Raw genomic sequence first — 61,683 nt, 5'->3', positions numbered from 1 at the left:
TGGATAATACCTACACTGATGGATTAAATCCTCCTGAAGCCTAACCACAGTCAGGACTAAACTTACATAGAAGTTTCTCACTACGCTGTTTTGTCTTTCCCAGGGCTTCCCAACTGCATCCTCCTGCTCAGACTGTCAGCAGTTTGACTGGCAGCACGGTGGGCGCAAGGTTAGAGGGTTGCATAACACCCCTCTGGGTATCTGAAAAGCACAAAGAAAGATATGCGTGTTCACTTGCCAGCTGGAAGAATCACAGCTACTCATGTGATGCCCAGACAAGATAATATAATCAGCACATTGCTACTTCTTATCCCAGTAAACTCTCTATCTGTCCCTGGTGCCAAGAGCAGTCAAGAGAATAGGTGTTATTAGGGGAGTGATGAAAAGCATGAAACAAACCTTAGACATAGAAAACTTCATGTCACAAAACCAGCAAAGCCCTTTGGCTCTTGCACATGTCTTTCCTCAGTCGAGCAGGACAACCACTTCTTTTTTGGGCATATTGCCTGACCAGGATTATGCCCAAGATAATTTCTAGGGAAGCAAAGGCTTGTCACAGTTATCCCACAGATTTCCCCTTTATCTCAGCACAGCTGTTCCCACCCTGAACTACCAGCCTGATTTCTTGCTGTCTTGTTACTGAGAAGCCACTGCAGGGCTTCCAGATGTGGAGAACCACAGACCACGGCATACGTTGCACCTGCATCCCTTCTTCTCCAAGTCTCCCAGTGACTGCTGACAGCCAGCTCAGCTCTCACCAATGGAGAAAATGGACAAGCCAGAAGACCTACATCCCTTTTCTTCGAACAGTTTGTAGTATTCCAAGAGTTTTGCCACATTTAGTACAATCTCCAAAACAGAGGGAAGTGCCAGGCAGGGACATCCCTTGTCTCTTTTGTTGCTGTTAATCTGTTACTTGGCTCCAGTTCCTTGCTTTATGCTCAGTGTAGCCCAAGGCTTCACTTTGCAGTTCTTGAAGTTGGTTCAACTATTTGTCATCCACAATCTCCTCCCCTTCTGTCAAGCAGCCATCTATCATACCTTCCTTACTGAGAAAACCCCCGTACTTTCCTTTCTTGTTTACTATCTTATTTGCCTTATATAGTAATAACTTAAATGCATGAAAATTATTCAAAGGTGCAATGCTGCTGAAGCTAGAGACAGTCTGAACTTTTGAGATCATTTGGAGGAGAATCAGACTTTATATTCAACACACCTGGGAGGAATGAGTTTATATTCATCATGCCTGGGAGGAATAACCCCTACCTGGATGACAGATTGGACATGAGCTGGCAATGTGCGCTTTCAGCCTAGAAGGCCAATATGGGCAGCATCAAAATGAGTGTGGCCAACAGGCTGAGGGATGTGATTCTGCCGCTCTGCTCTGGTGAGACCCCACCTGGCATGCTGCATCAGCTCTGGAGCCCTCAGCACAGGAAAGACATGGACCTGTTGAAGAGGGGCCAGAGGAGGCCACCAAGATGATCAGAAGGCTGGAACACCTCTCCTATGAGGAAAGCCTGAGAGAGTTGGGGTTGTTCAGCCTGGAGGAGGCTCCAAGGAGACCTTGTTGTTGCCTTTCAGTACTGAAAAGGGGTCTGTAAGAAAGATGGACAGAGTTTTTAGCAGCGCCTGTTGTGGCAAGACAAGGGGTAATGGTTTTAAACTAAAAGAAGGGAGATTCAGACTAGACATGAGGAAGAATTTTTTTACAATGAGGGTGGTAAAACACTGGAGCAGGTTTCCCAGAGAGGTGGTAGATGCCCCATCCCTGGAGACATTCCAGACCAGGCTGGATGGGGCTCTGAGCAACCTGATCAAGTTAAAGATGTCCCTGCTCATGGCAGGGGAGTTGGACTAGATGAATTTTGAAGGTCCCTTACAACCCAATGTATTCTATGATTATGTGATCTATTTCTTGATGCATCAGGACTAACTGCAGACTGTCCTCACTGTACAAAGAAGTGATCTGGATGCCCAATAGCAGTATAACTTGCGAGCATTGTCAGCCTAACAGACACCCAGCATAGTACAATAGTTGTTTTGCACGACTACTTTGAGGGCAGCCCTCTTACTCTGTACCAGCAGAAATGGTGACATGGATTGATACTTATTTTTCTTTCTCTTGAGATGAGATATACTAAAGAACATGAAGGAAGATGGGCTCATTTCCTACTATATCAGTAAAAGTATTTTCAATTGTTTTGTAGAGATGTGCAAGCATACAGGGGCCCCTGTGCACTTCAGCAGTAACTTACATGTATTTCAAGATGCTTAACTCTGATGCTGCAAATAGTTCTGTGAGCTTCAGTACCTTCCCTGAGATGAGTGTGAGGGAACCCGAGTTCGATTTCTCGCCCAGAAAGATGCCAGCTCTAATAGAGTGGAGCTGTGAGGAGCTGAAGCTGTTTGGCACAAGGGTACGTGCATTGTTCTGGGCAAAGACAGGAGCTGCTGTGCACTGCTGGGGCACGACACCTTGCTCCCCCAAAGCAGATCTCCAAGAAGAGCCACCCGGCCGGCAGCTGGCTGAGTGCTGCTGCTGCCTCCCTTCCCTCCTCTCCAGCAGCTCCTTCTTCGAGCCTGAGATGTCGAGGGATGGGAGAAACCGCTTACAAACTGTTTAGCAACAGTGATGGTAACCTTTGACCTTGCTGAATAGCAGCGCTTTTGACCTTTCATTTGTTAAATAATAGAACCACTTACTTCCCGATCCTTATCACTGTTTAGTAATTGGGGTCAAGACAAAGCAAGGCAGAGTACAGTTACCCACCAAACTTTACTGAACCAGGAAGAATTTCCTTAAGCTATAGATTTCCTTTTTGATAATCTTCAGTCAGGACAGGCAAAGACTGGAGACTGGGTGGTTTAGAAGATCCATAACAGGCTAAAAAGCCTCTCAGCTGTTAGCATCTGGTTTGAATCCAGCTGTGGTTGACAGTGGCAGAAATTCATTATGGTTTCAGGTTGCCTCTGTAGCTTCTAAGAAATGAGTTTGTTTTGCAGTTCTACTGTTTAGTGGCCAGATAATAGCTGTAACATAAAATATTAACACATGGTTCTAGAGAGATTGGTGATTAAATGAGTTTACAAAGCCTGAAAATTCCTGTTCCCACAGAGAATATCAGACTGTGGCACAGTGGTAGGTGACAGCATGGACAAAAAGTTTGCGGTCACTCCTGTGTGTTCTGCCTGATTCATGTCTAAGAGAGGTGGTTAACCTTCAGGAATCTGAGTCGCTTTTTGTGCAATGTAAGTAAAACTAATGGGTCAGATTGTGTGCAGTGCAGCTCATTAAACATCTCACTTGACAGGCAAGCAGGTGACAACTGTTACAGGCAGTGGTTCCAGGATCAGTGTTTTCCTTAGAAGTGAACAGGAAATGGATGAAAAAGAAATCCAAGAATTTATGATGTGACAATGGATTTAAGTGTAAGTGCATACACATATATTTATTTATATAATGCACACATATAAAGGCTTAAACTTCCTGAAGATGCCAAACAGAAATTCTATTTGTCTAGGCAGCTGCACAATCTCATTACTTATTTATTGCATTTTGTATTAAGCCAGACTGCAAGATTTTTAGAGCAGAAGTTGTTTCGTGGACATCTGTCTGTACGTGATTCAGCAAAATGAGCTCCTAAAGAGTGATTTAAACGCTGCAATTTATAAATAAGTCATGTATTTGTAGATGTACATGAGCTAGATAAGATCAGTAAAAATGATACTGTAACTGGTGCGATTCAGAGTGGCTTTTTTTTTCTTTTTGTGCTGCTGTTCACACAAGAAATGAGGAAAATGCAGCTCCTTGTGGTATCCCAGCTAAAATGCGATACTATTGTATGTCCACCTGCTTTTTGGATTTACCTGTGGATTTGGGCCCCTTGAAACTGAGGAACTCCTACGCGGGACAGCCACCTCTAACTGCACTTCGAATGAGTCGCTGCTTCTCAGTGTCTCCAAGCGTCAGGACAGAGTGAGCATTACACGAGGCTGCTACAGCCCAATCTACCTGACAGGCAGCTGCCCGCGGGCTCTCCCGGGCCCTGTTTTCTCCTTTCTTGCTCCAGAGGAAGCCCCCGGCCGCTCCCCAGAGGGCGCGCAGCCTCCTCACCCTGGCTGCCCCGCTCTCCTCAGCTCCCCGCGAAGGGAAGGCCCGGGCCCAGGCGGCAGCTGTGCCACCGCCCTGCCTCTGCTCAGTCGCTGAGCTACGGTGGCCCTAGGGCTCCCCTCCCGCGGGGCTTTCCCGGCGGAGCCCTCAGCCCGAGCCGGCCGCCCTCCCACCGGTGGGGGGCCCGGCACCAGCCGCCCAGGAGGCGGCGGCTCCGAGCTGCCGCCATTGTCCGCCGTCACCCATCGGCGCCGTTTCCATGGCAGCAGAGAGGCGGGACCCGCCGTTGCCATGGTGGCGCCGTTTCTCCCTCCGCCGTTGCCAGGACGCTGACTTTGATTGACGTTTCGGGCCGTACCCTCCAGCGGAAGCCCACCGTCACTTTTGACCTCAGCTCCGCGGCAACGGCTCCGCGCCCGCCCGCCCGCCGGTTGCCTGGCAACGGCGACGCGGAGCCGCCATGGAGGCGGCATTGCTGCCCGCCGGGCTGGAGCTGGTGGCCGGCGGCGGCGCGGGGCTGAGCCCGGAGAAGCGGGCGGTGCTGGGGAGCTCGCTGCTGCTCCTTCAGCGCGACTACCGCTTCGAGCGGGTCTGGTTCTGGGGCTGCATCCAGGGCGTGCGCGGCGCCTACTACATCGCCGAGGGGCTGGGGCCCGATCGCGCCGCGCCCCGCAGCCGCCTCTACAGGTGCCGCTGTGGGCAGGGGACGGGCTTCTCCCTGGGGAGGTGGGACGGGGAGGCCTCAGGAGGCCGGTTTGGGGGCTGGTGGGGAGCGGCGTCCCAGCTGTCCTGGTGGAAGCCTCGCCGTGCCCTGAGGGGCCTGGCAAGGCTGCATCGAGCCCTGTTCTCCTGTGTTGTGCTTGTCGCTGACAGCCTGAACTGCGTGGAGTGGAGCCTTCTGCCACCAGCCACCAAGGAGATGGTTGCGCAGGCTGAGCAGCTGAAGGGTCGTTTCCAGGGGGATCCTTCTTTTGAATATGAGAACCCTGAGATAAATGCAGAAGATGCTGAAGGATTGATAGAAGACAGTAAGGAGGTAAATACAGCAAACCACTTCCGAACTCTCTCTGCTACAGTTGTACCCCTCACACTGGACAGGTGGTGGCTCCTCCTTGTATGTAATAAGTAGCCTGAGCTTGTGCTCAGAAAGAACACACAGTTTCCTCTTTGCTGTCATTGTGTAGCAGTGGCTTCTTGATTGAACTTTTACTTTGGTTACTCCTGGGGTTAGACACAGCCCAGAAATATTCGTTCTCCTTTATGTTTTATTATGCACAACTGGTACAGATTCCCACTGCTGTGCCTGAAGCTTTGCATGGGAACTGCAGGTACCCTTCTTTGAAACTGAATAGACAAGTCACAAGTACCTTAATTGAGAGGGAGGAAAGGATGAATGGAGGGACAGTTAATTCTCTGATGAGTCTATAGACTGACTGCTCCTAGCCACATTCTTATGAGAAAAATATTTGATTTGTGGTCCTCCTCTTAGTGCCATCCAAGCCGATGAGACTGTTGTGGTTTCTGTTGTCACTTTTTCTTTTCAGAAATGACAACAATGAAAGCTCTGCCTTTAAAATTTGCCTGTTTTTCTTTAAAGCTCCTAATCAAGGAAGAGGCCCGCCTCGTAGCTACGATAGAACAGATAGACAGAGCAGTTGGTATCATCCCTCGGGGAGCATTTGTGAAGACTCCTCTTGGGTCTGTGCAGGAAAACAGAAACTTTGAAGGTAAAGTCTCATTGTCTTTCTCAGGATCAACTGTACTTCGGTCATAAAGGCTGTAAATTAAGATGACTTTTTCTCTAGCTGATGTCTTGATTGCAGGTTTATTTTTTCCTTGAGAAAGATGAATAGGGAGGAGAGCATCCAATGCCACTGATGTTCAGGTGCATGATTGAACTTTGTAAGGTGAGAGGAAAGCCAGTAATGGCTCTGAGTCATTAAATCTGTAGTTTCATTTGTCTGTGTATCATTCATGTCAGTGTTTAGTGATCATAGCTGCAGTGAATTCTCCACCTAGATAGAATATGTAACCAAAGGGGCCCAGAGAGTTGGTATTGACTCAGTGCCCATTGCTCACTTGGGACTGCAGTTAGCATGCCCTGCAATGCAGAGCATCAGGGAGTACTGCCACCCATTTCTGGCAAGTCTTTGGTCTGCTGTGGAGTCCACTGGAGAAAGACTGTGGTTCTGTCCTGTGCGGTGGGCATTAAAGAAGCATTTGATGGTATAATGTGTTTTAGCCCAGCTCACTGTATTAATGGTTACTAACGGCTGTTTGCAGGTCTTTCTTTGACGGAGGCAAAAAAGTTAAGCTCCTATTTCCATTTTACTGAGCCTGTTAACCTGAAGAATAAAACCCTGCTGGAAAAGGCTGACCTGGACCCATCCATGGACTTTCTAGACTCTCTGGAACATGATGTCCCACAAGGTAAATGTAGCAGAATCAAGAGATGCAGTGAGGGGAAAGGCAGTCTGAGTAGCCTGGGAAACACTGAGAGACAAGGTGTGGGTTAACTGTGGAGTTGGTAGGCTGGGGAAGAGCTCCTGTGAATCTGTAAAGGAACTTTATCCTTTACTAAATATTGTAATTAATTCATTTCTTTAAGTGATCATAAATGCTTAAAATTGTAAGATGTAAGTGTACCAGGGCTGTCACATCCTCACAACAGGTCTTCTGACCATACTGGTAGTTGCACCCTCTGCCTGAGTGCCACAATCTCTCCTGACTTCTGTAAAGCCTGTGACAGCTGGTGTCCCTGCCAGGAGAGATAACCTCACCAGTGACAGAGGGAATTTATGTGGTTGGAAGTATTTCACACCTCTTGTCCCACCCAGTATTGCTTTTCTTTATCTAAATGGGCTCTCATTAACACTAAGCTGATATCTCTGAGAGGCTGAATTAAAACCTTCCTTGGATAAACTGTGTTAGAAATGCTGTAGTGTGGAATAATCTCTGCTCTAGCAGGATTACACACTGTGGAAGGAGAAAGGAAGATGTGCATTCTGGAATTCGTCTTCAGTTCACATCTCTATGGTTCTGTTGGACAACTGTTAAATGTATTTAAAGCCTCTTTCAGGGATTCCTCTGGCAGGATATTTCTCTAAAGAGATGGGAATGACTTGTTTCTAATTGCTTTTTGCTGATTTTCTGCATTTTTCAGTTTGGGCCAAGTGTTTCCACATCCTGCTGTCTAGAAAGATTCTTGGGACACAATCAGAATTTAGGTTTGTTATTTTATTCCTATCCTGGAGTAGCAGGATAGGATAGTAGGCGGCCTGTGCCAGATGGAACTGGCTGGAAGGACAGTGAATTGCCAATGCTGTAAATAGCTTTTCAGACTTTGTCATATATATATATATATATATATATATATATATCCCAGCCTTTCCTTTGGCAGAAAAAGAACTGAGAATGACCCCAGTGAGATCCTGCCTGAATTCTTAACATTTTTAACTATTTAGAGCATAAACAGCACTAAAATCTAAACCATTGTTCAACTTAGTAGGAGTGTCCTTGCTGCAGTAATTTTCCAGAGGTGTAATCTGGAGAGATTGCACATTTTTGCATAAACTGCCTCATTGAGTTGGCCCTTTTGACTCAAAAAGGAGTATTGCAATGGGGGTTAAGTCTTAGATACTTCCTAAGAAAGTTTTTGCTACAGTTTTGTATGGTAGTTCGGCCATGGCTACTGTTTGCATTTTTTCCCCTCTTTTTTTCCTAGGGTTTGTGGTAGGAAGACTTTTTAATTTTGTGAGGCCTGAAACCACAGAGCCCCTGCAGCAGGACATAAATCTGCCATGCTTTCTATGTTTACACTAGAAAACAGGCTCCAAGGGCTAAGAGCCTGAAGGCTCATTTGCACCACAGAGCTGGTTTTAGCCACCTTCAGCTGTGATGGAGAATGGCACCTTGGAAAGTTACAGATCTCATACTGCAGTGTTTCTCTTCTAGTTCCAGGGACCATGCAAGTGGCAGGTCATGCTGTATATCAGACATGAATAAGGCAGTTTTGTGGAAGTCTTTATATCAAATTTGACTTGTAGCTGAAAGTGGGGCTCAGCTGTGCCCCTGTCACGTTTGTCTTCCTGTGGCAACCTGGAGTCTGTGTAAGCGTGAACCTTTGCCCCCTTCTCAGGAGGTTGTTGCTGTTAGTGCATATCTCTACCTCCTCAGAAAAAAGTTACCTCTCAAAGTCTACCTGAGCTCAAGTGCAGCTGAGTGCTTCTTAATGGAAGAGGAAAAGATTCATCATGGTGCCTGTGCAGCTCTTGGCTGTGTTGTCCTGTTCTTTTTGGACTGAACCTGGGGATTGATGGAATGAGCTTGTCAGGCGAAGGAAGTAAGACAGGAACTGGTTACAGGATCAGCAAGGCATGCAGCCTTTCTAATTGCACTCTATCACATGCAGATAGGAGCTCTGACATTAAAGATCAACCCATCCCCCTTTAACAAGCATTCAGGTTGCCTAAAGTACTGCTTGCTTGTGAAAATGTGGGGAAAAAAAAGAACAGAGGGCAGACAACAGGCTTTCTGCTGATTTTATCAGCATGGCCCCACCAAAGTCACTCACTCCTGGTTGCAAGGCACCCAAACTCTGGTTCTTGGACTACCTTCCCTCAACTGTGCCAGTGCGTGTTGGTCCTGACCCAGAGCAGATAGTGCTTTGTAGTTTTCCTGACATGTTGTTCATAGCTCTGGCAAATCCTCTCATTTTGACCCAAAGCTTTTCTTGCCTTTTTGGGCAAGATCCTCTCTTGAACAGTTATTGTCACAGCAGAAGTAGGATTTCCCAAATCTATTGCATCTAGAATTGTGACTGAAGCCGGAATTGTCTCTGCCCTCAACAAATACACAAAAAGGGGACTGAGGGTGAGAGATATCTGAGTGATTCTCCTAGCCTGCATTGGCTAGAATTCCCCAAGCATCTTAAAAGATCTAAAGAACAGGACTGAGTGATTAAGGGCTGATTTTAACCTGTCTAAAAGTAACATCTCTGTTAGAATAGTTTTCTTTATTAATTGGAGGCTGAACATCTGTGACAGCTGTCAAGGGGGTAACTGTCATGAAATGTATGGTGTGTCATTATAGGAGAGCAGAGGTGTCTTACAGAATGGAAAGTTGGAGGCAGAGAGAAGATTTTATATGACAGCTGAGAGGTGGGAAGAAAGGGAGTTAAAACTGGGTTGAATAAAGGAGACAGTGGTGAAAGCAGAGAGTTTAGTGCAAGATTGGAAAACCTGGAGTTTTATAACAAAACTAACTGCCACCCTATCTTAACCAGTGCTATCTGTGGTGATTGCAGGTTCCAGATTCTGTCTGTGTGTCTATTTATCAGGTTATCTGTGCATTTTAAGAGTTCAGAATATGTTGCTACTCCTCCCCTAACCATACTGTGAGTCTGTTTTTCCTTTGTGTCTCAGCTCCCAGAGGCAAGTGATTGTGTGAGTTAGCTTTTATTAAAAAAATTACTTTAAAAAAAATGATTGTAGAGAAAAGTGGGAGAATGTGAACTCTGTCTTAAAAGCAAATTCAATTGGTTTATCCCCTTTAAAATCTCCAGGTCTCTGAGCCAAACTCACTAATTTGAGTGGCCTGACTCATGAGTTTTGAACATGGAGGGGCTGTGATACTAATCTTCTGTCACCACAGTATCAGATCATGTAATGCTTCATTCTGATCCAAATGGCCAGCTGGCCAGAATATTGCATGCTGGGATCTGTAGGTTTTGCTGGCCATATGTCTGCATTAAAGATAAGCTTGTTTGCTCTAGTCTAAGCAGACAATCTGCTCAACTTTATGCACAATTAGATGTAGCCTTTCAGCTGCTGGCAGATTGCCAGTGTAGTTCATTCTGCTGCGCAGAGCAGCACCCTGGGCGGTAGCGTTTCAGGAACTTGAGTTGTGGCAGTTTTACGTGTGCTTGTAGATAATGGAATGGCAAAGCAAATAGCAATAATTCCTAGCGTGCCTGCAGCATTTTCACTTGATGACATAATATTGTGTAGATATGAGATAATAGTCACTTGTCAGGCAGTGGCGTTGTGGGGAGAATGAACATGGAGGGAGAAGGGTGATTTTACTGTGACCATGGTCAGGCAATGCTATATTCTGTGTGGATAGGGGATAGAAGAAAGCCTAAGGTATTATACTAGTGTAGAATAGAAAGCTTGGCAAGGAGCAAAATAAGGGGTGGAGAATTCAGCTTTTTGGCACTTTCAAACTACCATTCAGAAAAGCAATAACTTGAGTCTGAAGGTTTGTTACAGATTACTGACTCAGATCACTTTGATATGGAGATAAGGGACACCAACAGGGCACTGTTAAAAACTGATGCAGGAGGAGAGATATGTCAGATGCAAAGGGAAAGAAAAATGGAGATAGGAAAAAGTATGAGTGGAAATTAGATTTCTATGAGAAGAATTTATTAAAAAGTCACGACTCTCAGTCAAGAAATAGCTGCTTTTGGCTAAAGGCCTACCACAGTCATTGGTCGAGTAAAAGTAGGAATTAGAATAAAAAAAAAAAAAAAAAAGAAAGAAATGCAGGAAGTTGGGCACAACTGATGACTGACATAAATTGGAGTTGATCATGAGTAGAAAATGACAAAGGAGGTCAGGATAACCTGGAGTAATCCATGGCAACTATAAGGAGGATTTTTTTCAAGTACATTGAGAGGAAAAGAAAGCATAGTACTGGAAACTTTCACTAAAGGGGAATGGTAAAAGGCTGATAAGAACATGGAAGGGCAGAAATGCTCAATAATTTTTTTCTGGTTTGTTTTGGAAAGAATGCTGACTCACATCAAATGAAGAAAATAAAATACTATTTCAGACAGTTTTCAGACTATTTGCTAAAGGCAACCTTTTCTGTTCATCAGAAAATGAAAATGGCAGAGCCAGATAAGTTAATCCTGAAATAATCATCTCAGGACACTTGTGGTATACTTACAATGCTGACCTTTAACAAATTCCAGCATTGCAGAAATATTCCCCTAAACTTATCTTGATTAGTAGTTGTGATTCAGAAATCACTGAATGGGTGTATTTCTGGAAGGGGTCAGAAGGGGCTTCAGCTGGGGCCAGTGCCAGTATTGATATTCTTCAATTTATTTCTGAATGATGTAGAAGTAAAGGATTGGCCGAGAGAGAAATTATGACAAGGGAAAGACGGCTACAGAGATCTGGTAAACTGCACTTACTTAAAGTACATTTTGATGCAGCTACCTGCAAAATTGTGTATCTAAGAGCAGGGACTGGAAGACAGACGTGTTCTGGAAGCTGAGGCTCTGAAGGGAAATCCATGCACAACCCACTGAACATCAGCTCCCAGTCTGATCCTGAGACTTAAAAGGCTAATACGATCTGTGGATTTATGAACAAGGGCGTAGCAAATCGGAACAGGGAGGTGACTTTACTTTTGCATATTCTGTTAGTGGAATCAGAACTGGATTACTGCACATTGCAAAACTGGAGAGTTGCAGAAAAGAATCACAAAATGATTCAAGGACTGGTGAGAGACAGAAACAGTTTAAGCTGTTTATCTTATGGAAAAGAACATGAGAATGACTGTGTTACACTGTATAAATACTCCATGGAGTTTAAGTGCTGGGTACTGAAGATCTATTTAGTATAGCAGTAACCAGCAGCTGAAAATTACAGCCAGAAAAACTAAAATGAAAAATTAGGTGCAAGTTTGAACAGCTAGCAAGTGCAATGGATGTGTCTGTGTCTCTTAGTGTCTTAGCATCATGCTGGATGTCTTGGGAATTATGTTTTAGCCCAATGCTAGTCACAGACATGAGTAGCTGAGTTCAGTTTAATGGGCAGTGGTATGTACGAATTCAGAACAGACAATTTCCTGGTATGCCTAGCTATAAACTCGACAACAGCTGTGGAGCGTGATGCTTAGCTTTGGCTTTTTTATTGTCAGTGACAATAACAAAAAGGTGAGAGTGGGTTCCTGAGACAGTGACTCTAAGCACAGCTGACTTTGCTTCCTGAACTGTGATGGGCTCAAAAGAGGACTGAGGAGATTCCTGACTGATTGCTGTCCATTGTAGAGAGTAAACCATGGAGCTGAGACCTCTCAGATGTAATTGCTGACTCTGTAATGCTGGGAGATTTTATAGCATCACTCTAAGTGGGTATACAATGGCATGATGGATAGTGAGTCTTGTCTACTTGCTGTTTCAAGATTCAGCTAGAGGAGGAAGAACAGTGCCTCCTTTACCATTTTGACTGTGGAGGAAGTGACAGCCATTTAGTTTGTAGCTCTGTTTCTTCACCTGAATGTGCAGTGGTTTTGGAGCATTCCTTAAACAGCATTACAGACAAAGGCATCTGTGGCTATTTCCTTGGCTGAATACTTTGGGTACTAGCCTTTCTGTAAGCTTGCTGAACAGTAGCTGGGGTTAGAACACTAACCTTCTGTCCTCTGAGCTTCATTAGCACGCTCTTTAGTGGTTTAGCAAAAGCTGGTGCTTAATGGGCCCCTTAAGATGGAAAGGTTGCATTTCTAAGTGGGAGACAGTTTCCTTTAGCCACTCTCACAGGACATTTTGGTAGCCCCATCTTGGATGCCCCAAAGGTGGGAAGCAAGAAGGCCAGGAGACACAAACCTGCTTTATCTCCATGCATTAACAGAGCTAATTAACTCCCTTTTGACCCACCTCCAGGCGATTAATCCCCAATCAGCCTCCGTCTCCAGCCATTTGAAGAGCCTGTGTCTGCAGAGGTATTTACAACCCCCAGCTAGCCAGCAGAGAGCAAGTCGGCCTGTTATCAGGGCTCTAAGACAAATGGCTGCCTATCTCCCCAGTGGCCTTGCAAAATCCAGCGAAGTGCTGTGCTGTGCTGGCCACCTACTTTCACCCAGCCTCCCTTCTCTGCTAACATTTCACAGATGTGACCTGAGCCCTCCTCTTTCATTGCTTAACAATAAGCAGCACCTCCCTAGCTCTGTGAAAGCTGAGAGCAAGAGCACTTTACTTCTTAGCCTGCCAAGAGCCACACGGGGACAAGGCTTTTCAAGCTGTCTCACTGAAATCCAAACTAAAAGAGCCATAATGAATGAGACTTTCGTGTTAGCAAGGATAAAAAGAGGTAGCCAAAATGTAAACCAAAATACCTAGCAAGGCTCACAGCTGCCCTTGTTCCTGGTTAGGAGAGGTGATCCTTAGGCTTGTTATGTGTGAAACTGAGCTACAGTATCCCATGGAGTTACCTGACATTTATAGAAGTGGTTTTGACAAACAAGCATTATAATACAGTGGTACAGAAGGAGTAAAACAGATCCATGTGCATAGAACAGTCAGCTTTCACATGTGGAAACTGATCTGAATAGCTGGCTCAATGGGTTGCTAGTTAAAGCGTTGGTACCTGAATTTCTCTGTTAAAACTGAAGCCAGCCATCCCTAGAAATAATTCTAGGGTGGCCGTAGCTGCTACCTTCCAGCAGGGTGCACTATGGTGCCAGCATTGTCAGTGCTGAGCACAGGAAAGGGAACCACAGAAAAGTAAAATGAGAAAGAAAGGCACCAAGAGCAGCATCAAATTGAGGAGAAGGTATGGTCTGAATTTCCAGGCTGTGTGTAGTATACTGACCTCGTGAACTGCAGGTATGGAGAAGAGGCTCTGTCCCTTCCAAGCTTAGGCAATTTTTGGAATGGTCACCGGGCTTTTCAATAGCTTTCTTAGCATCCTTAGTGATCACGGGCAAGCAGTGGTCACAGACAAACAAATAAGCATGTCTCCTGCATCATTCAAAAGCAGAGACATTCTTCATTTTTGCTAGTAATGACCCAAGAGAGTTGTCTGGGAGCAACACAAGATGTTGTCCCTCCTGCAGTGGGGGCACTGCCAGCTCAGGATTTCAAGATGAGACTGGAACCTCCCATGTGGCAGCACAGCAAGAAGACTCCAGAGCCAGATAGCTTCTGCCTGGCTATCCATGGCCTGCCTTGATTTCTGGAAAGAAGTCTGTTTTCCTTGGGCTTTGTGTCTATGAGTAATAAAGCAGTGCATTCACTGCTTTTGGGCCCTAGGTCTGTATCACCTCAGGGGGCTTGTTTAGTCAGAGGCCTTGGATGAATTTACACCAGAGCAGGGCTGCCCATCAACTGAGAGCTGTGGTGGAGTTCTTCACCCTCCTGGCTGCTGCAGTGAAAGAATGAGGACAGAAGCTGAGTCTTCATAGCAGCTTTCCAGGGATCGTATTTAAAGTTTTTTCCTCCTCAGTAAAAGAAATCATTGCCGACCCCGTCTCCATTTCAGCTCTTGGTTCATTGGACATGAAAAGGGGATGAACTTCTTGCTGAACTGATGGGAAATGCTGGTAAAGCCTCTTAGAGCCAGAAATTGTTATAACCACATCAGTCAGCCTTGGCCAAACCCTTTCTCCAGGGAATGATGAAAAATTACTTGCAGGGGAAAGCCTAGGGCAGTCTGTGTGTCACTGAAGTCAGAATGAGGTCAGCTTTTGCTAGGAGTGATCTATTTCTGAAGGTGCTCCATGTCAGGAGAGGTAGTTCTTCCTGTGCAGCAGTTGGCCTCGGTGCCAGCCCTGCGTATAGCTTTCCTTTGCTGTTCACTGCCCCTTTGGCCATAGAACTTTTGCAGGGAGGGAGTCAACAGGCGTTGTCTTGTTTTACTGTACACAAATATCACATGAATTGAAATTCTGCATGCTGAAGGGGTGTGTGGCTGTGTGTAGTTGATTGCAGTTGATCTGTGGTGTATTTGTAGAGCAGTTGTGCTGTGCAGACAGGCTATCCCAGGCACTCGAAGATGCTTAGCCATCTTCAGTGTTCAGAATTAGCTTGAATATTGACACAGCTGCCCTGTGCTGTGTGGTATGCTCAGTGTGACAGTCTTATCATAAACTGGTAAACTCCTCAGGTAATTTGGGCTAGAATTGTATCTAGTTTAGTATGAAAATATTGACAGTTTATAATCTGTGCCATCTGTTCCTGGTCCTAAGCCCTTTTAACTAGCTCTGCTACTTTGATGAGGTAAGAAGTACAACTGGGGGACTGACAGGGCTTGTAGCCTTGCCCCTCCTGCAGGAGAGTAAATTGGATGTCCTCTAAGTATGTGGTGGGTTTTGAATCCCTGCATCGACTGCTTTGTGTTCTCTCAGAATTCAGAGATCAATGTGAGGTTCTTGGCCCCTAATCCAGCCCCTGTTCATCATTATCAGCTCCTCAAAGTGGCCAGAGCTTTGTTATCAGGAGAGGCAAAATCTTACAAGGTGGCCTTAATCTCCTCTGAGAGTCAGACAGATATTCTCCCGTGGGTAAGAAAGTGACAGTGACCGAAAGCTCTAGGGGGAAGCGGGCTAGAACAAAGCTGTCCATTGCATCCTTTCATCAAACTGTTAATCTTTCTTTCAAAGACATCACATTTGTTTGGTGACAAAAGCCCCAAAGAAGCTGAATTGAGCCTGAAATCCTGTAGCAAGATTTAGAGGAAGCGTCTTTCATTCCGAGCAGGGAGGGGCGAGAGACTCCTTTTTCTTCCTACCAACCAATGGGCTCCGAGAAGCCCACGAAGGTGACGGATTAATGCAGCGGCTCCCCAGGTAGATGCTACGTGACTCCTGGCACGCTCCAAAAACGTTTCCACAGCGACTAGCTGAACAAGAAATATGGAGTGTGACGAGATCCAGTGTAAACTTGTGCTTCGGAAGGAGGGTGCTTTGCCACTCTGAGAGATTTCTAAATTTACCACAGAAGATGCAAGATACAGTGATCTGTATTGCAGTTGTCAGAATCCAAATAACAGGGATTTTAATCAGTTTTCCTACTCCTTTTACGTTTTCATTGCATATGGTCTTGCTGTTTCCTCTAGTGCACAGCTCCATTCCGAAGCTTTATTCTGGATGCTTTCTGTGCAAAGTCTGCATCTTTTTCTTAATAACAACAACAGAAAACTAAGGATTCTAGCTCTATTCTAATTATCAGGTGGATTTAGGACTAAAGGGCCAACTAACTGGGCTATAAGGGAGGCTGTAATTTGATGTGCATTACTTCTGTGCTAGTTTTTTCAGTCCTTCCCATTCTCTGCTGCTCATTTATGTCTGTGTATTGTCTTTTCTTTTGTGTTGGCATTGCTGGCTGTGTAGCCAGATTCCAGCTGGAAAAATAACTTTATTTTTGGCTAGACTATTTTTCAGCTAGATTGTTTCCCTGACCTGGTTCACTGAGCAGTAAATAAGCACTTTTGTGGTCTCTATGATGGAAGAGTGATGGGGGGGGGCGCAAATAAGGGTTTGAGGGCAAAGGCTGCTTCAACTGGATTAAGCAGCACTGTTGTCAGATGTCTAAGTATGGCCTGAATTTCACCTAGTACTTGGACGCACCTGAATACTGTGCACCAGGGACAACATTGCAATCCCTGGATCTTCCTTGTCAGCAGGAACAGGTATTTTGTGTGTCAACGAAAGGCCCAGGCCTGTCTTAATCATTTGTGCTGCAGAGGCATCCCCAATGGGAGAGGATAACGGAGAGAAAAAGCCTCTGAAGTAGGATCATTTTACTTTGAGGTTTGGGCATGGTTGTATTTGTGTGTCAAAGAGGTGGCAGGCATTAGGACCAAGTGAGAGCTGCTTGGCAGCGCCTGACTGGTTTTAAGCTGTGCTTCCCTGGCTCTGGTGGCTTTTTAAAATAGTACTGAACCTGCAACCAGTCTGTGTTTTTATTTAATTATTATTAAATAGTTATATGGGGAATTGGAGATATTGACAAGAGTGTTAACATATGGGGTGCAGGTGGTGTGTCATGCAAATTAAAGAGATTTAGTTTGCAGTCAGTAAGTGGCATGAAGGAGTTTGAGCCCACATAAGAGTATTTGGATGTGTCCTTCTGGCTGGTGGGCTGTGTGTGAAACATCCGTGTGGCAAAATTTGTTGAGAGCCAGAGCACAGGTGACCTTTCATTACAACTGCTCTGCTTGGAAATTTGTCTTTGTTCCCTACAGGCAGCAAATTAGAAGTAGGAAGCTCTTCCCAGTGTAGGATTTTCTGCTGGAGTGGAATGGAAGCTAAATCCCATGGGCGTAGCATAGCTTTGTCAGAGCTAAGTGCTTGGGGTCACACAGCCAAGGCTGCTTTCGCAAAGGGAAACAGTTATGTTGCCCCTCTCTGGGTGTTCCTATTTGTCCTATAGCTCAGTACTTCACTCTCACTCAGGACTGACTGCAGCAAGATATGTTATAACCTGCTCTTGCTCTGTGTTAATGGTAAGTGCAACCATGCTGTAGCTGCTTTTCCCTTGAGACATCTCCTCCTTTACACAGCAATTGATAATGTCACTTTTATGACCCTCTGTGAGCTTTTGTGACATGGAGCCTCTGTATCAGGCTGTCTAGCTCTTAAAGCTGTTTCTTCTCAAACTTGCGCTGAAATGAGGCATTGCTGAATCACCTCCAAAGCAGCAATGTTATGAGAGGTCATACTGAAAGTGGACCAGTTACTGCAGGAAAGTTCTTCTGCAAACAGCCCACTTAAAAGGCTTTTGTTTAAAAGCTAACGTCTCACGCACCCTATTGCCTGTGTGAATTACAAGATTCAGCCTGTAGCTGAGACAGACTTGGGGAATGAGACAGGGATTTCTATTGGCAACTGGAAAGGAAGAAGCAGCTGAGGAGGAGGTTGACTTTTGAAATTCAGCCCTGGTGTCCTGGCAGCTGTGCAAGAGCCATAAAAAAGCCAGTGGTTTAACACTGGGTGAGCATCAGGATCTTCAAAGCACCTTCTTGTTTGGGAAAGATGTAAGGAACTCCTCAGAATTCCTGCCGGTGTTTGGAGGGTGGAGGCTGCAGCCTGATCCAAAGAGGGAATAGGAAGCTCCAGATCTACATCCAGTGGATATTTTTCCCATGCTCTTTCCTCCCACACAGCAGCTCCCTCCCTTCCCTTCTAGAGCAGCAACAGGCAATAGTTTCAGCACAGACAGTGCCTGACATCCTTGGATTTGCTGGGTGCAGCTTAAGAATTAACTCGCTGTTTAAAAAAAAGTATTTTGAAGAATGGAAACCTCACCAGAGCAGTGTTACTGTAAGAGATCTCTAGCGTGAGAGCAATGATCTCCAGTTCCCTGCACCTCAGCTTTGCGTGATGAGTGAAGTTAACTCAGCTGCCTAATTCAGAGACAATACAGGCTACAGTTCACATGTATATGCAAGTTAAAATCAGTATTTAACTCTAGGAAAGCCAGCTTTTACTTGCTGTCTCTTAGTCCTAGTTGTATTCCCTCCAATGCAAATAATTATTTCAATTTTTTTTCCTGAAAACTTTTATCTAGGAGTTTTGTTATACCTCGAAGAGCGACGCTCTGGGTTTCCCAGCTTCCCAGTAACAGACATGTTGTCTGACACAGGGGTACTGATGAGCACAGGGACTGCCATGGGGTATTCTGAACTAATGTTAGAAAGAATTTGAACTCTGCATTTTTATAGTCATACAGACCTACATCTACCTATGCAATGATTTTACTCAAAGAACCATTTGTAATAGGAGGGAAGTTAAAAAAAAAAAAGGATAAAAGCGGCATTTAATTTTCATTATTCTCCTCATCCCTTTTTATATCGTATTATTAAATGCATTTATAGGCTTTCTCTTGAAGTAGGAAGGCATATTCATTTTAAGCTATTATTTCATACTGGTCATTAGCTACTGATTAAAGTACTTTTAGAATGATTTATGACATTATTTCAAACTCCTACAAGAAAGATGGGCCCGAAAAAGCATCCTGTTGTTTGAAGATTGTGAGATTTGAGCTGTGATGGAAGAAAATACAATTGTCTTCAGTCTTTCAAGAAGAGCAATCTTCTCCATGTCTCCTGACTTCAAATATTGTTTTCTGGACCATTTCCTCAAATGCTGCTATTGTGGTGAGGTATGGAAAAAAAAAGAGTACTGAGATAATGGGCCCTAATTTCTTCTTTTAAAGAAAAGGACCAGAATAAGCAGACAGATTCCTGAACTTTAATGTGGTGCCTTCTTAGGAGGCAGACAGCAACACTGTGTATCAAATGCAGTTTCTGAATAGGTTTGGTGTGTTGCAAAAGTACAGTCTGGAAAAGTATACTGAATAAATCACCTTTGATAGCTGGGTTAGAAAAATGTCCCCAGTTATCTGGTTGGTAAAAGGTGGAAGGTGGCACTACTGCTGCTGTTTGGCAATGCAGAAAAAAGAGCAGCTCTATGACTAATCATCATTCTAGCTGAAAACAGGATCTGAATGAAAATAGCATTGCAGTTTCAGGCAGTTTCTTATAATTTTTCCTGTCATCAACCTATGTTGTATTGGTCTGGTTGGGATTGCCCTTAAGTAACCTGCTTGTTTTGTTCAGGTCCTCATTTCACAGGAAGGCTTATGCAGACAAAACTTTATTGTCTGTACTTGCATAGAACTAGATGCAGAATCAATGGTCAGAGAGGAGCTGGAAAGTGAACAACTTAAAATTCCTCAAAGGTCTCACATTTATGAAAAGACAAATTTGAGAGTTTATAGCTTGGACAGATGGCAGGGAAATGAAGCAGCTGCACATCGCTGCATAAAAGTGAATGCAGATCTAGCATAAAAGTGTATGGAGCTGTCTTCAATTACATCTGTTCATTTCTGCCAGGTGTGAAGGTGTATGGGAAGTTCCTTTGATCAGCAGAGCTAACTGCTGATGAATACTCTGCAGAGATTGATAAGCCTATGTGACACTGGATAAAGGTTCTGAGATCATGGATCCAAGTACTGTATTGCCTCAGAGCATAGGTATGGGGATTTAATCAAGTTGAACTTGATTTACTCTACCTTCTCTGTGAATTTGTCCAACAAAACCACATCTGAATCCAGATATAGTTCCTGAGAGCATTAATATCCCTGTTTTCCCTCTCACCTTTCCTACTTGTCATGCTCCAGGCATTTCTTTTTCTTCTTTGTAAATAGTTTGGGGGCAGAGGGTTCATCTGTGTACATTTACATACATATACAAGCCATCACATGTACTTAGGCTGCTGGATGCTTTCAGTAGGTTGGGAGGCATTACGAACTAGATAATCCCTAAAGGCTTTCACCACCCAGCAAGGCAAGGCACAGTCCTACTCTTGACAGACTTGCTTCTCAGTGGACTGGTCCTAAATCAAAGATGATGAGAGCTCCTCATTCCATTATCTTTTTGTCACAGAAACTCTTCCGAAAGTTTACAGTCCCTCCTGCAAACCAATGTGTAATGCTGCAGCAAGAACCACAAGTATTTGGATGAAAGGCGTGCAGATCATTTCTGCAAGTTCAAGCTGCAAAAAAACTGCACTGAAATCAAAGTCAGTTCAATGTTCAAAGGAGAAATGGAAAAAGTAATTTGTCACAATTACATTCAGACTTATTTGCTTGCCATTTGTTGCTCAACACCCCTACACATAGTCTAGCTACTGCCACTAGCAAATGTTAAAAACTTGTCAAGTTCAAGAAACTGTTTGAAAGCTTGTCCTTTGACAGCACATGGCTGTAATGTTTCAGTCACTGGATGATCTGCCTTATAGTGAGTTGCTCCCTAGCTGGGTTTCCATGCTACCCAAGCAGTGAAGTTTCTTAAGAACATACAGATTTTGTCAGAGACATAGTCAGTCAGTCAGAATTTGTAATCCCAGTGGCTGAACCATAATATGTGTTTTTACTCTAGGTATGACAAAGATCCAGTCCAGTTTGTGTCCATATGAGTGACACTGGAGAGACTGCATGGGGGATTTGGGTTACCTTGCATGTGGAGCCACTGCCTGAAAAAGACACTAGCTCATGTTTTAACTAGGACCTGTGCAAAGAATGTCACAGCACAAGGAAGGTGAAAAGATGGCACACACCTGTACTGATCCTGCCATATATTAAGTAGTGTTTTGCTTTACTGCGATTCCAGCTGTTTGTCTTTAGTGGAAACACGGAGCTGAGTGAGTCAGAAATAAGCTCTCCAGCGCAGAAATCTCCTGAGTCCTTAAAGACTGTGAATGTCTCTTTTGTATTTCTGTCCTGCAGCCAGAGTCAGTTTGTCAGGCACCTGTTCTTGCTGTTCATTTAGTTCCATGTTTGCACATAACTGAAGAAGGTACTTTAAAAGGTAACAGATTAAAGATAACACAGGACTTATGTTGTGCATATTATGGTATAACAAACCTGTGAAAGTTGCTACTAAAGGAGACAGGGGAAATAATGGTGTCCAATAAACTTTTGAAAAGTACAGAAATACAAAGATAAGAGGTAGGTAACAGGTCAGCAGCACAACTCTTGACACCTGGTTTTAGATGGCTTTAAACTGTGTTGTTCTTTTCTGATTCTGCAGCCACCATATATACATTTCCCCTCAACCTCCCTCCTTCGTCAAGCCCTCAACTACCGTAGTTTGCCATGAACCGCCTAAGAGATGACAGGTACTGCAAGTGAGTGTGCAAGAGCCCAAAACTCAGCAAACACCAATTGTGCAGCCAGCTGCTGCCTCTTGGCTGCCAGGCAAGCCAAACAGCCTGTGCTTCCTGGCAGCTGCAGGCAGACCAAATAGCTTCAGGAGCTGCAGTCAACCCCTGGGCCATGTCCTGTGGAGATCGGCTATAGGAACTTGTGGTGTTAAAAGCCCCTCTGCCCTTGGTCGGATGTGACTGAAATTGGCAGAGGCAGAAGTTAGTGGGAGAAGGAGAACCAGCAGCTGACAGCAATCACAGAAGCCCTTCCCCAGGCTAACCATGACATGAGTAAGCATGAGTCACAGCACAAACTGATGAGCCTAAAATTATCTACAAGCATGAATACCATCTAACTGGCCCAACACATTATTGGCTTTCTGCTTACTCTGGAATTGACAGATTTTGGCTTTGGGTGCAGATAGGCTGACTGCTTGACTCTAGGCCAGTTGTAGCCTGACTGCTCCAATTGCATTTTCTTTTATTTGGGCTTGCTGCTTTTGTTTTTAGATTGAGATTCTGCAGAAACCTTCTTCCCTACATTGTAGCCTCTAGGCATTACTGATTTTGGTGCTGAAGCTGGTATTCTCCTGGGAGCTCCTTGCCCTCTGGCACTGAATCCAAGCTGATGCTCCAGCCCCCTCCCCTCCGGCATTGTTCCCAGGCTGTAGTGTCAGACGCAAAACAAATACTCAGTGGCTCAGAGCTCCTTGCATCCAGGAGAAATTATATTTTCACGCTGGCTCTGAATCTCCTCTGCAGAGCCAAAGCAAAATTAATGCAAAAACTAATCCCTTTGCCCCCACCACGCACATCCTCTTCAATGGTGGAGCCAAGAAAGACTGAAGAGAATTAACCTTTTCTGTAAATTTCTCTGAGATAGGAAACGCTCTGCTTTACATTTTTCCTTCTTCCTCTTTCCCAGCCACTGCACCAGGGAAACCAGTCTTCCCTGGAGCAGGAAAGCACCTTCTTCTTCCTACTACTAATGCTACGAATTTATTTTAAGAAGACATTTCATACCTATGCAGGATTGCTACAGCTAGTCTTGGCTCTCCGTAGCTATTAGCCAGACCAAGTAGGTGGCAGAGCTTATTAGAGTAACTGCTGCCCACTCAGAACCAGCCAAGAATAGCTGTAGCCTCTCCTAGGGATCAAATGTACAAGTCTGGAGCTCCAGGAGTCCCTTCCTGTGACGCATATGACATTAGCATCACAGCCATGGGAATATGCTACTGTGTGAAACTAGACAGACATCTGGAAATGAAGGCAGCCTCTAATGCTGAACTGACAAAAGAAGAAAAGGCATCAAGCTTTCTGCTCTCCCTGAATTTCCCCTTTTGAGGTGTCAGAAACTCCAGTGCAGCCTTGTGCACTGTTAACTGGTCAGGCAGAACCTGCTGTAGTCCTCCTCTCAGCACAGTGACAGCTTGCTCCAGGAATGCCGCCTCTTTCTCCTTTGCAGTGACTCATTTGTGTATGTTCTCGCACAGGCTCCTGGACTGTCCAGCTAGAGAAGGGAGGCACTGTGGTGGTGCTGCGGAGCCTGCTCTGGCTGGGACTAACCTTCTACCATGTCCCAATGACCAAGCAATACGGCTATGTCTACTTTGGCACTGGTGAGAAGAACTTAGATCTGCCCTTCATGCTGTGACTCTCCCGTCTGGGATGAGGACTTGAGAACATCTAGATTTTATACTTCAGATATTTTTGTTTATTGCTTGTTCTAATAAATGTGTGAAACCTCTGCACTTTGAGCAGGGTTATATTGTACCTGGACTCTGGGCCCTGATTCTTCTCCTAGGACTCCACAGTATGCAATCCTCCCTCAACTCTAGACTGCATTCCCTGTAATGTGTCACTGCAGATCCTTGAGATAGGAACAAATTGCATTTTCTTCCATGATGGCTGAAGCCCTAGGTCAGAAATCAAACCTAGGCCATCTGTTTTATTACAAAGGCACCATGCATACACAAAAACCCATTTGCAGACAACACAAATGAAAACCTGCTGTCACCTGTGAATGACATGCCTTGGAGTCAAAGTAGAAAGCTGATGCACACTTTAAGAGATCTCTGCTAAACTCTCAACTCCAGAAAGGCACACTGAAGAGAGTGTTCTGTTTTTCAGATATTAGGTTTCACCAAAATTAGAGGGTTTTTTCCAGCACATGGCACTAAACTGCAGGAAAAAAATTAACTGTGGGCATCACCTGGTCTTTTGCAAAGTGTGCTCATTCTAGCTCACCTCAAATCAATGGTTTAATCCAGTGGCTTCTCCATTAGTAAAACTCACTGAGCAGAGCTACTTGGGTTACAAGACATAGTAACTTCTGTACGTAGAAGAGAGAAAAATCTTTTCCTTTCTGAAGGGCTGTAGGTTTCAAAGCTTCATAAAATGGAGAAGGTCAGACAAAGATTTTATCTCAGTAGTTAATGAAGTCTTGGCTCTGTCTCCCAAACCAAAAAGATCTTGGCCAGCTCAAGGGGCTGAATGTAGGGCTTCCATTCCACAAGGCAAAGCTAAAAAGAACCATTATAATCTAATTCAATTTCTTCAGTAATATGTGTTTATCCTTACCCTTTATTCCTGTCCATGTCACTAGGTATTAGCAGATGATTCTGATGAATGCAGTACAAGGTTAAGTGCCATAGTAATATGCAAAAAAACCTGTTGTTGATTTGTAGCCCCCAGATAAATATCAAATAAATGGAGCCAAAGCAATAACGACCCTGATAAATTTAGTGAGCCTTTTATACCAGGCCTATAAGTAGTACTTCTCAAGTAGCAGTGGTCACTAAGTGGAAGGTGCATACTTCTACTCTACAGGGAGAGAAATGGCGCCACTTTTTAGTTACAAGATGGAAAATTATGCACATCTATCAGCCCCAAACTATCCCAGAAAGCAGCTGTATCACTGACATGGAAGACTTGTGGCAAATGTACTTGCAAGGTCAAAAAACTAGGCCAAGTCGTCAAGAATGTCAACATTCTGTATTTGCTGGATCCAGGAGTGAAGCACAAGCCAGGAATCCTTACGGGGACATGTAAGACACACACACGGCTGTCTGCCACTGCCACAGGTGTTCTGCTGCAAATTATGGATAGTACAGATTACAAAAAAAATTTCATTTCAGTCATCGTTAACTATTTCTGCTACTGCCAAGAAGGCAAATCTGAGTTGAAATACATGTTGAAATACATGAAATACCCAGTTGTGGACCATGGAACAAAAACCTTCAGATTTTTTCTGGCTTTGAGGTAAAAGTCTTTGCCCCCTGCTTTCTCCAAATCATTCTGCGCACAGAACTTTGCTTTGCTGAATCTTATATTCTCCTAGAGGAGCAGATTGCATTCACTGGAGAAAGTGACAGTTTTAGGATAAGAAAAGTTGAGATACTGACAAACTTGCAAAAAAACTCAGAACAGTGGAAAACAGCTTAGTGAGTATGCTAGCTCTGGCCACTAGTGGTTGAAACAGAGAAGCTTGTGTGTATATTTGACATTATCCTTCAGCAAAGGGTGTCCTACTGGGAAGGGTTTTTTGCACCACTTAGGGCCTCTCCTCCAGATGGGCTTTGCAGATTTGATGGACCAGCGCGTCAGATACCTGTCAAAACAACACAAACGCATTTCAGTTTTAGACTGGTCACTGAGAAGAGGTTCCGACTGAAGCAGAAGCAGGCACTACAGCTTATGCCTCCCCAGGTGCCTCTTTATAAAAGGAATAACCGTGAGCAAAGCTCCCTCAATTCAGAAGGGACCACTAGAAAGGAATTTTTGTTTTGGAACTAATAAGCTGCACCTCTGTACTGAAAGCACTGGCACCAGCCTGACTTTCAGTTTCATGAAACAGATCAGGTGTAGTCTCTAGGCTGCTGGCAAGTTGTCCACCTGAAGCTAAACAGGAGTGCCAAATGCTTCCATTGGAACTAAGTCTATGACTGAATGCATCCAGCCTGTATGGGATGTCTTATTTCAACAGCCAGTCTCAATAAGGTAAACTAATTACAAAGGCTAAACCCTGTGAGAAATAAGTCTCTAAAAAGGGATTTGTTTAGTTTCAGTGTATAATTGGTTATTTCTTCTCCATGAGATAGGTTTCTGGCCTAGTCTTGTATTTTGACATGTGAAAATTTGCTTTCCTATTCTCTGTAAAATACTATTGCAGCTTGCTGGTGCAGGAAGTCAGAACCTACAATGCAAGAGGTGCTAGAATGGAATTACCATCACAACTGCAAATCTCTGTGAAGAACACTGTCTGGCAAAAATCCTCTGCTTTTTACCATATGAAGTTTTAGACTTGGCTTTGCAAACAGGCAGGGGATTTCAGATCCAGAATCAGTTACTGGAAATTCTACCCTGTGGCTGGGTGGCCTAGAGTTTTGTTAGGCTTTAAATCTTTTGCTACCAGTAGAGAGGGGAATAGAAGTCCTTAGAGAAAGAGGAGTCTTTTCAGACAATAAAGATCCGAAGTAAAACCCTAGCATAATCTGCACAAACAGTGCTCCAACAAATTAGAATTTGGAACAGACTGATAAACTTTGTCCAGCAATGTTTGCATGCCTCTGTTGAGTAATCCCATGGTCTTAATGTAACCTCAATCAGTCATTCTCTCCACAAACAGCTTTGTTACCTTTTATTTGCATCGTGCAAATTTGAGATATTAAGAACTTTGGACAGAGACCATGTAATGCATTTGTTTGAAGGCATTTGGCACTTGTCTGAGAACTACAAAGAAAGCTTGCTATGCCAGGCAGCTACAGACTGTATAACAGCAGCCCATTTTCCTAGCACTTCCTCAGCAATCCCAAACAGCACAAATTGAAAAATGAATCACATTTAGAGGTTCCTGCCACTGACGTGAAGCCACTTCCAAAATGCTTTGCTTTTGCTTTGAGCAGTTTATGATAGTTAAAACACCTAGAAGCAACAGGAAGAGGGATCTGGGAGACGGCAAAGAGCAAGATCCAGCCACTTGTTCTCCTGTGCATGTGCTGAATTAGTAGTCCCTTTTGACCTTGCATGTTACGCAGTGCATTAGTAAAATCCCTTACATAACCACATCAGGACAGGAAGTAGGAGAGACTCTCTCGTCTCTGGTTTCACATGCGAAGGGAGTTGAGAGAGTCCAAATGCAGGTCCCCAGTTCAGAATCTGGTAAAGAACTGTGGCAAGGCAGCTCTTTCGGGAGAAGGTGTAGGGTGTTTGATGGGCACATGGGGCAAGGTCCTTCTTTTCACATTCTCCTTTCTGCACTTAGGAGGTCTGTAGTGCAAATTTTAATATCACAAAGCTGCACTTACAGTGAAGGAGGAAAAGAAAATCCCAAATTGTTTTAATGCATCAGTGTGCCAAGTGCAGTTCTGGTCACGTGTCCACAGGCTTACGGGAAAGTGCCCCTGTGATAATAAATGATCTCACTGGAAGAGAAGTGAATGTGAGATACACATCAATGCTGCGTGCAGGTTTAGACAGACAGTGGCCTTTTAAGAAATCCCTCTGTTTCTGTGTGGGGGCTGGAAGTGCACACCCCAATTCTGCATAGGAAGGAGGATTTAGTAATGGCCTGATTTTAAAGCTTTTGTTATTTCTCTTTTGAGCAGGTCTAATCCAGCACTCTGGTCCAGGCTTTTGGCTTCCTTTGGGGACTACAGGCTGGGGCTTTTCATTGTTAGCTGAAACAGACATTTGGACGCTTTCCCTTCCTGGAGCACATTTGCTTTTAGTGCTTTTAATACTTGCTTTGTCCCAAACTCAAACTTGTCCTATTTTGTTTGCTGCCCTTTTTTTTTTTTCCCCCCACCTTGATTCAGCAGAGGCAAAAGCCTGATGCCTGGGAGCAGTCAGTCTACAAAGTTCCTTTTCCTCTTTGACTAACCCCAATTCCTACTGTTTCACAGTTTGTTTTTTTTTTTTTTCCTAACAGTAAAAACAATCCACAAAACTCACGTTAGAGACGGGCCTTTCCTGCAAACTCCGCTGTCCATGTAAGGCAGTGTACCCCCTTTTCAAGACAAGTCACCCAATTTTCCATTGTATCCAAGGACACAGGTTGTCTTGCAGAGTTTTTACAATAACCTACACACACACTGGCAGATGATCTGAATTTTCTCAATCAGCTGAGGGTTGTCAGGACAGACCTTCCATGTCGATGCCAAATGCAACTGGTCCACAGTCTCCTAACCTGCCATCTCAGTGTGCAGAGCTCTCAACTCTGGAGAAAGGGGAACAAAACTGCCAATCTTGGGGACCGGCGACTCACCTCGGGGCGCTGCTTGCCCCCTTGAGTACGGTAGGATCCTGGTCAACAGCTAGAATCCCTACACTCCAGCTGCACAAGTGAGTATAATAGTTTGGATAAAGTGTGATGGGAATCCTGGTGGGATTTCCCTGATGGGAAAAGGCAAGATATAAACAGGATGGAAACAACTGTGGTTAGGCACCTGCAGTCATTGCAATTGCCTAAAATCTCTGTGGCATGTGGAAGTCCACTTCCACAGATTTTATTCAGTGAATAAAGCCTCCTCACTCAGAGGCTGCCACTTAACACCTAGGAGTAGCACAGGGCTTCCAGCTCTGCTGGGTAAGGGAAATGACTTACCTGCCACGCACCCACAGCCCTGCACGCAGCCCACACAAAGGCCACTTTGGTGCAGCTCAAGGCTGAACTTCTGAACCCCTCCCCACTGAACTTTTTCAGTCTGGCTTTTGTTTGGATAAAGAGCAGAAGGCTACAGACTGCAGGAAGCACTCGATCAAAGTGCTGGCAAGATTGCTCCTCCCTGCCACATCCCTTCCCATGACACCTCTTGGCTTTGCTCACCTGCAGCCGCTCTGGATCTTTGCTTTTGAATTCACATGCTATGCACAGCAGAGTTTGCATGCGGATGAGAGAAACCACATGCCGCTGGAGTGAAATGCTGATAGCAGTGAAACCAGATTCTGCTCCCAGGGACAAGAGGTGTCCACGGAGCCTGAGAACTTTGTAATTCATGAGGAGTTCATATGGAACCTTCCTCTTTCCTAATAAACAGCAACTTCTTCAGTTCATGTGATGGAGGAAGGATTGACTTGGATATTATCTGTGCCAAGTTCTGGTCTTCCAGTAGGTAGCTGAAATTGGAGTGACAGCTACACACTCCAGATCAAGTACTCCATAATCTACAGCACCTCTTGCTGACACAGCCTAGACTCAGAGAAACTGTGACATCCCTTAGTCCTTTTAGAAAGGGAACAACTTCACAGTGTTGTGCTTTAACCAACATTTTGGACCTGCCAAAAGAAAATGAGTGCTATACTCACATTAAGAGAGTATCTAGATGCTGGCTTGAACTCACTGACTGTTCTGGATAGAGTGTTAGTCCACACTATACATGTAACAACTTCCATGCTGGAAAAAAAAACTGCTGAGCTATTCAGGTTTCCATTCCTGAAAGTAAGGATAGAAGTTTGACCTGCAGCTGTGCTTGACTGTTTCCCAGATGGTTCTCCTGTGAGGTGGCCTACACACACATGAATCTGGAATATGAGAACAGTCTGTCACTCTGCACAGTGCTGGTGAAATCCCTCAGAACCTCCTTGGCCTCATGGACTAGTAAAAATATTTTGTTTCTGCAGCACTTAACTGGAGCATGCCAGGCTGGCACACAAATGAATGCAGAAATAACCGCAGGAAGTTATGAAAAGGAGAATTCAGGCTGAGGATGAAGGAACAATCCTTGGCTGCAAGACAAATTTGCTTGTGGAATCATCCCTTGGAAACAGTGAAAGCCCTAGACTGGGCCAAACATGAGAAAATGAACTGTAGGGAGTAATTCTGCATTGATAGGGGGTAAATTTCACTGGTGTATGGAAGAGAGGGGGAGGACAGTCGATTCAAGAGTTTATGGATTATGTGGGTACTTCAATGGTCATATTTCTTTAAAGGCACCCATAGCTAGTCAACCAGTTAAGCAATAACATTCATGAGCTATTGCTGTCAAAAACAAATCAGGCAGAAAGCAAAAAGACAAAGAATTGAAGTCCAAGAAAAGAGAAACATCATGGTCTCAGCTAGACAGTGTCCCAATTGCAGAGGGTAGAAGAAAGAGCTGTGGAGCGCTCCTCAGTTGAATTCTGACCACAAGGTGTTCTTATGCACCTCCTACCACCCCCAGGACCGCACAGCTTGGCTAAAACTGGCATTTCAGTTTCATGTTATACTTTCTTCTGTAGGTCCATTATCATAAGAAGGACACTGAGGTACTAGAGAGAGTGCAGAGAAGGGCAACAAAGCTGGTGAGGGACCTGGAGCACAAGTCTGATGAGGAGGTGAGGGAACTGGGGCTGTTTAGCCTAGAGAAAAGGAGGCTGAGGGGAAACCTTATCACTGTCTACAACTACCTGAAAGGTAGCATGGAGGGTGTTGGTCTCTTCTCCCAAGTAGCAAGTGATAGGACAAGAAGAAATGGCCTCAAGTTGTGCCAGGGGAGGTTTAGATTGGATATTAAGAAAAAAATTCTTCACAGAAAGGGTTGTCAGGCATTGGAACAGGCTGCCCAGGGAAGTGGCAGAGTCACCATCACCATCAAAAGGCGTTTAGATAAGGTTCTTAGGGACAAGGTTTAGTGCTAGAGTTAGGTTATGGTTGGAGTTAATGGTCCTGAGGGTCTCTTCCAACCAAAACGATTCTATGATTCTCTTACATCCTGGATGGGTGATCTCATACTATGCTACACAGCTGGATGACCAGGAACAAGCTGCGATCTGCTCTTCCTCTTGAATTCCAGTAGCAGAAACAGGATCAGGAAACGGGGTGGATAAGGGAAGGCCATCTGCTAAGTGACCCAGTGCAAAGCAGGGCAACTCTTACCTCTCTGCAGAGAAATCTCGGGCATGTAGAAGAAATGTCCAAAGTTTGTACAATGGAGGCAATAAAACCACTTCAGAAAATGGGGCAGGGATCCTGCTATTTGGAAAACATCATGGAGTAAGCACTAAAAGAGCACCTTCTGGAGAGGGAAAACAGGCAGAGGGGTTCCAGATGATAAATCCACACTTCACATCACTAGAAAAATGGCATGGCAGCACTCCTGACCTTTGTAAAAACAAGACAGTTTGCTGATAGTTCCATACGATAGCATGTTACATTTTAATCCCAGCTGGGTGGTAGTCTGTGCACACCAGACACTTTGTATTTGAAGCAGCCTCACTTTACAGGGGTTGACCATGACACAGGCCAAACATTCTGGCCAAGACAAGCCACAAGTGCAGCCAAGGAAAAGCAGAGTAGCAGCTATTCTGGTGTTCTCAAGAAGTATACATCAACACAGCTCCTCCTTTATGTATGTACTTAGCACCTTTGCCCAGCAGCCATATAGCTCCTCCTATGTAGCTGGCCTGTACATAATCTCAGGGGCATAGGACAGTTTTTCAACAGGTTGTTTTTTCCCTCTTTTGGCAGCAGATGAAGCTGCTCCCAAAAATAGAGACACAACCTTGGAAGAAGCCCTAGCCAAAGGGAGCATCAACCAGAACTTTGCAAGACTGGGGAAATGAAAAGGATTGCTCATCCAAATGAAATAATCTGCCAGAATTCTGCCAGGCAGGAGTTGCTGCTTGTGTCTACAGAACATCCACAGAGACAACACACAGTAACCAAATGTTCAGGTCTGTATTATAGTAGAGCTGCTGGGCTCTGCCTCACACTTGAAGTTACATTCCTCACAATGAATCTCTTTCAGTCTCAGGTGCTCTGAGTGGAATCAGCCTCTAAGGTTATCTTAGGCTTTCATCATGGTCCTGTCACTCTAGCAGCTGACGGTGTAGTCTAATGTCAAGAACTCTACCATCAGCAAAACATTCTTCAGCTCAGTGTAAGGTTTTCTGTCCCTGGGTGGTAAGAATTCTCATAGAAGTGTGTGGGGTAACATCTACAGTAGACACTGGCTTCTCAGAAGTCCCTCCTTTAAAAGTGTGAATGATCTCTTAATTCAGAGTGAAGAGTGAGATATCTGACTGCTTACAGGGGAGCAATGAGAAGAATTTCAGGGCAGAAGGGGTGAGCACCCAAAAGTACAGATAAAATTCTGAAAGAAATATGTTCTTCAGCAGGGCAAAGCTTACTGTCACAGTCTTGAGACAGACTCTAAGTCTCTTTGGTGCTATGTCTATTCTTTTCATCTTGCACCTTCCTATTTTAGAAGAGTATAGCAGAACTGTGTCTTCCGCAAAGCTTTCTTCCATGTGCGTGCAAGATCCTGATGGCAAGAGAGTAAGTGCAGATGAGCAAGGAGACGACAGCAGGAACACAGGACACGTGACTGGGAATGGACTAAATTCTCAGTATAGTGGATATGACAAATCCACCTGTGAGAACTATCCATCTCAGTTTGCAACCCTGATACAAGTTTGTCTCTCTGTTCGCTGGCTTGTTTCTGCATGACGACTTTCTTCTGACCAAGGAGGACCAGAATGCTATAGAGACAAGTGACTTCTCTTTCACCTTTGCAAGTATCCATGCACAGCAATGGGCAAGCTGCTGTGCCAGAATCCCTGGTTCCTTCACACACCGAGTGCTTCCCAAATTACTACAGATTTACAGAAAGCTTTACAAACAAGTACAGAGGCAAAGACAAAGTAAGCTTGGACAAATCATTCATACGGGAAACCTTTGGTATGAACTCTGGCTTCATTCCCAAAATAAGCACAGGCTGAATGTCTTAAGCATGTGGGTACCCTTCAGTCCAGAGGAAGGAAGCAACTGATATCTCCTGTCTTACGTGGTGTCAGCTAGTGTTCCAGAGAGCAATGCGGGAAGTGCAGGTTGGGGTACACACGGTCAAAACTCTCACAGAACCACAATGGCCAAGATGTCACAAGGCTCCCACAAGCAGAGCTTTCCTCTTCCAGCAGGCCAAGATCACCTAGGGAGCACTCCTGAAGTACCACTGCAGTCTATCCTGGCTCTGGGACTCAGTTGTTTAATTCCAGCCCCACTAACAAAACTTTCAATTTGATTTCTTGATTCCATTATCTTGCCTCTAACCAGACCCCAAAGCCTGCCTATTTCAGTCCTGTTTCATCTTCTCAGCAACAGCTCTGGTCTCTTTTTCCAAACTCTGCTTCTACCCTGATTGCTATGTTCCCTTGCAGGGAGGAGAAAAGCAAGGGTGGTGTAGGGAGGGAGCAGCAATGCAATAGGGAGGGCTTGGATACTAATCTCCAATTTAAATCTCTTTTTAGAGGTGTAGCACACCTACTTCCACGTAGAATGTATCCAGAGGTATCTGTTCTTTGTTCTCACTAAAAGTCTACAGAACAATTTATAGGAATCGAGGCATTAGATCTGGAGTCCTGGTGTGATTCCAGCAAGATACAGGATTTGCCATTTCCTGTCTCAACCTGCTATGCAGGGTTGCTATGTGAATGCTAACAAGATAATGTGCTCCACCCCACAGCTGCTAGAAAAACACAGCTACTAAAGAATCCCAAAGACTTGTAAGATACAGGAAAGAAGTAGTTTTCAGAGCTGAAGTATATGATGGCTACAGGGCTTTATCAGATGCAGTCCTCTAATTCGATCCCCACTGATACCCAGTGTGCAGCATGCCAGTATCCATGGGACATTTCCAAGGGCTTGCCTCAAATCTCCACTGTAGACAGTCAGAACTGAAATGCAGGAGTCTTCAGCTGCCCTCAGCCCTGCAGCCTAAGCTCTCCCAGCAACAGCCCCATGGCCTCTGGTAACCCCACCGCTTGCTAATGCAAGGTTCATAAACTGCTCTGACATCGCCATGGAAACAGAGTGTGAGGTCATAAACAGGGGATTAGCACCTCTGAGCGCCCAGCACAGCATAAGAGGGGGCTGCAGGCTTTCTCTTCACCCATCAAAGGCCAGGGGACATACAGGCCGGGCAGGGGGAAAACCTGTAGCACAGGAAGGTGGAGGGCAAATCGCTGATTGGGGGAAACAAGGATGGGGCAGAGTGGAACAGGCTTGTGATGGGCTCTTGCTGGCTGCTCAGCCCCCCACTCACTGCTGGAACACCTCCAGGGCACCCTCCGGCTGTTGAGGCCCAGTCACCAAAAGGCTAAGAGGGAAGGGACTGTTTCACCTGGAGAAAAGCAAGCTCAGGGAGCATCTTATCAATGTTTAGCAATACTTGAAGGAAGGGAATAAAGAGGATAGAGCCAGGTTCTTCCCAATGGTGCCCAATGACAGGATAAGAAGCAATGGGTACAAACTGAAACACAAGAAATTCTGTTTGAACATAAGATAATATTATTTCACTATGTGGGTTGGTTCTCTGGTACAAGCTGCCCAGAGAAAGGATGGAAGGTCCATCCTTGAAGAAAAACCTGATTGGACATAGTCCTGGGTAACCCGTTCTAGGCGACCCTGCTTGAGCAAGGGGCTTGGACTATGTGATCTCCAGAGGCCCCTTCCAATCTCAACTACTCTGTGATGCTGTAGCATACTCCTGTGACTGCTCTACTAAGTGTTAGTGATGAGGAGGCAAGCGCAGCTGAGGATGGGAGGGCAGAATCTAACGTGTGGCAGTTTAATCCTGTGGGGATAAATGGTTTGAATGAGATGTGGTTTGCCCTTAAAACACTAACAAGAGAGTAGCATGAGGGACCTGTTCCAAAATGCTACAAATACTCTTGATAAGCCTTATTCCTCATGGCACGTTTTACCCAGTTATAAGGAACTGTTTTTCCTGTTCCAATCTATCCTTGAAAAAAAGGTATGTGGAAAGACAAGACTATGCACCTGTTGAGCTTGGGTTTCTTGGGAATATGCCCTTCAGGAAGTGGAGGCCTGTGGTCTGGCAACAAACCTGAAACAAAAAAGAAAAGCGTGAGAATATTTTGCAGTGTCTCCTTGCCTCTATAGCATCCAGAAGTGACCTTTCACCTTGTAAGCCAGGCAACCCAGATCCATACTGGGACATCACAGCAAAAACTCAAGTACAGTAGAAAGGGTATTTTATCTTGAGCTATTGCTGAACCTGCAGCCAGCCAAAGAGAAGCTAGGAGGTTGTGCTGGGTATAGAGAAGAAAAACACAAAGACACAGCCACTTGGGCTCATCGAAGATGCTTTCTGAGAAGGCATAGGGCACTTGTGTCCAATCATATTCCACCTTCAGGATGAAAATCTGACTATTAAAATTCTCGGTCCATTCAATTTGGATACAACTCAGGTACCAGGCATAAAGATCAGCACTGTACTCCAATTGTGTCAAACTGGGTCCTACTTCCAGAGTAAAGCAAAAAAGTATTCACATAGCAGATGGTAGACAGGTGCATGTTATTAATGAAGTAGGTCAAGCTTATGCTAAATCAAGTAATTTCAGAAGCTGTTATTTAATCATTAGTTACTAGAGACTGAGCTGCTTCCCAGATCTTTCTGCAACAGTAGACTCATCTACAGGAACAGGTGTCTGCTGCCAAAGCAGGAGCCAAGACACATAGAAAGTGGAACAAGTAGTCTCTGGTCCATTGTCCTGTCCCAGCATGTGGACCATAATGATTTTGCTGGGTGACTGGACAATGACATCTCACTGAGCTATATTAACTGGGCAGGAGATGGCTCTCAAGGGGTTCTGTGAGTGCCCCCCAGTAAGAGATTGTCCCAGGAGACGGCTAGGTACCTGCACGGTGAGCCATCTGCACACAGACAGCAATCTTCTTATGCTCCTCCAAACAGAGCCCTGTGATCCTTCGTGGCAGCATCCCTCCATCAGAACGGATAAACTGACTTAGCAGCAAGACATCCTGAGAGAGCAAGAGAAGGACAAAACCATCAGCGCTACAGCTACTTTAACTGCTGTGATTCTTAGGTGTTGTGCTGATGCTTGTGCTGTGTACAGGACTCAAAACAAAGCAAAACAAACCAATTATTCCTTCCCTATGTGTTTTGGCTGCAGCCTGACAACAAGTTGTGTTTGCTTGCTGTCACTCCACCTGCCAGCTTAGCTCAGTAAGGTCACTCAGATGGTCTGAGTCTTCCCCTGACTTCACTAGTGTAAACACATGATGTCAGCTGCAATCTTTGCTACTTCACTGTCACTTGCTCCAAGATTCTAGCTATGATAATGCATCCTAGGTACTCAGGCACAGTTACACAAGACCTACAGATGGACAATGTTTACACAACTTGAAATGCCATCACAGCTGCTACCCTAAAGGTCACAGATATGTTAGATCACCTCTGGCCCCTTCCTTGTTCCCTCAGAAGGGGATTGTTCTCTGCTATCTACTCCTCAAACTTTTATCCAGTTTCCATGGTGGCACTTCCCTCATGTCTCTCTGGAGGGGTGGAGAGCAGGAAAATGATCCAAGATCTCGCACGAAGAAGCTTTGTGTAAGAAATGAAAAGAACGTGTGCTGATAAGAAAGACCTAATAGGAAAAATCATTGCCTTCAGTCTTTCAGCTGTGCATTTATGAGCTGGGGCTGCTACAGCCATGCTGGATGGAAGGAACACTTGGAGCATTTTGAGGGCTCATCTGTGATTCAAGAATAATTTAGATTACACTGCTGTTGACCTTTCCAATTAAGAGCTCTGGAAACCTAAAGCATTCTTCATAAAAACAAAATTAAAGGAATCTTTAGGATCAGATAGTATCATAGAGCTAGGATAACAAATTTTTTAAACACAGCAGCAGCAGCTGTTGCACAAGTGTCCCATTAACTGTACATAATATAACAGCCCAGTATTTAGATATGTGCTCTCCATCTCCACACGCAGCACCACTGCAAATGCACCCCATAGGCCAATACAAGCAGGTCCCCTTGACATGCTGACGTGAGCATAAGTTGGCCCAAACAGTCTCTGGAGACCATGTCCTTATTTTTTCCCCACCTCTCGATAGACTTGTTGCTGGTGGAGAGTTTACTTCTCTACCACTGTTGTAAACATGTTCATAGTTGAGGTAGCTGGACCATGTGGAGGCTGCCTGCAGGCTGGAGGGACCTGCCAGCACGCACCCCGACAGAACGAGAATTCAAATCAGGTACATCAGTACTTTACACCCCTCCTGTCTAGGGCAAACCACAAGAACAAAGAGTGCTTGTTACTTTTCACATTGGGTAACCCCAACTCTGCCTGTTGTTCATGGATTTTTAGACCTGCTCCCATCTCCCTATCTTTGCTCTTTTATAAAGAGCTCCCCAGAGCATTCCTAGGTTCATCTACTGCCCTTGCAAAAGTGGATATAAAATGAGTATTCAGAAAACCTAGCTATCTAGGAATTATGCATCCATTCTCACTGCACAAGACCAGCTCAGCTCTGAACGGGGCTGCTGGAATTCAGTACAGCTTTCTGATAATGACTGGTTCTGACATATACTTTCATACCAGTATTGCAGCCAAAATTTAGAGATTTGTTGTTTGTTTTGGGTTTTTGTGGTTTGTTTTTGTCCTTCCCCCTCCCCACCTCCAATCCCACCCTCACTAATATCATCATGACACACAATTTCCCTCTTCCCTTATCTGGCTTCCTTTCTACCTCTACTTGTCTAGAATGAATGTGTCTAGACTGATTTTCAGATCCAGCTCCTTCGAAAACACGTCAGGTTAGGCAACTTTTCACTGATACAAAATGACTTATTAACCACCATACAGAGTGATGTTGTATCCAAAGAACACAAAAAGCACAGCAGAGCAACTAGCAGCAAGCTCCTGAGAGGCAATTTATGGTTGAAAGGGAAGCCAAGTGTCCTCAGCCCAGTTAATGCACAGCCTTGCCAATGGGAACAGTAACCAGGGGACCAGTTGGTGCCAGCTGCGTTGGTGGAAGCTGGATGGAGGCCAGCCAAACAGTCCAAGGGCATTGACTTTTGGCCACTCCTGAAATGCACTGGATTGGATTCAGGAAACCAGAGCAAGACTCCATTCCCCTTTTGCCTCTTCTTTAGCCATGCAGTTCTCCAAATCACCAACAGCTCAACTTGCCATTTAGCACAAATACAGCATTTCCCAAAGTGAAAAAGGGCTGTCCAGCTCCAAGTGCCTAGAAAGAGAAAAACTTTCTAGATTTTTCTACTAGCCTGCTGCATTACTCTGTGGGGAAGAGGAAAAGGGGAGCTGATGGCAAGTTTGAGGCTGTTCCAGCCTTTGCAGCCATGAAACCTTAAGTAGGCCACAGGCTCTTGTGAATGGTGTGTGTGGTCCAAGTGATTTCTCATATTACCACCACGCCTCATGGAGTCACAGGCTTGTTATCAAGTGTTTCTATGCAAAGAGAGGAGGTAGAAAGCAAAAGGAGAAAACTTTTCTTTTTCTCCCTATGGGGAAAAAAAAAATATCAGGAAAATCTGTTCTCTGTTATCATCTATGACCCACAGTATCACCAACTGACCAACACCCTTGTGTGGCAGCCACTTCTGAACTGAAATCATCCACGTCCCAGCCGCTGCAGCTCCAAATTACACTCACAGTGTTTGACTTAAAATGCTGCACACTTGACAGATGGTTTGTCCATTTCTGAAGCTCCCCACAGTTAATAGGCCAGGTGCCTCTCCCACAGTACTTGCACAGATGCATCTTACCACAGGGAAAAAGCAGACAGGTACAGCCAACTTTATGGGGCAGCTGTGGAGGGAAGCAAACAAGTATGTGGAGCGGTCAAAGAAAAAAATATGTCTGGCAAGTTCTCATGGTGCCGTCATGTTCCATGAAATTCACATTTTGTGCTAGTGGACAGCCAAGCCTGTAACCACAGATTTTCTTTAATCACTGGACAGCTCCCACGAGGCTGGACCCAGATTCCCACCCCTGTAATCTGCAGCATTTGATGAAAACAACTTGGATTGAATTATTCTAGGGCTAATAGGCAAAGCTCGCAGTTTGGTTTCCCCTAATTGCTGCCAAAGCAAGATGACATATTTACTGCCTACTCAGACTAATGATGTTTGAAGTGGATAAGGGGGAAAATGAAAAACAAGTTTAGCCTTCACCTCTAAAAGAGCTGGATAAACTTGCTAAACGCAACACTCTGCACAGCACATTCTTGTGAATGGATGGCAACCAAAATGCAGAGGCATCTCTGCATTTTAATATATGCACACACTTTGAAAAGCAGGATCCTTGACTAGTTACACACAATTCATGAGAACCTTCATTTACCGCAAGAAGAGTTCTCTCTGTGTAGCCAAATTACTACTGGACTGTATCAAACAAGTCTGCCAGTCATTATTTCCAGTTACACAAGAGTCTAGTTTTTCCCTTCTCCCTTACTCTGGGGTGCTGTACACCATTCTCCAGGAATTTCATAACAGGATTCCAGGTTTCGATCCAGTTGCATCCTGACAATGACCAAAATAATTTTTTACCTCCAACAGATATGAGAAAAATCAAGTGAGGTCTCAGTTTCAATGGACAGACGCATGCAGACCACAAATTGTGGGAATTTATACCTTAGGCACTGTTATCCTGAGCCTCAGCAGAGACTAAGGACTGAACTGGCACAGACAACTGCAGCCCTCCACACCACAGCTGAGGTAGGTCGGAATCATGACCTGCTAGCGCTCACAATGCCTGTTCAGTTGATTAATAACTTGGGAGACATTGGTCTCCCAGTTCTCTGACAGCCAAAGTAACTCATTATGCCGCTACTTTAGACTGTGCTAGTTGCACATGACAAAAGGAAAGTCCTATGAGGTCATATTACTCAGCTCCCTCAGGGGCTAATTCAACACTTCCCTTTTCATAGTGCCTCATTCAGCCCAATTACAAGCATCCCAAGCAAAAAAGCTCACACTTTCCCTTCTGTGCAACTGACTGATCTCAGCTTATCAATCTCAAAGGAACCACTGTGATCCATCTATTCTGATCTCTTACCAAGCACAGATTATAGGTTGTGCTGTATGAACTGGGCTATCTCTCTAACAAAAATAGGTGTTCTCAATTTACAGACTTTTAGGACAATTAACCACCAGTGAGTAAACTGTACCCCTGTTTAATTACCCACACAGTTAAACACCTACACTATTAAAGCACTTCAAGATTCTGCTGCTCATGACTGCTGCAAAGAAAAATAGCAGAGACCGCTTTTGTGTGGAAAAGGGAAATTTTATTCTCCTTAACATTTAAAAGCTTGAAAATCCATGACTGGTACAAAGCATTCAAACATTATAAGGGACTTATCCAAGCAGAAGAGGTGGCCTACTTCAGAACTGTAATTTCTCCTAGTTCTCATCAGCTCCACTGAGGAATGCCCCTAAATACCAAGGTAAGAATCTCAGAACCTGCTACAATTCTGAAAAAACAGTTCACACTGCTCTCTTCAGTTTTTTGTCCAGGTTCTCCTGTGCTCTACAGCAGGAGTATTGCATATATACACCAGATGCGTATACTTTAAAAAAACTACATGACAGCCAAAATGAACGTATTCCTAGTTTGTCTCTCAGGACCACAATTTCTTACCAGTGATCTCAACAATGATTCTCAAGACTCTGGCTGCAGAATCTCTCCTCACATTTGTTTTTTTTTTTTTTTCTTGCCTCCACACCAAACAGTAGAAATCAGGATCTAAGAACCAAACTGAACTGAAGCGTGGAAGAAAACTCATAACCTTAGTTCCCTCTACAAACACACCTAAAACTCATGCTTTACATTGTCTGTTGGGACCTACTTCTCATCCTGTAACTCAGCCTCTACAGCATCACATTGTCTAAAACTGCTTCATTATTCTCAATGGCGCCTTTACCTCTACGTAAAACAGAGTCTTCTACCACAGACAGCAGTAGAAAGTTGGTTTATATATCAGTTTCCAAGATTTAATCCGCTCCCATGGCTCATTTAATCCCTGAGCATCAGTTTATAGTTTCTGGAGTTGTTACTATGTGACTCATTGAATGCTTTCTGGAAATGTGTAGAACTACCCAGTTTAATGATGTTGTTGCTTCCTTGCATTCACAAGTCACATAAAACTATATTAACCTTAAGGAAAGTATTTTACAGTGCAAGTGATTGGTATGTTTTGATCACAACACAATTCAGCAACCACAAAGACACGATGCAAGAATTCGCTGCATTCAAACATGGCAAACACAAAATAACGTATCTGTTTTTGTAGTTCTTTCCATACCTTAATGGTCTTTGCCATTCTCCTAATTTATTATCATCTGCAAATGCATTGTATTTTCAGCTTTCCCACACTGTCGAGAAACTAGATCCCAGAATGCTAAATACTCCCCCGCCCCAAACTTATTTCACTGTTTAATGTTGCATCCAGCTTGAGTCAGAATCATTGCCAACACTCTGATCCTAGACAAATTAATTTCTGCAACACAGGCTTTGAAAGGCACTAAACAGATATTTTATTTACATCTCACATCTGTTGTTTCACCTGCCTCAACCAATTGCAAGTATTTTGTCTGGCAGTATTTCTGTACTCATGTTGCTCATAATTCATGAGTCATGATTAGTTCTATCAAACAGGTTATTTGTTTTTATTCCTAGTTGATACCATTTTACTTGGAATTTGTAACATTTGATTTACCAAGTGGTAATCATCAGCCTAATGCTCCTTCCTCTCTCAGTGACTTAGTATTTCACTTGCCATTTTCAAACCATTTAATGATTCCTCAGGATTTTCTTCATGCTTTAAAAAAATCCTGCAAGCGAAGTAATGCTTAGCCAATTAGCCAATTCCCTTAAGACCTTGGGGCTACACACAATCCAGGACTGCTGGTCTGTACCTAATTCAATGCTTAAGTTATTTCTGTACCTGTTTTCTCCTGTTGTTTTACATCAGCAATATTACCATTACTACCTAGATATTAAAATATTAACTTTTCTTTAGTGTGTGCGCTAGAAAACTGCATGTGAGCAGCTTAGCCATCCTGCAGCCAATGTGGCTTTCAGTGCCCTTCTCCTCTCATTAATGGACTTTCTTTTTCACAAAGACTTCTTTTCCTCCAGATGCATCTGTATCTCTCGCCCTAATCCTATTGACATTAACTTATTCTGAGTTTTCTGTTGCGTTATCTTAGTAGCAGCATGTTCCTGTCTGGTTTTCTTCTTTTCTAATTCCAGTATTGAGTTTTTGGCTTGCAAGAGAGGCACTTAGTCCTTTTGTAAACTCTGTGCTAGAATGACCTCTTGTAAAGTTACATTCTGCATCTCCTTTCTCATGCTACTTATTCTAAAGTGTTCTTAACTGTTGTGCTTTTGTTTTAAAGCATTACAGGATTTCCCTCCCATCTTCTACATTTAGTGTTAGTAATCCTCTCATTAGTTAGTAAACTTGTTAGAATTTCCTGCAAAAAGCTTGAATCAAAGTTATTTTTTTCTGTTGCATCGGATGTAGACACATCTCCTCTTCTTCATACTAAGAGTTTTACAAGTTATAAAAACCAGTTGTTACCTTGGTGGATGATGACCCAGTGAGAAACTGTAGTGCTTAAAGACATATAATTGGTCTAGTAAAATCTTTTGGCCTCTCTCAAGTTAGAATAGGTCTGAATCAGTTGACTAAATGTTGCATTCCAGTTTGATTCTCCTGTAAGTACAATGCTGAAAGGAAGCTGGGCACAAAAGAGATATGGCCTTCTCAGATCAGACGGCCATGTGTATCATTCCAAACCTCCTATATGATATGAGCTCATCCTTCTTTTTCCCCAGGAACACCATCAGCCAAGGCACACAATTACTATGTAGGAAGCTCTTGTTACACCCAAGAGAAGCAGAGATGGAGTTAACTATCTTTACTACATCCAGCAGAAGACAAGAAGGGAAGGTTGTACAGAATGTAGATCTGAGAGCAATATTTACCTAGCTAAGGGAATGGGGGAACTCTCCTTCATTTAACTTACCACATAATCATATTTATGCTTCAGGTTCCAGCGACAGATAGGACACTGGCCAGAGGGGTTTGGAGGAGTTGGTGTCTCAGCATCCTCTATAATTCTCCCTTCAATCTAGGAAGCAATTTGAAGGACACCATGATCAGGCATAGCTTGGACCTCTACCTGTACCTGTGACTTGAGGAATACTTCTCATCAAGTCCACAACATATTGACCAGTATTACACAGAGGTAAGGGGAACAGTATCTGCATTATTCAACCCACTTACATAAAGATATACCAAGCACTTTGGGTATACAATGACTATGGGGGAAAGAACAAATCCAATGGGCATAAAGAACCATTTGGTAAATTCTCGTATAAGTTTTAGTAAATGTAAACTAGTTCACAGTCAGTGTGAAGTTCTCATAGTCACCTGAATTCCATTTATTGCAGTACTTCTTTAAACCATCATGCCTTGAAACTGTAGTGGCCCCTTACGCAAAAGCTTTAAACCACATTTTTTTCTGCAATAAGAGAATGTCACAGAATAGCAGATGCACATTGTGGGCCAAAACAAGCAGTGGCAGCAACAGGGGAAATTCTGAGCAAAAGTTAAACTTAATAAAGGGCTCTTAGGAATTTTTTTTTTTCCAAATTTAAACACACCAATATTTTTCCATCCAGTCTAATTCCCCGAACAATTCCTTTAGGAGATCATTTTATAATCTTTTCTATATCACTACAAAGCGTGACATTTAACACTCAAGTTTTATCAAAAGCAACACGCAAACAGATGCAGAAGGTCTGTGTGGGAAGAACTTGAGAAATTTGTTTTCTAAATGTAGATATAATAGGAATATTAAGTCCATCTTCATAGGTGCTTGTCTTCTTTTGAGGACTTATGAATAGAAACAAGAGCTTTCTCAAATTGCAGCTGAATGGGCAGAAAAGACAATAAAACTAAGACTTTTTTTCTCCAAAATATTTTGGATGTTTCCTCTGGTCAAATTAAAATTAAAACCAGATTTTGAACATCAGCTGACAGCATCAAATAGCACAAGCACCAGAGTTTAAAAAGAAACCCTGGGTGGGATGCAACGTTACTTTTAAGAAAAAAGCTGTCTGATTTAGATTGAACTGTCAGGTTGTGTGCCTGAAAAATCTGGGAAGAGAAAAGCATGACATTTTCTGTAAGTGTGTTCGGGACACTGGCATCCAGCTGAACTGTCAGAGCTAATTTATATCATGGATTTGTGTCTTTCTTGTCTAGTGGTAGCAAAATGGAAACAGAGAAGTTATTTTTCAGTTCAAGCATCTCAGTACCTCAAAGAGATAGAACACTGTCAATTTTTAAGTAAGATTCCTCCCCTACAAGTAGAACAGCCAGTTTTACAAAAAACAAAAAGTAACTATGAAGGCCAGTATACAATTTTCTATTCATTAGTAACGTTATATTCTGGGGAGCCAGTGTATCTGATCATGATTCATTCATCTGGTTCATGTCAAATATTTCCTCCAATACTGATATGAGCACAGACACATAGAAAGATGAGTCCAGAAAAGACTGATGTAGAGTTGGTAGGATAAATGGAATGACCAGAGGATATGTTGAGAAATGTTTCAGCCCTTTAGCTGGTCAATTTACACCATTTGTTACAGTATTTTCCTCATCTAGGGACACTGATGGATCCTAGACTGATGTCAGATATTATACAGTAAAAATATCCAAATCTCCCTTATGCTTCTGCAATGGGCCAGGAAGAATTATTTTTCTAGAGACCTCTCCTACTGCAATGCATACCTTTTCTTATTCAAGCCTCAGCTAATGTATTGGGACTTCTTGATTATAATTTACATCCCCTCTGAAACTGACTGAGTGGCTAGTAAAGCAATCCCCTGTGTGTTGTGTTATATTCACACTCTCCCCTTGTTTTGGTTAAAACAACTTCAGAGCCTGCCTGCAAGCTCTTATCTTCAGGTCTCTGGGCAAAGATTAGTAGTTTGGAACCTGAAGAGAAAAAAAAGAGACTTTCCATCATACTTACTGTCAGTTTTGGAAATCTTGCAAACTACCATATTCTATTTGATATTATATATCTAAAATATAAGTAACCTGCTCCGTTCAGGTTTCAAATGTGACAATGTCCATTAATACACACATGACAAGATGGAAACTCAGAATTTCAAAGGCATGAACAACTGTTTCATGTTGTTTCATCAGCAAGTAAAAAAGTCTGTCCCCTCCTTATTATTTATATATAGAGATTAGCATTTAGTACACTGTCGTCTAGCTGTTCCCAAATAATTTGTACTCCACTCTCCTCAATGTATTTACACCTTTCAAAAACATCTGTCACCTGTCTCCAGCCAAGGCACAGATTGCTACTGGCATATGTCATGTGAGAATAATAATGCAATCTCCTTTCCTTCCCCAATAATTTCAGTGCTTCTGCTAAAAAAAGAAAAAAAAAAACCAATTCTCTTGATAAATTGCAACAGATCAGATAGTGTTAATTAAGAAAAACGCAAATTCTACTGCTTTGGCCTCTTCCTTCCTGTCTTAAACCACAGCTAAGAAAATGCTTTTCTTTATCAGTTACTTCAGAACTTCTGTTTACTTTTCAGGAGCAGTTTTCCTTTAGTATTTAAGGTCTTCATTTGATGATACTTGTTTCACTGAGGATTTTTTCTGACTACGTGCATTACAAGATACAAGCTTTGCATCACCTGTGGTCACTGTGGCACACACAGAGCAATTAACAGACACAATACAGATCAAAGGCAAGTGACATGCACGGCAGGCACACAGCCAGTCCAGAGCCATCCTGTGATGTCACATCAGGCTGCAGGCCCAAGGCAAAGTGATAAAGTGACTGGGCAAACCTCCTTCATGCGGGCCCACACTCCAGACAAGGCCAAGTGCCACGACTTCACAAAATTAACCCGTTTGAAGAACTGTCTCTTGTGTTTTGGGTTCCAAATGCCTCTGGTCAGGACTTCCAAGCTTACCAGGAGTGCAGTGAGGGATCTGGCAGTGCCGGGTGGCTCTAACTGGAGCCACCGTGACCAGCAACACAGTGACAATCCCAACCTTCAGCAGCCAAGCCCTCCATGCCGTTTAGTAACCCGCACCTACAATGCGCCCCTACCTCGGTTTTGCCAACACACCCCAGGCTGTCTTTCAGGCAGAAAAGCGACCCTTTTGCCCTCTTTTTATTTCTTTCGGGGCGGGGCGGACACACGACGGGAGGCTGAGGGAGACGCGACGCCAAGGGCAGCGACTGAGGGGGTGCAGGGACTTACTGTGGTCGTGTTGCCTTTGGTCACCTCCACGACTGAGGAAAAAAAAACAACAACAAACAAACAAAAAAGGCAAAATGAGACTCATTCAGTCTAAATCAAACAGTATTTTTTGCGGAGAGGGTGAAATACAGCAAACGCAACCGCGTCTCCCGACCGCGGTGAGGCAACGGGGCAGCCCGCGGAGGCTCCACGACGCCCAGGGCCGCCCTCAGACTCACCCTCCCGGAGGGTTCGGGCCGGCGGCGAGGCCCAACCGTTTCCGAAGAGCCCGGTAAACAACCGCCTCAATCCCCCTCGCAGCAGGCTGGGCGCAGCCATCTTCCCGTCGCCGACGCTGCCGTCACTCTCGTTTCCGCCGGCGGGAAGGCGGGGGCTCTGCCGGCGCCATTTTGATGCGCGGCAGTTCCCCGCCCCTGGCACCTGAGAAGGGGGAGGAAGCGAGGGGTTTTGTGCGCTTGCTCAGCTGCTTCTCTTTGCGAGAGGAATCCCAAGGGGTGGTTTAGCCTCAGCGTTGTGGCGCAGAGGCCCCTGTGTTTGCACGGGCCCCGGGGTGACTCCTGCATCAGGGGGTGTTTCACTCCAGCTGTGGGGGCAGGGAAGGGGCTTGTTTCCAATCTGTCTGTTTCATATCTGTACCTTCTAGGGGTGCTGAGGTCAGTGCATGTGCCTGCACTGGCTCGTGTAATTTGACAGGTGAAGCTTTGAAGCAACCTGTTGCCAGGCTGTAAGCTTATCTTTGTAACCATGCAGTCCAGTTTACATGCTTTCCATTTTTCTTTTAATATCACTTGCCTTTGGGAGGTCTCAGGCAGCTTGTAGGCTGCTGAGAGATCACTTCTCCCATCGTCTTTCTTAGCATGCCCCATCTGTTAGCTTCTTCCACCTGCCTTCGGTGGAAGGTGGCCTGGAGGTGCCAGCTGAGGGGGTTGTATCAGACAGTTGGGACTTCAGATACCAACAAACCATTCATTTTAGATGGTAGTGCTGTATCGTCATGAAGAGCGTCCTTCAGGTTGAATTGAACTGTGCTCGATAGCAAAGGACATTCGTGTGCTTTCCCCAAGTACTTGTTTGCTTTCTCTTTGTCGTTTCAACTCTTTAAAAAATGCGGGAAGCAAAACTAATGGAGTGAGATAAAATCCGTTGGAAGTCGTGTGTGTTGATGGACATTCGTGCCATTCTATTCCATCAGCAGTCAGCAGTGCTCATGTGACTTCTTCTGTATGTTTTCCTGAGTTTCTTGCTAAAATGTGGTGTAAAATTTAAATTGTGGCATAAACATAAAATTTAATATAAAATAAAATTTGATCTTCCTGTATCAGGAGGTCTTCTACCCTCTTTTTCTTGTGTGTTATATGTGCTTCTTGTTACAGTCCGTTTGCAAATCTCTCTCTGTGGCAGATCTGAGCACTCAACTCTGGGACTTTCCAAAGAAGTGGGAATGAAGGCAGGGCTCCTGTCCAGGCTCTTGTGCTCCATGCCAAGCAATGAAAATAGGGCCATCCCAGTTATTCAGAGAACAAATTGAGCAAGAAGGCTTGCCAGAAGAGACCTCTTCCTTTCTCGCTGTGTTATGCTATATAATGATATCTAGAAACAGGGTGATCTTTAGCTTGTCCAAAAGCTTAAACATAAGAGCCAAACAAAATATTTACTTCCATCCAGTCTAAGGATAACTTCCTTATGAGGAGAAGGAACATTGCTAGGCTCAGTGGTGTAGTGATGTCACATTTTTATGAGGTGCTTGTGTTTTGTTTTGTTTTCTTTACATAGAGGGTTTTATTCTAGTGGAAGGAGTTTGGTTGCAACAACCTGACAGGAGAGTTTATTCAATACTTTAAATTGAATGCAATTTTTTCTGTTGGCTTCTGGGCCTCTCATGATGGGGAAAACTAAAGGGTTGACTCTCCTCATGGGACAGAAACCAACAGTTGGTAAGCACAGGGCTGGCTCACCATGGTGAAGATACGTAGACAGAGGGTTAGGGGCTGTTCAAGAGCTTTTCCATGTCATAGGACTTTCGATGCAGTTAAGCAGCACGATGGCTTTTGGTCAGACAGAGAGGCCAGCAGCATGGTGATAGTTCAGATGCAGTGAGTACTCCTCTTGCTTGCCTCACCTTCAAATAAATGCTGCCTCTAAAGGAATTCAAGTGACACAATTTAATGTAAAGAAGGAAAACAGTTGCTTTCTTAAAAACCTACAGTTTCTGGGTTGAGTGAATTCATTCTTCTCCTGAGATGTTTTTTCTGTCTTCTGAGTATTTTCTACAACTGTTAGCAATGCAGACCATCAAGTCCCAAGGAGACAAACAAAGCATGTGCCAATTTGAGTCAAAGCCCATCATCTCTTTCCAAGTTTGGAAATTTGACATATTTCTGATTTCTTGCAGATAATTTTTGAATGTGTTTATTTCATCAAGCCCTTGTATTCAGGGGAAAAAAAGTAGCCCTGAATACTGTGTCTGTATACACAAAAGAGAAAATGAAATGATTTTCTTTCTGTAAGTTGGTTCAGCCATGGTCTGTGATTTGTCAGCACAGTGGAGGGTGGTCCAGTTTAGGCAGAACTGGATGTTTCCAAGGAACGGAACAGGATGTCACTGGTCATTGAAGAATGACTCCTTTTCCTTTTGAATTAAAATTAAACCTGCGCTCCCAAGTGTGGATCTGGTTAGGAGCAAGGAGGTATCATATTTTAGATGAGAAACTTATATCCTAGTTGCTTATGACCTCCAGAGATTTTTTAGGGACTGCTCTCAAAGAAAAGGTATTCCCTTATTTGGACTGCTTTGGGATTAGACGTTGTAGATGTTCTGTAAGGCTCCATTTTTCTTTTCCTGCTGATTGGTGTTCTGCTCTTGTCTGAAAAATGGAATATATTTTCCTATTTTTCTTAATTCCTATAACATAATAATATTTTCTTCTTCCAACTACAGAGAAACTTTTCTGGTCCTTTGGGCCTTTTCTGGTCCACTGGATGCTAGTGGATGACATGTATGTCTGCTCCAAAGCCTTGCCCGTGCAAATAGCTTATGAAGGCTGAGCCTGTTCCAACCAAACATGATTAAAAATCATAGAAATTGAGATGGAAAAAGCTATTAGGTCACATAGTTCCCACACGCGCCCCCCGGACCAGTACAGGTTTGTTTCCAATGGTACATTTTTGGTGATTTCCAGAAGGGGTCACTGCAGGTCAGCGTTCACTTTGCATCCAACAGTCTGCCTCCCTTCCCCCCTCCTGAAAAATTAGGAAACCTTTTGAACCTGGTGGCGAGTAAGTTGCAAAATGTCTAGAATTTTTATTATAGCTTGTAATTTGATGTTGGGTGATCAAAAGCAGAATAAATATGTTCATGTCCAACAGCTGATCATCCAAGATTTTAAATGAGGAAATTTAGCAAGCGCTTCAAAATGATGTATTAGCTACGTATGCATATTAAATGCTACAAATCCTGAGGACTGTTCTGGGGGACGCTCAGCTGTAACAAGAAAGACACAGGTTCACAAGTTTACCCTGTTGGGTAGTCCATGGTTAGAAATAATGTATTGCACTAATATTTTATAGTTACATTAAAAAATGTCTAGATAATTCAAATCAAATTTCTGATTGTAAACAGCAAAAGTGACAAAACCCCCTGAAGTCTGAATAAGAGAAGGGAATAACTAACAGTTTTTCACCTTGCACTAAAAATGCAGTTCATCCTGCCCAAGCATCGTGATATGGAAACCTGTCTGCAGAGTGTCTGGTGTCATGACTGTTCGGGTTCAGAGGCTCCCACGGGCTCCATCTCACCTGCGGGAATGGGGGCTCCTGATCAAGAGCGGCCACATGCTCGCGAGCAAGAAAGGCCTCACCTTCCCATGCAGCAAAGCTCGCCCCAAATGCCTGTGCCTGTGGAGAAGTGACAACCAGCTTCTGAAACAGGCTTTAGAGGTTGGAAGAGAATGAGGCTGGGACAAAAATTAATAATTTGAAGTGTGGAGGAGGATGGAAAGTGGCTGGAGATGGCAAGAAGGAAGCCCTGCAAAGAGAGCAGGGTGAGATGGCGCTCGGGTAGGAGAACGAGCGACTCACTTGAAAATAGCTTGTTTATATTTTTAAGGTTTTCCTATTTTCCCAGTGGATATGGCTATTTTTTCAAAGTAAAATAACCAAGTCATAATTTCATTACGTTTTCTTCCAAGATTTCAAGCTAAGTGTAAACAAGAAAAATCCATTGGGAATATTAATCCAACTTCCTTTTTCAAGAGCACTTCAGTTCTCTTTCTCCCTCCACCCCTCTCCTTATGTAATTTCAGTGCTACTGTTCTTATACCCAGTATCTGTTGACACCAGCTGAAATACCTCAGTGATGGCATTTGTTAGAGGAAGAAGCCTTTGTGATCACTGAAAATCACTTCTGATACAGAAATGGTCAAGTTCTGAGATTTTCAGTGTTTGAAAAATATTAATGACTTCTGACATTTTGGGAATGTTCCATATGGGCAAGTCATAATGATGGAAAACAACTGAACCACTGAGATTTGACCTCTGGCAATTAATATTTGGGCTGCATGGGAGAATCATAAGGAACAATAGCTCTGGAACAACACCATGGCAATCAGACCGGCAAACTTCCAAAGCTTTAATTTTGGCAAATGTTAAGTGCCTTTTTTTTTTTTTTTTCCCAAGCCAGGTGAAGAAGTGACTTCAGAAAAGCAGACAATGAAAAACATTAAACTTGTAAGGCTTGGTTGGCATAAAGATCACGATGTTGAATGTTCAGTACCAGTGTGCTGAAACACAAGCAGTGTTCATTTGCATTAAATGAAGACAGGCAGTTTATCTGGGACATAACAATAAAATGTTTTAAAATATGTTTATATGTTTCTATAATAAAAATGTTGTGTCTTCAGCGGTTTCCAGGCTGCATTGTAACAAATGCTGAGTTTGCCTTCAACAACAGACGTGCTTGTAAATGGCAAGGAGGAGCAGGAGAAGACCTGGAATCCTCTGGTTCGTTGACACGAGGAGAGTCCTGGGGGTCTTTCACTGGGGACTCAGGGAAGCTTGGATCCAGCTGTCTGCGTCGGGGTTTTTATGCTGTTGGCTGCAGCACATATGACCTCGACTCAGTTTCTCTCTTGTTGCCACCAAAGCCTGAGGCTTACCAGAGAGGCCTTGGCACAGCACAGGCAAAAACAGTTATACGCAGTCCTTCCTTCTGGAAAACTGATGCGTGGCTGTAGAAACTGCTGCATTTAATATTTAGTATGGACATCTGTAAGCTTCACAGCCCTGTCTTTGAGTTCTGGAGGATCCACAAGCTCAGCCTCTGATCACTCCTGTCAAGACTGACATGAGGCTGAGCACAGAGCAGGCTCTGCAGCCTGTTCCGGCCAGAAATCAAACACCTGGGCTTTAAGTGAAGGGGGATTTTTTTAACAAGGCATAGATTCAAGACTGAAATAGTTTGCAGGAGAGAGTGCCAGCTGGGTTTATACTTTGCGAGAAGAGTAGAGGCTCTGTCATAATGATGAACTTTGCAGTCCTCTTGCTCCTCTTCCCATATTTAGCTCAATGAGATCAGAATGGGGGAAACCCATGCTGTGCTCTGATGTTGGACCATGATGGGATGTGATGGAGAGATCTCCAGCAGGGTTTTCCTCTTATGGCTCCTCCAGCCAGATGGCTTCAATCTACTGACCAATTCTCTGTGCTTTGTGTGAGGTCTGTATGTAATTTAAATGGAGCCTGTTCTCAGCTAGTTTTGCCTTTTCTTTGCTCCCCTCCCCCACATACACATACATTCCCAACTGACCGTTTTCATGCTTCCCCTTTTCTCTGGCCATTCAGGGAAATGATACTGGCACCATATGACACATATATCAGCTGGATTTGCCTCAAAGCCCTTCACTTCTGGAGGCTTTCAGTCATCTAACTCCTCCGAGTATTTCTGAGAAGAGCGTTCACTTAGGCAACTGTGCTGTTGATGTAGCTCTCAGAATGGCATTTCTTTGTGATGCTGCTGTTTTCCAGCTAGTTAGAAGTTAGAACGCAACAGTTCTTATACTCACCTATGTTTGTTATGTTTGTTACCACCCTGAGTCCTGGCAGATCTGTCTAGTCAACAAAGCACAGTTATCTGAACATCCATTTATTTTTGCATTTTGCAAATCTGGAAAGAACATATTTACATATTTGGTCTCTAGGTGTGGTGTGGTTTTTTTTTTTTTTTTTTTTTTTTTTTTTTTTTGGCATTTACTGGGATTGTTCAGCACAAAAAGGCTCAAATATAATGACAAATGAAAGCAGCAACTGCCCTTCTCACTACATTTTTATCACTTAGCACCAAAATTACACTGAGTAATAGACAATAGGAGACAGTCTTATTAGACAGTCTTCCAAATAGAAGACAGCAGAAGACAATAGAAGAGTGATAACAGCACAAGACAGTAGGACATCCCTGTTTGTTTTGTTTCAGTCATCATCAAACTTGCTTCCTGGACTGACGTGTTGATCAGATGGGCTTAAGTGATAGTTGTTGGTCTATTAAAATGAATTTTACTCAATCCCTAACTGTATGTGCTTTCTGCTTTGCAATCTGTTGCATTGCATTTTTTAGTGAATACTTTCATTAGTCAGTGACCTGGCAGAGACTTGGAGGCCTCCTTGCCAGCCAGGTGAAAGCACAATATACTCCTGCATTTCTTATGGCTTCCTAATATGAGTCACAGCTGGCTACCTTATCTGGTTAGAGACAGATAAGGGAAAAGGGAATTTGCCTTGGGGAAAGAAGAGCACAAGAGTACTTTCATGACACTTTTCAATTCTCCTGGTACATTGGACTTTGGGGTCTACCTGGGCCTCTGCCATGTTGTACAGCTCAAAGAGGCCCATTCCACTGACAAGGATTTCCAAAGTGTATTGCAGTGCAGCGCTCCTTCTCTTTTAATTTTATTTCATTTCTGTCAGTTCTTCTTGGGAAAGGCATTCAGTGTCTGTTGGTGTGAGTGATAATGACAAGCAATTCCCATTTTGATATCTGAGACATGGAAATGAACTCCCCGCCTGACCCCAAAGAGCCTCGTTTCTGGTACCCTGCAGATCTAGTATATAACCAAGAAGTACTCTGACTTCATCCCCCCAAAAAACAGAAAAACAAGACTGCTAACTAATCTCGCTGAGTGAATCAGAGAAGAATATGAGCTTGGCATGCAACAAGAAAACGGAGACAGTGCTCGGCAGAGATGAAAGTGAGATACTGATGGTCAGAGTTTAATTGGGTTTTCATAAAACATGCTGTTCTTTGCAGTTTGGCTAGAGCTTGAGAGTTTCTGAGTCTGGCAAGACAATGAAACTTCAAACCATTTGCTTTGCAACTGGAAAAATGAACCAGAGAGATATTCAGAAGAGCACTAGGACTCTTTGTCTCTTGTATTGAGAAGAAGCAATTCAGCAGTGAGGGAACGAGAGCCTCTTGCAGCCATACAAGCACAGTTTAGCAGTAAATCAGCTCAGCTGCAGTCCTCACCACACGATATTCTTTAGTTGCCACTGGGGAGAATTCTGCTCATCTCCAGACAAGATTTTGACTTGAGTTAATGTTTATTTCCGTTTTTACAGATGTGCTGTCCAGTGATGGATGGGGTGTGTTAACCTTCTACTTTTTCACACCTGGTCCACACCTGTTTGAGATCTCATTCCCTGCCCTACTGGGCAGCAGCTCTTGAACTTTGTTGGATCCTGGATCTCAAGCCAACTGAGGGTGGTGAACAACTTTGAAAATCTTGGCCAGAGGGCTTTTTATTTTTGAAGTCAGAGAGGTTGATAGGTTTTGTTTTGTTCTTGAGTGAATATTCATTCTCATGACAAAAACATTTCACAATAAGCTGTTCCCATTTGACAACTCTTTGGCAGCACATGTGTGAAATGAGTTGTTTTTTTGTAGTCCAGTTCCTAGTGGGCAAGAATATCCCTGTCTCAAAAGGCATTGGACATTTGTGGTGCTCATTGATAGTTTAATCAAAGAAGTTGTGGATTAAATATTCCTCAGAGTCTAAACCCTCTAGGGAACATAAAAGTTGATCCTCCAGCACACTCTGAAGAAACTTGTTCTTGTCTTGCCTGTGCTGCTCCTTTTGGGTAAGAAGGGGCTTTGGTCTCCAGGGCTGTGGATTCAAGAGTGTGAAATTCAATACAAAAACTTTTAAACAAAAAGCAAATGGCATTGTTTAGAATCTTGTTATGGCATATTTTTTTCATTTGCGCTGTGGGAGCTTTAAATATTAGTATGTGAGCACTAGCCAAATTTAGGTTGGTCAAGACTAGAGAAGAACTGTGAGGAAGTTCAGAGAGACCCAGCTAAGCTTATTGAAAATGCAGCTCCATGGCGAGATAAGTTCCCTGGAGAATGCCAGAAGATAATGCATGACTGGGAGAGAACTCATTTGTTCAGATATCTTGAAATGCTCTAATTTAATTCTTTTAGTTTAGGAAAAGACCTGAGCCAACACTACTGAGTGTGCTCATCAATATTACTGAGAATATACTTGTGCAGTGTGTGAATGGCAAGTATGTGGAGAATCACTGTGGTTATTAATAACATAATTAAAAGCCAGAATAAACAGCATGTTTCAGGCTTTTAAACTAATACCAGTTCAAATTTAGATGATGGACAGGTTACTAAGTGAATTTTACATTCTCCCCTGACTTGTCTGGTAGCTTTTTCTGGAAATGAAAGATGAACTATAGAGACCTTGGGACTGATACGGCAGAGTGACACATGTTCCACATCTGCTGTTTTCTGTATGGGCTCAAGGATGTGGCAAGTCAAGACTGAGGTGCATGGAAGAAGCTGTGCCATGAATCTGGCACAAGTGCACTTGACGTGTCATAAGCAAAGGCCAAGGCGTACCAGCAGAGATGGATCACAGAGCTGAGTTGTGATTAGCTTGTGAGTAGACCAGCATGGCACTGTGCTATTGGGGGCTATTGACCAAGGCTCAAAGACAGCTACTGGGCAATATGTTGTCATCCCAGGGCAGGAATAATAGGGGAGCTGCAGGTCAGGATGAGGAGCATCCGCAGAGTTTATTGTGGTGAGCCCAGGGAACAGCAGAGAAAGGAGGAGAGTTGCCAGTCAGGAATGAAGGATGTTTGCAGAGCTCAGTATTTGGAGTGATAGGTTAGTGCTAAGGTGCTTTCTTCTTCCTTGTATACCACTGTATGTCAATCTTTCCTGTTTGTGTGTTTTTTTTTTTTTTTTTTTTAAATTTTTCTTTTAGAGTCTAAATCCCACTGAGCAGCAGGTGATCCTGACTATAACATAGAAGAATAAGCTTGGGAAAGTTTTGTTAAAAGAGAGCAGGTTGTAAAAACAACTCTCTCTGCAAGGCTTGAACCTGTCAGTGTGACACTGCCGACGACGCAGCTGGAGGGGAACATGGCAGACTCCTCAGCCTGGAGCAGAGCAGCCCACACAGCCTGCAAGCGTTATGGGCCCAGCGTGGGTTTGAGGGAGGTGTGCCTGCCTTGCCAGGTGGGCCATGCATAGAAGTCAGATGCTTAAGTGTCTGTAAGCCTCTAATCAAAGCAATTGTTTTGAATCCTGGTTCTGCCAAGGGCTTGAGAAGGGTGAGGAAAGAGCATGAAAGTCCTGCTGGGCTACCTCCAAAGTACAGGGTGCTTCTGAGTGTCCTCTTCAAGACTAAATTATTAACCCCTTGCAAGATGAAGTAACTTTTTGTAAGGATAATTCTCTCTGCAAGTCGCTGCAGCATCAAGATGTGCTGGTGTCCCATAAAAAACTGCTAGGAAGAAAGTGGCCAAGGGACTGGGGAGGCTTGTGTCACTGAGGCCCAGGATGCCAGTCTGTCCAGGATGTCTTGGTGTCCTGCTCAGGGTCAGCAGCCCTAGAGCAGGAATTGCTGCAAACATTCAGGAGTTGGACTTGATGATCCTTGTGGGTCCCTTCCAACTCAGGACATTCTATGATTCTGTGATTTCCACCCAGACAAATGGATTCTGTTCCTGTTGGCTCTGGTCCTGTCTCTTTTGTGCTCCAGAAGGGGAGAATTTACCCTCTGCAAATGCATGGCTTACATGCAGTTTTCCTGGAGATCAGACAGTCAGCCAAATCAGCAGGAGCTTTTTGGGAATGACAGGAACCAACTGAAGTCAGTTTTGATCTAGCAGGAACTTTACTAAACCAGTCTTGATTAGGAGTTGCTTTCATTAGGCCAAGTCAGTAGGAGCAGCAGAGAGCTGCCTGAAAAGGTGTAATTCCTGGTGAGGAGCTCTTGGAAGGAGGCCACCTACTAGAGAAAGGAATCAGGGCCATGCTGAGTTATGTGATGCTAGAAGGGACTTGGTTCTCAACCAGCTGAACCAGACTAGGCTCTTCTAAGTTTTTCTCAGTTTTTCCTGTTGCATACTAAGACTCTTTCCAAACAAGCAGCAATGGACCTGTAGCTTTTGTGTAAGGACTAGCAGAATCTACTATACGCTTTGTGGGCACCTTGAGGCCAGACTGGAACCTTCTCTGCTCACAGATGCTGTATAATTCCACAGTGTAGTCCTCACCCCAGCTGTATGGAGGCTTACCTTGACCTTCAGATATACTGCAGGTAATTATTTCCTCTTGTCCTTAGAGCTGTCTATTTGGAGAATAGGTGTCATATCATAGCATGACATGTGAATGTATGCAGTGTTATGTTGTGGGATAGTGGGCATACCATGTCTCTAGCCATGCAGGATCATATGTGAGCATGCCCTTGTGTCTGTCTGTCAAGGCAACTCACCCTTTCTCCCGCGATTATTCTGCTTCCTGTTTTCTGGGCTGTTAAATCCTGATGATGGCATAAATTTTCTGAAGATGCTTCCAGACTGTCCTTCTTCTAATGCAGCATCTGATCTGTGTTCCTAGGTGACTAGCTGAGGATGCTGTCCACCTGGGTTCAGTTCTCTGTTTTACCACAGACTTTCAACGAGACCTTGGCAAGTCATGAAGTGATTTTTCCAACATGATTTCCTCGTGACCAATCAAGTGATGCATTTTTAGAAGCAAAACTCAAACTCCAGAAGAACAGCAAGGATAAGCTTTTTCATGCCGGGCATCCATGAAGTACAGAATACCTATATGTGGTCTATGCGATTGTGCTTGAGAAATAATAGCTTAGAGTAATTATGGAATAATCAAGAGCATAACTACATTGGCAGAGCCACCTAGTGGGAATATGCTCCACATGTCTTGAAGTCTTTCTGCTGGGCTGGGCATCATTTACTGCCTCCTGTCTTCCCAGCCTAGGGCCATTCCTTTGTTTACCCAGTGACAAAAATGAGGACAGTATAGGATTGCATCAGTTTAAATGCGTCTACATGAGGGTTTTTTGCTGGCACAGTTATATCAGCAGCCCTCTCTGGCTGGATGAGCTTTGCAGTGTAGAACAAGCCTTAATCTTTGAGTTCCTCAGGGACTTAACCATAACTGAGACATAATTGTGCCACTCTTCCCTGTAGGTCTGTATGAAGATGAACACATTAAAATGAAGAGTTGCACAAGCTGTAGCTGAAGGGACCATTGAAAAACTTTGATAAATAGAGTATCGTTCCACCAGGATTTCATGAGATGGTTTGAAACATGTGCATTTGATAAGTCGAAGTGAAAACATGCACAAAGTGGAGAGGTAGATCAGTTCAACATTTCCCTAATTCTAACTATCCTTTGCAATGCTACTAAAGATACCCATGTTTATATACAAGGCAGGAAAATATAAAACAGGAGAGCATTACAGTGATCTGTTTACTTTTAGCTACACACCCTGCTTGCACAGTGTTTTGGTCATTGGTTCTCAGTCTTGTCTCTCAGGCAGAGTAAAATCATTGAACTGTGGATTCTTAAGGGGCAAGTGTGGATAATGACACTTTACTGTAAATTCAAGGGCTTTTGGTTGATCTTTGTTAGTTTCTGCTACAGGGCCAGTAGTTCTGAGACTTAGTGAGCAATTTGGTCTCTTTCAAAACAAAATTGTGAAATTGATCCAACTCTGTTCTTGAAAGCTTCTGCGGGTGAAAGGACTGTGACCTGATCGATTCCTCCACAAGTCAGACTCTGTTATAGGAGCTTTTTCCAGTGTGGCTTGTAAAAGCAGCTCCTTCTCTTGGCCTGAAAGCTGATGGCCCAGTTGACCTACCACTTTTGGCTTTAGGAAGGGGCCCTGATCCCACTGGTTTCAGAAACAAACATTCCTTGTGGCTGCTTCTCTGAAGTCAGCATTTCACTTCAATGCATACTTGGCCATATACTTTAAAGTAGCTTTTTTTTTTTTTTTTTGGTTGTTGTTGTTGTTGCTTTTTTTCCTTCTTTCTCTCTTCAAGATATTAGAGCACAAGAGGTTCAGAATGTCTGGTGATGCAAGAGCAGTATGATGCCAGGGGCTCCATTGCTGGCAGGATAGTGTAAACATGCTTATCTTGTAAGCTGGTGGCAGAAGAAATTCTTAGAAAGCCAAGGAAAGACTACCTGGAAAATTAACAAAGGTCTTAGGTGTGGATGAGCCACCTTCCTTTTTGCAGCTCTTAAAATGAATCCTTCTCCTGAAAGGTGGTTAGGGCATTTTAGGGAGTGGTAAGTGAACCACACCTCATCTTCCAAGTTCTTCTCACTGACCTACCATTGGGCCTTAATTCTGCCAAGGAAAAATCTTTTAAAGTTCAGTGTCAACAGGCAAGTACTGTCTGTTCTCTGTAAGGACAACATGTATCTGAGGCATCTAAAAATATCATTCTATGTTGAGAACTAGACAATCTGTGTCCTCTGTAGGGACCTGAGTTACAGAGAGTAACTAAAATCAAAATGTATTAGCTTTGTCCAGTAGTTAATTGCTGGTAGTATGTGAAGGCAGTTTTCAGAAAATATTTATTTTAATTCTTGGTTTCCTGAATTGATAAATCTGTCTGTCCACTTACCTGTCTACCTCTACTGGGCATGCATGATGTGATGGTGAAGAACACAGACCCTGTGTTAGTTTTCAAGATAGATTCTTTGCATATGAGCGGTGCCTGTAACAGACAGCTGGGGACAGATCATCAGGAAGCCAAATGTAACTTCCTTGTCATATGGGACAGACGTGAGATATATGGGATAGTCATACAGTTAGAGGGTGCTAAGTGCAGTTTTCTCTTATGTTGCTGTTCATTGTCCCTTTGCACTCACAGTCCTGACAACATGCATTAAGTTATGCAAAATGGCAGGCATGGAAAAAAGACTGATGAGTGGTATCTCGTTTCCAGGCCATTTGTTCCAGTTTAGGAGTCTTTCCATATCATCTGCTCCCTGTGTTTTTATAAATTGCAGAGAGGAACTGGACTGTAGCATACAAGTCACATTGCTGCTTTTTTTTTCTTCCCCCCTCAATAGTATACAGTATACACTGGATTATGACATGAACTGCAAATGCTCTGTAAAGGGATTTTTGCCCTTTAGTACAAAGATTTCAGCCTGTGCCCCAGTACAGCTCTGCCTCTGTCTTCTAATGGGAGGCCTCAGCACGGGGAAGCACGTCCTAGGAAGGCAGAACAACAGGGCGAGAATTGGTCAGATGTAGAGGAGAGAGGCTTGATGCTAATGGCCAGATCAGCTCTGACAGCCTCACACCAATGGGCCACTCTTCTCTACAGGGAGTTTACAAAGCCTTGGCCTGTGTGGCCACCTCCACTTACGAATGAAAATCAAAACCAGATTGATGTCCCCCTCCCAACAGCAGCTGCCTGTTGGTTTTTTTTTTTTTCTTCTTGCATAAATTGTGCTCCCCTGCCCCTCTCCAGGGGAGCTCCATAAAATAAATGGATTCATTACATGCGGATTTCCTTTTCCTTCTTCTCTGGAGAAACAAAGAGCCGATTAGACACAATATGGAAATGCACATACGCATGCACACACGTGCAAACAACATGAAAATGCGCACGTGCACAGGCAGTGTATAAGCTCCCTACCATCTCTCTACCCAGACAGTGCTATAAAATATGTGCAGAAACCCTCTTCTCTTTTACATACACAGATCTGCAGAACATACAAGCCTGTATTCATTTGCACAGATCTGCAACTTAAATTCTAAGCTAACAAGGACAGGAAAGCCCAGGGCAAATTACCTCCTCCCAGAAGATGCAGCACGGAGATTGAGCTGAGTGGGAGTTGCTTGCTTTCAGCAAAGCCTCCCCTGGTGCTCAGGACCTGTGTTTTAACCAACAGCATAAGTGCCCTGGCCTTCTCAGAGCAGGGCTTGCAACAGGCTGCAGGCAAGGAACGTGGTAACCACAGGAGCTGGGAGGCTGCCAGGTCTTCCTCCAGCTGAAGTGTAGGAGGAGGGTTGAAGGTAGGGAAGTGGTTGGGAGCTCTTCATTCCTCTCATCTCCAGGTGGCGGCAATACTGGCACAGGAAAGAGCTGGAAAAACACACCTTTCCTGGAAAGCTCTGCCTGTGGGCAGTAGCCACAGATGCACTTCTCACACACCTGCACACCGGGGTGAGTGACATGCTGGAAACCCCTCACTGAGCATGTTAAACGAAGTTAGGAGATGAATCTATTCACCTTGAAGATGCTGCCATAAGACACTGGCCCCGGGACAAGACTGTGGTATGTGGGTATGTTCACATTGTATGCTAAACCTGGATCAGAACCTGGGTTTGAGCACTAACTTGCTTCCAATGCAAATTGTGAACGCCCTAACCCTCAGGTCCAACTCCCTCCAACTTCAGTCAGAAAGCCTTCGGGGGTCTGAAAGCCCAGCTTCAACAGGGTGCTGTGCTGTAGAAACAAGAACCAAATTACAACAGCACTGGTAAGCTGGTGGTAACTTTTACCAGCTCCTGGTTACCTCTGCTCACCTGACTTGGGAGCCAGGAATGGAGCGGAGGTGAAAGAGAAGAGCTGCTTTCTCTCCCTGGATCCAGGGGATGCTGTGCCTTGGGGTAAGGGGGAGGGACACAGAGCTCAGCTGGAGGGTGGGAGCCAGGCATGATTGTGACTTTTGCTGGGTCAAAGCCCAGGACCACACTAAGGACATGCCAATAGTGCCTGAACTGGACTGAGCTCTGCCAAAGCTCTGGTGTTCGAGAGAAGGATCTGAACATGAAACTCCTTTTTCATCCAGAATCTGTACCACTGTGGAGCTCTTTTTAGCCTTTTAACCTTTTTAGGAAGCAGTGGTGTAAATTTAGGAGGGCATAGCAGGAGGCTGGAGGCAAGAGAGACCCACTCAAAATCGAGGGGTGGGGAGAGCAACGTTGCCAGCAGAAGGAGTTCAGATACACAATCCAAGACCCAAATCTCTCAAATCATAAATGTCTCAATAGTGTAAGAAGATACTGGTGTTTTTCTCAGGCATGCAATATTGGGCTTTGGGGCTACATTCAGGCTCCATTGCTAGCTTTTCCTGGCAGCTTTGAAGGGTAGGAACTTTCATTTATAAGATGTATATTTTCACATAATGAATGAGTCTGAGAGCTGGAGCTTTAAAAAAACCCAATAACTCAAATGGGATATCTGATGAAATCTAGAAAGTCAGAAGCATGGGGGGAGACAGAATAGCTGTGACTGAGAGAAGCTAGCAAGAACTAAGATGTGAGGGAGCTTAAAGCATTTCGTATTGCCTTAAATTCAGTATTCGAAGTCCCAAGGTTTCAGACATCTCAAGACAGACCACAAAATTTGTGATAACTTTAAAATAATGATCTTTTGTAAAAGAACAAATTCTTCATTTTCTCTCTTTGCCTCTTGATTTCTGAGTTGCCTTCAGATTGTGTTTTGTAGTTTTCCCCATGGTGTACAGGACTGAAAACTTCTCTCTTGTAGAAAACATGTTTTCCACCTAATCATCTGTCATCGGGGTCTGGAGTTTTAAGGAAAGACAGGAACAGTATGATGAGATCCACAACCCATCACAAGCACTGGCAATGCTACTTCAAATGGCTTCACTTCACTGCTGTCTGCAAGAACTTTGTATACGCAAATATGGAGATTGCAATCTTGACCCTGGAAATGCTGGAGCCTTGAAAT

The 61,683-nt window shown here is 43.9% G+C and overlaps 2 protein-coding genes across 4 annotated transcripts; one reads left to right on the top strand and one right to left on the bottom strand.

Moving 5' to 3' along the window:
• The first annotated feature begins 4,533 nt into the window (after nucleotides 1-4,533).
• Nucleotides 4,534-42,279, top strand: RSPH9 (radial spoke head component 9). 2 transcript variants are annotated; one of them, XM_071806138.1, is made up of 5 exons: nucleotides 4,534-4,801; nucleotides 4,988-5,150; nucleotides 5,712-5,841; nucleotides 6,398-6,544; nucleotides 42,175-42,279. In XM_071806138.1, the coding sequence occupies exons 1-5, from the start codon at nucleotides 4,575-4,577 to the stop codon at nucleotides 42,249-42,251; spliced, it is 744 nt and encodes a 247-aa protein (XP_071662239.1). In that variant the 5' UTR covers nucleotides 4,534-4,574; the 3' UTR covers nucleotides 42,252-42,279. The 2 variants fall into 2 exon arrangements, with proteins under 2 accessions (XP_071662239.1, XP_065691396.1); XM_065835324.2 differs by lacking the exon at nucleotides 42,175-42,279 and adding an exon at nucleotides 23,050-23,329 and having other exon boundaries at nucleotides 4,536-4,801.
• On the bottom strand, nucleotides 24,532-46,081 carry MRPS18A (mitochondrial ribosomal protein S18A). Of its 2 annotated transcripts, none has more exons than XM_065835326.2 (6): nucleotides 45,861-46,077; nucleotides 45,643-45,674; nucleotides 42,366-42,470; nucleotides 35,195-35,318; nucleotides 34,314-34,380; nucleotides 24,532-25,166 (listed from the first exon to the last, which is right to left on the bottom strand). In XM_065835326.2, the coding sequence occupies exons 1-6, from the start codon at nucleotides 45,958-45,960 to the stop codon at nucleotides 25,022-25,024; spliced, it is 573 nt and encodes a 190-aa protein (XP_065691398.1). In that variant the 5' UTR covers nucleotides 45,961-46,077; the 3' UTR covers nucleotides 24,532-25,021. The 2 variants fall into 2 exon arrangements, with proteins under 2 accessions (XP_065691398.1, XP_071662240.1); XM_071806139.1 differs by lacking the exon at nucleotides 24,532-25,166 and adding an exon at nucleotides 30,671-34,107 and having other exon boundaries at nucleotides 45,861-46,081.
• Between the last annotated feature and the right edge of the window lie 15,602 nt (nucleotides 46,082-61,683).

Source organism: Patagioenas fasciata, chromosome 3 (assembly GCF_037038585.1).
Source record: "Patagioenas fasciata isolate bPatFas1 chromosome 3, bPatFas1.hap1, whole genome shotgun sequence".
NCBI classification, from domain to species: domain Eukaryota; kingdom Metazoa; phylum Chordata; class Aves; order Columbiformes; family Columbidae; genus Patagioenas; species Patagioenas fasciata.
The sequence above is the reverse complement of the archived record's forward strand: the minus strand, read 5'-3'. Positions and strand labels throughout refer to the sequence as shown.

Bases quoted from the DNA above. Each gene is read 5' to 3' on its own strand.
- RSPH9 (XM_065835324.2), top strand. From the start codon at position 4,575: ATGGAGGCGGCATTGCTGCCCGCCGGGCTGGAGCTGGTGGCCGGCGGC. The intron at 4,802-4,987 runs GTGCCGCTGTGG...TGTCGCTGACAG, and splicing joins CCCCGCAGCCGCCTCTACAG to CCTGAACTGCGTGGAGTGGA. The intron at 5,151-5,711 runs GTAAATACAGCA...TTTTCTTTAAAG, and splicing joins TGATAGAAGACAGTAAGGAG to CTCCTAATCAAGGAAGAGGC.
- MRPS18A (XM_065835326.2), bottom strand. From the start codon at position 45,960: ATGGCTGCGCCCAGCCTGCTGCGAGGGGGATTGAGGCGGTTGTTTACC. The intron at 45,675-45,860 runs GTGAGTCTGAGG...TTTTTTCCTCAG, and splicing joins GGCCCGAACCCTCCGGGAGG to TCGTGGAGGTGACCAAAGGC. The intron at 35,319-42,365 runs GTAAGTTAAATG...TTGCTCTCTCAG, and splicing joins AGCATAAATATGATTATGTG to GATGTCTTGCTGCTAAGTCA.